Here is a 59,527-nt window from a genome sequence, read left to right on the forward strand (position 1 = left end):
AAGAAGGCGGTGATGAGCTAGTTGTAAGGAACCAACTCCCCAAGGTGTCGTAAGCTAAAGGATCCCCAAAAGTATGACAAAATGACAAAGAGTCATTGGATGGGACCGAGTCCCGGATTGAGTCCGAGGCCGACTCGGAGACCGAGTTCAAGACCAAGTTCGAGACAAAGTCCAAGATCCGAGATCAGGTCCGAGACCAAGTCCGAGATCGGGTCCGAGATCGGGTCCGAGATCAAGTCCGATATCGAATCCGAGACCGAGTCCAAAGTCGGGTCCGAGATCAAGTCTGAGATCGAGTCTGAGACCGAGTCTGAGTACTAATACAGATCAAGAGGTGAAAGCCCAAAGCGTGCGTCTCCTGAGGGAGGAACAATTGCGAAGCCTTTGCACCCAAACATATACCCACTTAAATCATCGTTTTCATCTTTGGGGGGTTGCAGGGTCCAAAAGTATAGTAGGGATAGTGAGGTTCAAGAACCAGTCTTGAAAGAACTCTCCATTGGTGCTTCCAAATTGACTTGAGGTTGAGACTGAGGCCGAGGGGCCTTGGGTGGGAGTGAGCATGGACTCGAGTGGTGTCGGAAGGGCCACCCAAGGAAGTGCTCAAGAGCAGCTCCCACTCTCGAAAGGGAAACTAATTGCAGTGCTCCCGACTCATGTGGAGTGGTGCCCCACTTGAGGTCCTTGCGGCTCATTGGTCCTCGCCCTTCCTAGGGGCTTGGGCCTTCCCTTCAAGATGGAAGTGGGGGGTACCCATACATGGGAAGAGGTACCCATACTGAGCCATTAGGCCACGGTGTTTCGCCCCAGCGTCCTGAAGCAAGTGTTGCACCCAAGACTTGGGATTTAGAAGGTTTTATGATCAAGTTTTGTGGTACCAAGGGATGTTAGAAACCTGGAGGCTTGGTGTGCTTGGCTGCTTGTGCCTATGGGGAGTGTAGCCGAACTTTAAATCTAGTCTAACCCGGGGAGGGGCATTGGGAGAGATTTGGGAATCTGTGGATGGATGGGTAACGCTCCATTGCTTGTGCAGTGAGTAATTGAAACCAAGTAGGACCAAGTAGGAGCTGGTACCATAGGTGGGAACCTTGGTAAGGGAACTTAGCTAAAGCCAAGGTAGTGTTGGTCGGATAGACGAGGTAAGCTGGCAAATTGGAAAGGAAAAATTTATAGCTTACATTAATGCTGTAACAAGGGATTGATTTTATAATCTAGAGGATTATTTTCAAATATTGCAATTACCAAATTTGGAAGAGGTTCTATATGCAAAACCATATCTAGTAGATAATGTTAAGTCTTGGTGAAAATTGATAGAGGCCAATAAAGGACTAATATCCACTTGAAAATCGATGAAAGTGAGGATTTGAGCAATTTATATTCCCCCAAATGCTACTATGCATCTAAGGGATGAAGTAAGTAAATTGATGCAAATAGGAATAATTCAAGAGTATGTGAATGCGTTTATAGCTAAAAGGATTCTTGTCATAGATATAGGTGACAGATGCATTCCATGCTTTCATATCAGACTTGTAAACTTAAACTTAGGGTGAGGTGATGCACTAGAACTATAAATAAGCATTGGATATTGTCAACCATATATATGGTTGTATTTTCACACTTGAGGTTGTTTTTGTGAGTAATGACGTATTTCTGAGCTAGAAAAAGGTGAAAAAGGAAGAAGCTCACTGAACAAGGTTCCTGGGAAAATTCCAACTAGAGAGAGAAAAAGTGACGGATTTCAAAAGTGAGAATTTGAAGAAGTTGTTTTCTATGAAGTTGAAGATCTTATCAAGGGAAGTTCTTTTGTGGTGAAATCAAGTCAATCTAAGTTGTGGATGAAGAGTTATTAGCTGGAAAAGTCTCAACCATTGGTTGGTGTTTAAGTTTTTGGGAGTTTGAAAATTAGGGATGGCCATTCAGTTATTTTACAATTCTTGTTCTCTGGTTCTTGAGTTCTTTATGCTTGAAAATGGTGAGACCTCCCATAGGCCGTCGAGATCCCATCGCCGATCGCATCACCAACAACATGCGGATAAGGCGTGCAATCGAGGAGTTGAGAGTTCAAGAGGAGCAGCAAATTCCAACTACCTGTCCAACCTGTGGTCAAGTGTGGTACTATTACCTATGTGTGATTATAGAGGAGTTACTGCAGGCCCAGCGTGCTCAATACGAGTGATTTGTAGTTATTGTTGAAATACAAGCCCTAGGGGAGTCTTCCTGGTCTTTCTTTCTTTGTCGTGTATTTTTCTCCACATTTTTTGGTGCATTAGCCGGGAGGGCTTAGTTGCAGTAACTGTGCAGTAAACCGGGCCTGAGGAAAAGGCTGGTCATCTGCGAGCATCTGCAGTAAGCATCCTTGCCGCAGTTGGTTCTCGGTCTGGCAGGTAGATCCCTGGACTGGGATAATTTTCTAGATTTTTCTACTAGGAGGGTAGAGCAGAATCGAGGCCGGTCTGAATGAGCAGCAAGGAGACTGTTACAGAACTCGCCTGAAACCAGCCCTGAAACTAGTCCGAGGACTTCAGACTCAAGTTTGAATTGGGAGGAGTGGGGGCCATTTGAACCAGCCTCGCCCACATCGCAAGCAGTAAATCCACAAATGGCACAGCCTGCCAACGTGAGGATGAAGTATCCAACGTTTACACAGACTGATGATCCAGACGCTCATGTAACTACTTTCGAAAATGTCAGCACAGCAAATCAGGAGCAGGCAGATGCTGTGAGAGTCCGTCTATTTCCGGCGATATTGCTGGGAGCAGCAGCAGAGTGGTATGGTCAGGCGAATGCAGCAGCAGCCTTTGCAACCTGGGCAGACCTCAAAACAGCATTTCTCGATGCTTTCTGTCCTATGGGATTCAAGCAGCGTATCAGCGACGAGCTAAATTCAGATCAATTGTTACCTAGAGAGACATTGCAAAATTACGTTCTTCACTACAAGAGGCTGCTCGCAAGGAAAGATCCACAGCCTGCTGCTGACGACCAAGTCCGCTGGTTCTTGAATGGGTTGCCATTTGAGATCGGGTTCCACGTGAAGGTGCAGAGACTGGCAGATTTGAGCGCAGCAATGGAGCATGCAGCAACATGGGAACAGGCCCGGATGTCGTCGCGGAATGTTGCAGCTGCAGCTCCAGCAGCAACATATGGTAACTTGTTCTCACCGAATATTGCACAGTACCAGACTGGTGTGCTTGGAGCTGTAGCAGCTCCACCTTTGATTCCGGTCCAGCTGTCAGTTCTCCAGTTACCTGCAGTAAGCACAACCGGATTTGAGAGCCAACTCACGAAAGTGAAAGAAGATGTGGTGGATACACTTACCAAGAAGATGGCAGAACTCCTAGTGAGTTTGGTTCAAGGTTTGGGAGCTCCAACTCGGCCGGTGCATGAGAGCTGAGATCTGGTGTATTAAGTGTCAAGGATATGGCCACTATCCTAGTGAGTGTCCAAATCTAGTTCCGGCAAAAGCTCCTTGTCCGTATTGTGGGAAGTTCGGCCACAAGCCTGAGAAGTGCTTTTTTCATCCAGCTCATGTGATGCCCAAGTTCCAACAGCAACCTGTAGTCGCAAGCTATTATGTTCAACCACAATTTCCACAGCACGTTCAACAACAATTTCTACAGCAATATGACACGTACCCAGTTTTTAAAGTAGGAGCTCCAGGGGCCGTGCAGAACTCTTGGCCGATGCTGCAGCAGACTGCCGGTGGTGGCCGAGGTGGCGGCCGGATGGGAATGTTTGGAGGCAGAGGCGGAGGCTGAGGCCGAGGTCCGATAGTGTGCTACTGGTGTGGGGAACCTGGACATATCGCGCCAAACTGTCCGAATGCACAGAAGTCCGAAGAGTATCAGCCAATCTGTGGGATATGCCAGACACAAGGGCTTCATCGGCAGGAGGATTGCCCCTACCACTTGCAAGTGCCGAATCAGCGTCAGAATCAGGACAAGGGAAAAGAGGTGGTGGACACTAAAGCCATTTTCGTGAATTCTGAAGCGTTGAGAGCGGACACACCTGTGTGGAATGTCAACACACGAGCACAGTTGCAGCAAAGGGACCACGGGTTGTACATCCGAGATGAGCCAAGAACAAGGGCTGAGCAGGGAATTGAGCAAACACATACTTGGGAGGATCCGGAGATGTTAGCTCGCCGAAACAGGAAAGAGCAGCGCCACAAGGAAAAGGTGGGGATCGACTTAGGTCTACCGCCACGCATGGAAGGAGGCGGCATTCAGGATGTGCCGATAGCCGATGGTGGAGATTTCGCAAAGAATATCACGGGAACTATTCAGTGCCCTAATGACGGCAAGGAAACGGATGCAAACCAGGTGAGTGGTGGAATGGATCCGCAAGAGGTTATGAGGAAGGTGGGCATCTCGACGCCGCAGCAGCTGGCAGAGGTATTCAAGGAACATTTTGGGGGCGAGCCGTTGAAGATGGGCCAGCGGAGATCTCGCCGGTATAAGCAGGTGCTAAATCTGGAAACTCAGCCCTACGACGTGCTCAAGGACTTGGAGAATCAAAAGCCAAGTATCACATTCGCACAATTACTGCAGCTGGCACCAAGTCTGAGGAAAGTGGTGGCCACAGCAGTCAAGGCCCATCAAGAGGTGGTAGTGAAATCAGCATGGCCGATGATCGAAGCAGAGAATCTGATTATAGATGCAGAGATTTCAGGTCAGCACTTGAAGGGGTGCGTGATTGACAGAGGTGCTGCCATCAACATAATGCCTGAGCAGATGGTGTCGAAACTTGGGTTGGAGCAGCCGTCTCCAGTTCATTTTTGTGTCCGCATGGCGAACCATTCTCGCTCAAGACCGGTTAGTGTACTTACTGGAGTGAAGACAGAGATTGCCGGTTTTATCTTTTATGTTGATTACGTGGTGCTGAGGATGGTTGGACACGAGCTGGATTATCCAATTCTTTTGGGAAAACCGTGGCTGTTACAGGCCTGGGCAGATCAGAGTTGGCTGAAGGGGACTATTACGATAGGAGATGGAAACGAGTCGCACACCATCCAAGTTCGGACGAGGAGGAGACCGGCTTGGACTCCAGTGGCATGTGAGCCAATAGTGGATGGGATCGATGACAGCAGTGATACCACGACTGGATCAGAAGCAGGAGAGCGTATGAGTGAGGTATGTTTAGAGCAGAGTCAGTCGAATGATGAGAGTTCAGTGGAGGTTGCAGCTGTGGAGCCCTGCTCCGGCTATGACGCCCTGCTGCTGTCACCTTTTGAAGATGGAACAGCGAGCGATCAACTCAAGCATTGGTTGTTTGGTGGTGATGTGAGCTGTGGAATGGTTCAGGTCGAGGACATGGAGCCAGTAGTGGAGTAGGAACGACTACAGCAGTTTCCCCGCCATTTTTATTCCGAAGTTATAGATGGTTCCGTTCTGGAGATTGATGAAGAGCCAGCGATCCAGCCTGGAGGCCGAGGTAGTAGCCGATACACAGCTCCACCGACTGTTGAAGAGATGAACCTCGGATCAGCCGAGGAGGAAAAGGTGGTGAAGGTCGGAGCTAACTTGCTGGTCCAAGTTAAGGAGAGGTTGAGGTGCCTCTTTTACAGGTACCTCGATGTGTTTGCATGGTCTTATAGAGACATGCGAGGTGTGGATGTGAAGCTGGCTCAGCACCGGATCATTCTCAAGCCAGGAGCAGTGCCTATTCGGCAACGGCTTTATAGGATGAACCCAAATTACTCCAAGACTATTCGAGAGGAGCTGGAGAAGTTGCTGCGAACTGGGTTTATTTACGAGGTGGAAACAAGGCAGTGGCTGTCTCCGATTGTGGTGGTGCTGAAAAAGAATGGTCACGAGTCTGTGTGGATTACCAGAAGCTGAATGAGGTGACTGAGAAGGATGGCTTCCCTCTGCCCTTCACTGACACGGTACTTTATGCTGTGGCAGGACACGAGCTTTATTCCTTCCTCGATGGATTCAGCGGCTATAACCAGGTGCAGATAGCAGAAGAGGATCAGCTCAAAACCACGTTTGTGACTGAGTGGGGTTGCTACGCCTACAAAGTTATGCCTTTCGGCCTGTGTAATGCACCTGCCACCTTTCAGCGGGTCGTCACAGCAGCTTTCCAGCCGTACATGTGAGAGTTTATGGAAGTATTCCTTGACGACTTCAGTGTCTATGGGAGCGAGTTGGCACATGAAGGCTTGCTCGAGAAGTGTTTTGAACGCTGCCGACACTATGGGATTTCTCTCAACCCGTTCAAGTGTCAGTTCTTGGTAACGCATGGGGTGCTGCTGGGTCAGATAGTGTCAAGAGAAGGTTTAGCTGTTGATCTGGCCAAGACGCAGATGATCCTGCAGCTGGTGTCACCAGAGACTGTGAAGCAATTGCAGGCATTTCTTGGGCATGTGGGATATCACTGCCGTTTCATGAGGAACTTTGCTGAGAAAGCTCTACCCTTGACTAGCCTGCTGAAGAAGGGGGCTAAATATGAGTGGACAGCTGCATGTGAGGCGGCCTTCCAACGCTTGAAACTGGCACTGGCGAACGCACCGATTTTGAAGATGCCGGATTGGAACCTGGAGTTCCACGTTCATGTGGATGCATCAGCTGTGGCAATTAGTGTGGTGCTGTGTCAACGCTCAGATGGACAAGCAGATCATCCAATATGTTACAGCAGCCATCAACTTTCGACGGCTGAGAAGAGCTATTCAGCAACTGAGAGGGAAGGACTCAGCATGATCTATGCGATCCAGCAATATCGACATTATCTACTTGGCAAGGAGTTCGTGTTTTTCCTTGATCATCAGGCACTGAAGTATTTAATAGGGAAGCCATGCAAGATGGGAAGAATCACACATTGGCTGTTGCTGCTCCAGGAATTTCAGTTCCGGATTGTGTTGAAACCTGGAAGCAGCCATCAGATGCCGGATCACTTATCGAGGCTTCCACCACAGGACAGTGATGAGGAAGTAGGCGTAGAGGATGATTTGCCAGACGCACCTATCTTCCAATTTGAAACGGTGCCGGACTGGTATGCCGAGATGGTTAAGTTCCTTGGCAATGGCGAGTATCTGGCAGGGTTGAATAAACGGCAGCAGCGACGGCTTCTGTTGCAGAGCCGACTCTACACGATGGTTGGCGGTGTATTGTACCGGATTGGACAAGATAGCGTACTGAGGCGGTGTTTGCTACCCCATGAGACGACTAAGGTGATAGCGGCATGCCATGACTCGGCATATGGAGGCCACTTTGGAACAGAAGCGTCGGTTGAGATTATTTGTAGAGCTGGATATTGGTGGCTGGCATTGAGGAAGGAGGTTACGTACTACATCAAAACCTGTGACCCCTGTCAGCGAGGAGGGAAGCCTGATAAGCGCGACTACCAGCCTCTTCATCCACTGTTGCTGGTGATGCCGTTTGAAAAATGGGGAATTGATTTTTGCGGACCGTTTCCTCCAGCTCGACGAACAGGTTATAAGTATGTACTGGTCTGCACTGATTAAGTTACAAAATGGTCTGAGGTGAAGGCTCTACGGGAGGATACTGGTAAGAAGGTGGCGGAGTTTCTTTATGAGCAGATAATTACATGGTTTGGAGTTCCCCTCGAACTGGTGAGTGATCAGGGTACACACTTTTTGAACGAGGCAGTGGCAGCACTGACAGAAACTTATGGAGTTTATCACTCGAAGTCTACACCTTACTACCCGCGTTGCAGTGGTCAAGTGGAGCGTACAAATGGAACTCTTTGCCAGATTGTTACTAAGACCTGCTCAGCTTCTCGGACGGATTGGGATAAGCGCCTGTTGGATGCAGTCTGGGTGTATTGGGTTGCTTTTAAGGTGACCACTCGGTTCTCACCTTTTCAGTTGGTTTATGGGCAGGAAGCACTATTGCCGGTGGAGCTTGAAGTTCCAGCCTTGAGGACGGCTGTGGAGCATGCTATGGACTGGGACGGTGCCATACAGTAGAGGTTGAATGAGCTAGAACGATTGGATGAGACGAGGCTGCTGGCATTTCAAGCTAGAGAGGTACTGCAGAAGCGGAGGAAGAAATGGCATGATGATCATATTCGAGAGCGGAAGTTTGCAATAGGGGATTTGGAGCTGCTGTATGACAGCAAGTTTTGGAAGCGGCTAGGAAAACTCAAGATACGTGGCTGGGCCCTTACGTGGTGGTGAATGTCAACGACAATGGCTCGGTGCAGGTGGCAGATTTGAGTGGGAACCTGCTGCCAACACGGATCAATGGTTTCCGATTGAAGAAGTACCATCCACGTTCAAATGTTGAAACAGCCGGAGCTGAGCGAGAGTCCAATGTGCAGGAGCCATCCGAATCAGAGTCAAGGATGACCAGAGCTGAGGCCAGCTGCGAGCTGTGGCTGTAAGCTGAATGGGAAGTTCCAGAATTGAATGGAGGTATGTTGGTGTTTTCATTTAAGAACAAGCGTAGAAGACGCAGGTAGAGTTGGCTGCACATCCTTGAGAGGAGCAGCTGAAGGGGGAGATTTTATAAGTTCAGGTGTGGAGTGCCAGGAGGATTTATTTGTGGAGGCTGTAGACATCGGTGGAGGTGAGCTCAGCAGTAGTGTAGGAGAAGAGAGTTGAGAGAGGCGGAGTGTCACTGTGTGAGAAGTCAAATGGAGCCGAGTTGAGCGGTGTCCAAGGAAAGTATAGCAGAGTTGGGTTCGAGCCAGTCAAGAAGTCAGTGGTTAGTGGCAGTCAGCGTGCCGAGGGCGGCATGAGTATCAGGGTGGTATGGTGTCAACCATATATACAGTTGTATTTTCACACTTGAGGTTGTTTTTGTGAGTACTGACGTATTTCTGAGCTAGAAAAAGGTGAAAAAGGAAGAAGCTCGCTGAACAAGGTTCCTAGGAAAATTCCGACTAAAGAGAGAAAAAATGATGGATTTCAGAAGTGAGAATTTGAAGAAGTTGTTTTCTATGAAGTTGAAGATCTTATCAAGGGAAGTTATTTTGTGGTGAAATCAAGTTGATCGAAGCTGTGGATGAAGAGTTATTAGCTGGAAAAGTCTCAGCCGTTGATTGGTGTTTAAGTTTTTGGGAGTTTGAAAATGAAGGATGGCCATTTAGTTATTTTATAGTTCTTGTTCTCTGGTTCTTGAGTTCTTTATGCTTGAAGATGGTGAGACCTCCCATAGGCCGTCAAGATCCCATCACCAATCGCATCACCAACAACATGTGGATAAGGCATGCGATCGAGGAGTTGAGAGTTCGAGAGGAGCAGCAAATTCCAACTACCTGTCCAACCTGTGGTCAAGTGTGGTACCGTTACCTACGTGTGATTATAGAAGAGTTACTGCAGGCCCAGTGCACTCAATACGAGTGATTTGTAGTTACTGTTGAAATACAAGCCCTAGGGGAGCTTTCTTTCTTTGTCGTGTATTTTTCTCCACAGACATCGTGATCAAGGTGCATTTTAATGACAATTTGCGAAAAAGGAACTCAATTGGGTTAGGGTCCACATTTAATAAGGGATTTAAACCAAGGAAATTTAAGAAGAGCTAGTAAATGTTGCTTATTTGTTAGCCATTGGATTTACCATTCTAAAACTATAAGGATTCATTTTTAAAGAAACTCTCCAAGGAAAGCTTGGAAGTAACTCTATTAAGATGTTTATGGACATAGATATTTTGGAAAATTTTGTGGCTGTAAATATAGTTTGGCAAGCAAAACTAACATTGCAGTGGTTTGGAGAACTGAGGATCATAGAGTTCATTCAAGGTATCCAAAGCATAAATGAAGCACTTTAACAAACAAGAGTGAAAATAGGGATATGGAAAGTGAACATGAATTTCACTGTTTTGGATATAGTAGAATTTGATGTAATCTTTAGGAATCTATAAATGGATGGCTAACACCTTGTTACTCATATAGTGAATAACTAAATCTAAGTAAGTCTAAATAAAAACTAGTATAATAAATTTAAACTTTGGTAAGGGAACTTAATTGAGGCAAAGGCAAAAGTGGTTAGATAGATAAGGTAAATTGGCAAATTAGAAAAGGAAAATTTATAACTTATACCCATCTAGAACTAAAAGTTTGCCTTTGAATGCAATGCTGATATACTCATATAAAATATAAAACTTATACTAGGTTTTTGAGCCAAAGTATGATCTAACTATAAGGAGTAATAATTACTTATTTCAAAGAGGTTAAAAATTTAACATGATAGAGCATAAAAGTCAAAGAACCAAAAGCTTGAAGAAGCCTATAGCCAAGTCTTACTTAATAATGATCATAAGTCTCATAGAAACTAACTTCAATGCTAAAGAAGAAATCATGATGCAACTCACAATATCTTCCTCAACACATCCATAAGCCAAACTTCATAATGCCAAAGCTAATGAAGAGCATTTCTGCATCAATCAAAAAGCTAAACACAATGGAGCTATGCCCAACAAGTGATCACTAAACAATCCTCCATAAATCCATCTTATAGCAAGACGTAATTCACTTCATAACAAGCACAAGAAGAATCATCAATGATCGATATAGTCCAACTCAAATGCAATAGGGACTCAAATTGTTTAATATCGAACACTAATTCTTCCTCTCGTGAAGTTAGCATAGTTCACGATTAAATCATTTTTCAAGGAAAAGCTAAAGCTTAACCCCTACTAAACAATCTCATCTAAAACACAACTAACTCAAACTTGCCACTCACTTCATTTGAACGTCAATATAGTTGCTAACTAGCAAATGCATGAATGCCAACAACATAGAGTTACAACCAAATCATCAACACTATCTTCATCAAGACTAATGAAACTCAATATCAATCCTTGGAAGGATATCTCATTTCACTCAGATCTCAATATCAACAATGTCAATGACAAAGTATCACTTCAATGCCATCAACACCAAAACAAAGCTAGAAGAAAGCACAAGTGAATCACCACTCAAAACTCTTTAGCAACCAAGCTAACCAAAGTCAAAGATACTTAGTTAGTATCTGAGACCAATCCTTCAATAATACTCAGTTTCAGATAACACATCCTCAAGGAGTGATTCACCATATCCAAGACTCAACATAATCCGACACTACGGACTAAACACAACCAAATGATATTGACAAAGGAATCAACATGTCAACATGGAAAACCCATGCAAGCCATGATACGATCCTCCGCAACACCATCCAGTAAAGCAAGTTTATCACTGCTAAATCATCATCGAGCAAAGCAAGTGTCAAACAGTCCTCGACGAAGTCTATGAGCAATCACTAGTCGCAGAGCAACCAACAATCACTCTTCAACTTGCCTTCACAAGACCCAAACACCAACTTTTGTCATCAAGTTATATACTTTGTCCAACATGAACGTGATACCCCAGGTACGAGATAAGTTCATAGACAAGCATAAACTAAATGACCACTCGAATCCAACTCAACCGCAATAAGCTCACTAATACATTTAACCACTAGCTCTAAGCATGCCCTGAAGGGGCTAGCTATGCATGATCAACACTTAGTAGAAACTAAAGTGTAAACCATGAGATGGACTCATGTCGGTACACAACCTCTTCATAGACAAAGCTATAGTACGGGAACTAACATCTTAACCTTAAACAACCAAGTTGGACATCACTATCCTCAGCCAAAGCGCAGGGCCACTAAGACCAAGTCAAGATCAATGAGAGTTTACTACTCTCATAGAGTCTTAACAAAATGCAAGGTGCAACCTGCCACCGAGCATAATGCTACAAAAGAAAGGCACAAGGGTCACCCTTCTTAGAAAAGTGCAACGGCCACTTTTTTATATCAACTCTAGAGTCTATCCAAGTCAATTGTTTTAGCACCAAAAGTTAGCATCCCTTTCGGGCCGCATCATACAAACTACCTATCAGGTTCTAAGCTAACTGAAGTCAACTCCAACCCCTTCACTAGTTTGTATTGGCTTATGAAAATGGAATGGTTTTCAGTAAAGTGACTAACAGATCAGCCATGGGAAAAGTCTAAGAAAATTTGTGGAAAATTTTCCATCCCAGAGAAAGAATGACTCTCAATCCAGAAATACAAACTTTCAAGACTCAACCAACTTTTTCTTACTAACAACTTCACATAGATTCACCTCAACACAAATTCTCATGATCCAACAACATGCTTAAGCATTGAACATTTTTGCCCATATAACCGACATTCAACACTAACATCCGCAAAGTGCAAAATGAACATCCAAGGCTTGATCACAAAGACCACATCTTTGGATATCCACATTGCACTAACACTCTTCTTCAATCACCTTCAAGATCCAATGTGAAGCCAAAACACTAACAAGAAAAATGACATGGAAAAATCAAGTTCCAAGGAAAATTCCTCATCACTTGAAATAACAATGCCACTTCCACTAACACAAGTGCTAGTGATGCCCCAACTACACATCTTCTCCATCCAATAATCTACTCCAAGTGCTAACGGATCAACCGACAAGCTAAAGCAAATGAATGCTATAACCCTTTTCCAACACCTAATGGGCAAACTCAAGGAAACAAGGTACCAATTTAAGCTTAGCATAATGGACCACCATTGAGAATCTAGTCAAAGCTACTACAATGCTACTTCGTGCAAGTAGACTAGCTTCACTATCAACCACTTTGGGGTTGATCATCATTTAACCAAGCAACTTCGTAAACACATTGCTTATTATCACATGGATATTATATAAGTATCACAATGACTTGATCATCAATCAAGCAACACTATGAGCAATGCCCATGTCATTACTTCAAAGGTTTATATGGATATCAAGTGCCAACTCAATTCGACAAAATGCAACATAAATGCCACACCCCATCGATAGAGATTTATAACACCTAACACCACTAACTTTTGTTCATAACACGGATAAGCTCATGCCACTCTCTTTCCGACAAAACTCAAAACTAATCCAACACCAAGCTACTCAAGGAGCAATAACAAGGTTCCCCGGAAAAGAATTGAGCATTGCAACCCAAATCTTCTATAGTGAGCTTAGACAAAAATGGTATAGCACTTCACTGCTATCCATCCCATAACTCACCATTGTAAGACCACCATCTCCAACATGCATCAAGATAAGGACTCTTGATTGCATGATGTGAACACAAACAATGAGTTAACACCTCGTTGCACATCATCTCTCCAAGAAGAGAAAATGATTTACGTATTTGATCCTCCGTCCTCGATGACTCTCTTTTCGGTCTCATCTTTGACCAAACCTCAAGCTTGCTTTCGCACTGCCTTCAGTTCAATCGAAGAAAAGTTTATGAGAGAGCACGGCCATGATTACTTGAACCAATAGATTAATCCCTATAGTCTTGATTGATCCACTTATAATCATGCCTAGGAAGGATCCACTAGTGCCGTGCTAAATAGCTACGGACCAGCCTATTTGCCACTCATAACAAACCCAGGGAAAGTTTATTTACACCCATGGTACATGGAACAACTTATGGAACCACCGAAACCATCGATAGGCTTACATTAATCCTGCCAACTCAAAGTATAGCTTCGAGTTGCTAATGTGCCGCACTCACGAGCCCAAGCGCAACTCGTGCTACTGAAACAACTCAATCCTTCCTATGAGCCCAAGAGCAAGCTCATATAATACGGAGCAAAAAGGTAACTAAATTTCATACCTAAGGAACCAATTGCGAAGCCTTTGCACCCAAACGTGTACCCACTCGGATCATCGTTTTCATCTCTACGTATGCAACAAGACTAGTTGCCCAATCTCATTGAATAATACTCACTGAGACTCATCCTCTGATACCAAATGTAACGCACGTGGTTTTGACCCTTTATCCTATGGTGATTTACCATAGGATAACACCACGAGGCGGAACCTAAACCCTCTTTATGCCACGTGACAGATGCCACATGTCACATGCCACGTGTCCATACCACGTGTCCATAGGAACCCGAGGTTCAAGGCCTTGGGCCACTGAACGAACAAACGGTGCCAAACTCCCAAGTATAGAGCCAAGGAGTGATGGAACCGAACCACGGAGCAACTCCCGAGCATACAGCCCAAGGAGCGAAGGGACAGGGGCCCGGAGCGACTTGGAACAGTCCTAGAGCAACCAGCATCCCAATGCTAAGACCAGCACCCAAAACAGAGCCAAACGGAGTCTGGCACTATTTCGGCATACTGGTGGCCTAACGCGAGGACATGGGTACTCCACCAGCTAGCATGGAATGGAACTTGGGCTTAGACCCAAGCCGGACGCAGAACAAGGACAGGCACGCAAGCGGGAGCTAGACTATACTTCAAGTTGGTCGGCCATGCCCGACCTACCCACTATCCCTACTATACATTTGGAACCCCCCATAGCCCCCCCCCCCCCCCCCCCCTTGAGGAACACACGCTTTGGGCTTTCACCCCAAGCCTCCCTTAGTATTAGGAGTTAGTCTCTAGGACAAGCTCGAAACTTACTAAATATGGAATGTCCTTAGATTGCGAATTTGGACACGGGACGAACACCATTGTGTTCAGGTCGATCTCTACATTCCGTAGATATGCCAAATGAGCAAATCTGGACACTTTCCATAAATAGCATTTGGGACCGAAATGAGACTAACACAAAGGGATGATAGCGAGGGTGTTTGGTAGACACGGTAAGCTATCATTCAGCGATATTGAGGGACTAATCTCAATACGCGAGAGTTCTTGCCAAGCCAGTGCAAGACAGAGCAAAAGAGAACTAAGAGCCAGGCTGAGAATGCTCAGCTAGAAACACATAGGAGTTCCTACCTTATGTTCATCTGGCTAAATACAGATGCTAAGCCCAGTAAGCTAACACTTGGACAAGAGGGGCTAATAAAGGGAACCAGCAATACCGACCTCCTGCCATTGCGGCAGTAGGGTAAGAGTGTCCGTAAGGACTAGCCAACAGGTAACTTTCGATACCCGAAGTCACATTCGCGACAATAGCCATGGCACAAATTATGATAACTGGAACTTAGTGCCCAAGGAGACACGAAATAGAAGAAAGGATGATGGTGCCCTCAAGTAGAGAACTTCCTAGGATGGGGAAGTGGAGTTGCATAATATGTGCAATGCAAGGTGTCGGAGACACCTAGGAAATTGACTTCAAGAAGTCAAAATTAAAAGTTCCAAAGTGCAAAGGTTATATCGATGGAAACTAAGACTACTTGAGAAGGAGTCATGGGGTTGAGATAGAGACGGTGTCTCTAACAAGTTTAGCAAGAACTAAACTAATAAAAGGAGAGAACCACTACAAATGGTCCAATCAATCTTTAAGTTGGAGAGACTACCCTCCTTAGAGAATGGGTAAGGCATGGTCAGCCTTTGGTATCAAACCATTGACAAATATTGGTGAGGTGCCAAGAATGGAAAGGGTAATATATGTTAGTATTACTTTATAAGATAGTTTATTGTTTGGTGAGGATATCAAACTTTGTCTATGGGTGGTGGAGTTGTGAGACACAAAATACCTAGGCCCCAAAGTGGAGCCGGAAGGGTGCCACATGGTAGTGGCCAAAGTGAAAGCCAAACGAGAGTAAAACATTTGGACTAAAAGCTCCGACTTGAAAGGTTGAGAGCAGGAGTGGAACTCCCAACAAAGGGCTCGAGGAATGAGCACGAAGCCAGCAATAAGTGAGGCTCTAAAAAGGGACCCAAAAGGACCAACACATGACACATGAAAGTGTCCAAGATGGACCCAAGATGGAGTCCGAGATGGAGTCTGAGATAGAGTCTGAGATGGATCGAGACGGAGTCCGAGATGGCGTCCGAAATGGAGTCCGAGATGGAGTCCGAAATGGAGTCCGAGATGGAGTCTGAGATGGAGTCCGAGATGGACCCAAGGTGGAGTCCGAGATGGACCCAAGATGGACCCGAGGTGGAGTTCGAGATGGACCCAAGATGGAGTTGGAGATGGACCGAGATGGAGTCCAAGATGGACCCAAGATGGAGTCCGAGATGGAGTCTGAGATGGACCTGAGATAGAATCCGAGATGGAGTCTGAGAAAGACCCGAGATGGAGTCCGAGGTCGAGACCAAGACTAGGACTGAGACCAGGACCGAGACTGAGACCGAGACCGACACTGAGATCGGGACCGAGACCGAGGCTGAGGCCGAGCCCGAGCCCGAGCCCAAGCCCGAGCCCAAGCCCGAGCCCGAGTTCAAGTTCAAGTCCGAGTTCGAGTCCAAGTCCAAGTTCGAGTCCGAGTCTGAGTTCAAGTCTAAGAGGGTGAAAGCCTAAAGCGTTTGTCTCCCAGACCCTAGGGGGTTTGGTGAGCTCCAAAAGTATAGTAAGGGGGAGGACTGCAGTGGAGCTAATTTGGCCAGGAAAGGCCAATTTGGCCAAGGAAGGCTATATGCAGTGTTGGGTGATGAGCTGCCCACTAGGAAGTCCAAGACTAGGGTGAACACAGACTGACAAGCAGGGTGGCTTGGTGAAGTGTTCAAGAGCTGGCTCTAGTTCCCCCGGGAGATCGACTGGCCGATGCTCCCAGTCCAAGTGTGGGTGGCATTACCTACTTGGATACCTAGTGTGGCTCAACGAAACCTCACTCTAAACCCATGGCTAGAGCACCCAAAGGCAGAAAGTGGGGAGAGTACCCATGAGGCTCGTGTAAGGCCACGGTGTTCCGACATGTTGTCCCAAAGGCCCAGACTGTGGAGAGGAAGAGAAGTAGTCCTCTTGTGTAGTGACCAAGGATACAGTCCAGTGGTGAGGAAGTCCTAGAGGACCGTGAGACTTAGTGGTCGGGCCTATGGGCCTCGATTTAGTGGCAATGTTGGCAAACACGGCCATGAGCAGAAAGGGACTTGGTAGGAATCAGAAAAGGGATATTGGGGAAGGCTATTCCCCATATCTGTAGGCATCCTAAGGATGCTAAAGAGTGGATCTAGGATGATCACTCATAGACGGATGGCCCAATCAATGGGCCAATATGTTGGTGGTACCTTGGGGTGTTGGTCATGGGATCGGACACGTGGAGCACTTGGACCAAGTGCAATGGTGGAGTGGCATGGATGCCATTCTTGGGGTTAGCAAGTCCCTAAGTCCAAAATAGGACTTATGGAGGTTGTGAATGAGACTCCTCCAAGTGGTCGGAGATGAAGTGACTAAAGTAGAATGGAAAATTTAGTCGCTTACATTGAGGTTCCTCACCACCCAACCACCCCCGAGCTACCTCAAAAGCTCCACTATGCTGCTGCTCTACTATGAGCTATAGGGTAGATTAAGTCCCATACCCTAACATGCCTTAATATACCCTTGAGCCTCCCTTTGACCAATGTTGACTATGTGGTCAAGGTTTGCACCCAACAGTTTCCTAGTCAAGAGGAATTGGGCTATGGTTCCTAGAGATGATGTTCTTTTATAGTGGATTCTGTAAGAGTGTCCATTGCACCAAATGTAGGACATCTGAGGACATGTGTTCTGGTAGAGACACATTTATTTTGGCCTAGAATGAAGTCAAGTGTTTATAAGTATGTGCACAATTGCTAGACTGGCCAGGCAGTCACAATGGATTGTCAGAAGCATGAAGGTCTCTACCATAGTTAACCTTAGCAAAAGTGGGATAGCATTTTCTATGAGTTTCATAGTAGGCACTTCAAGGCAATAATGCTATTTGGGTTGTTGTGGATTGTGTGATGATGTTGGCTCACTTCTTCCTTGTGAAGACAAATGCTAAGGCTTTTGACTTTGCTCAGCTGTATTTCTCTATGGGTTGCCTAAGGATGTTGTAAGTGATCGGGATCCCACATTCACTTTAGAGTTTTGGTAGATGGTGTTCTAGAAGCTTGAGACAAAGTTGAGCATGAGCATCCACAGTCAGATGGACAAAAAAAATGAGTTAATTAGATGCTGGAAGACATGCTGAGATCATTTGTTGGTCATCTGAAGAGATAAAGTATTTGGGAGAAGTACCTGCCTTTGTTAGAGTTTGCCCATAACTGTGCCTTCCATTTGGCTATTGAGATGGCTCCATTTATGGCAATGTATGGCTTTCAACCTCAGTCCCTTGTTGGTATGAACTTGGCTTCTCTTAAGGTGCACCAGGCAAAGGAGTTGGCTGATGAGCATCATCAGCACAAGCAGTTTCAGGTTGGAGACAAGGTTTTCCTTTGAAGCTCAGTGAGCTCTTCAAGGTGGAGGTAGTTCTAAGTTGTCGCCACAGTACTGTGGGCCTTGGATTATTCTCAAACGAGTTGGACACCTTGCCTATCAACTAGACTTGCCTAGTGGTGTGAAGATTCATCCTGTCTTCTATGTAGGGAAGTTGAAGGCTTGTTTGCATTTTGGTAATATCTTGGACCAGTCTGCAATCAAGATTCCAGAGATAGATGTTTGAAGGTTGGCCCTACTTCTGTGTTATAGCAACGACTAGCGTACACACGTCGTAAGACTTGGACAGAGTTACTTGTTCAGTGGAATGGTTATTCTCCATATGATGCTACATGGGAAGCTGAGGATGATGTGAGGAAGATGTTTCCTAATTTTGAGTATGACTTGGATGACATTCCAGAGGAAGAGGAGAAGTAGTCACTTGCTCCTATCCTTTCTTTCTTTTCTGACCCTGTTGATGGCTGGAGGTGTTGTGTCACGTGAGACAGTTAGCAGTTTTGTTAGTGCTAGCTTCTCTCTCCTCACCTACTGTTCATCATAGTTGGAGCAGAGGGAAAAGTGTCACTGTATTTCGTGATGAACCAGCTGATTCTGGACCTAGGTCTCTGATCAAAGAGCCAAATACCAACTGCAAATTTGCATGTGAAGAGGTGTTCAAGCATCTCCACGGGGTTTTCATTGCATAGAATACACAGAGTTTTGTGAACTGTGAGCCAATCACCAACAGGGATGCTGTCCTGCGCAAGAAGCCAGCTTACCTTAGCTTCCACCAGTGTCTTCCACATGTTTACAATGTACTTCCGATTCTTCAACTTCTGCATAAGCTTGGTGTCAATTTTATCCATCAAAAGCTCTCTGCCATGCTTAGACCTGTACATATAAAAAGACACACTGAACTCATTACCTTCCCAGGATAACTGATCCTTTAACCGAAGGCCATCCTGGGAACTGGGACCTCCTTGGGAACTATACATGGAAACAGTGTACCTCTGTTATGGGGATAAAAAACGATACCTTGAGGTGATGGGGTTGTTTCCATAACAAAGATGATTTGAGTCTCAGCACCATCAAGCATTATCCAATCACGAACCTCAATAACTTCAGTTTGTAAAGCAAGATGAAGGCGATCACAAGTGATGCTGCCTTAAGCTTTGATGTGGAGTTTTCATCCTGGGTTGTAATGGGTTGTCATGAGGCCATCCGATGAGCAAGGTTTGCTCCAAGCGAACGTTAAACAAATACCTGACTTTACCTTTTTCATTGTATCATACCTTGTCCACTGCTGAGGAAGAAAAACAAGATCCCAACAAGAACTTTGCTGTACATGATGGCTTGCTAGCTCTTTGTAGATCCAATAAGTCTTTGATCGAAGCTCCCACATTCCTATGCCACCTAGGCCAAAGACCTCTACCCAAGCCTGGAGCTGAACAGTCACCTATATACTGTTGATTACTGTTCTTATGCGCTACGTTGAAGAACAAGCGATCAGCTAATGCCTCTGTCAGATTGTCTGGTTCTTTCTGACTTAACCTGGGTAGGAGTGACTTCCATATCTTCAACATCTCTTTTGCTATTCCATCCTGGACCTTCTTTGTGTTGAGAGGAGCAGTGCCAATCGATTCCTTGTTTCTAGTTACCACCCTGTCTAGGCAAGATCTTCTACAGCTGAGCTCTGAAGAGGAGGTGCCAGCTCTGGTTTCGTGGATATAAACCTGACACAAGAACTTTGAAGAGAAGAGCTTTGGATTGAATTCCTGGGGGTGGCACATTCCGAATAACTGAATTCCACTCTACTTTTGCCCGGACTTTGCACCCGCTGGAGTTTTTAAAGTTTCTACATATGTTGTTGGTGATCAAGTGTTGGTGAGTTATCGGGTGTTGCGGATCCAAGGTTTTGCTGCGTAGGTCCTTATCACATCGTCCAACAAGTTGGTCCACAAATCTATGTGGTGACACTCAATGCACAACGTCAAGAGAAGATCCATGTGAAGCAGTTAGCTCGATATTGTGTGTGAACTGATTGATGTAAGGATTCTACCATATATTCTATGGTAGATATAGATAAACTCAACAAGATTGTATTTATGGAGCCCACATGAGTAGGAGTGAGGTGTTATCATATTATGAATCCCACACCTAGAAATCCCGATTTGTTATTCTCTGCTCTTGCTGTAGTAGTAAAAAGCTCGTGTTTTCTGTTTTTTCTTTTTCTAATTCTTTTCCTTTTTAAACTTTACAATGTCACAGCTTAACTGCAGCAGCTTAGATGTTTATTGTTAAAAAAAAATCTCTTTGATATATATAGAAAGTGAGCCAGCAGCAATCAGTTGCTCAAGAGCTGAAGAATCAGTACATGCATAATTTTCAGACAATCTTCTAACTGGCTGAACATCAGGTTTTTATGATTATTATTATTATTACTAACAACACGCACGAACTTCCTAGAAATCCCGATTTGTTATTCTCTGCATTCATTTTTTATATGATCTGTTGCTGCATGCACTTAACTGTAGATAGTCTTCAGTTCTTCAATATAATCTGCTAACTAAAAGATATCGATACACTCAATATACAAAAATAAACCACTCTACACAAATTAAATAAAAAATGCTCTTCATGGGGCGACGCAGGTTTTTATGATTATTATTATTACTAACAACACGCACGAACTTCCTAGAAATCCCGATTTGTTATTCTCTGCATTCATTTTTTATATAATCTGTTGCTGCATGCACTTAACTGTAGGTAGTCTTCAGTTCTTCAATATAATCTGCTAACTAAAAGATATTGATACACTCAATATGCAAAAATAAACCACACTCTACACAAATTAAATAAAAAATCCTCTTCATGGGGCGACACGGCCAGAAGCCTCAGGGCACCAGTTTCATGCAGAACACTTTCGCAAATGACTCTCGCCCGGGGCCCATGCACAGGAGTCCTCGGGCGGTGGTAAAACCTCACAAGGCCTCACGTACTTATATTCACCCTGGGCTTCTGGCTGCTCCACAACATACCTTACCACACCAAACTCTTTGCACATGAAGCCATGCACGGAGGAAAAAACCACGCAAGGCCTCACATGCTTACATTCAGTCCTTATATGTGTTCTTGGCCTCGCTCAGTTCATCTCCTTTGTTGTCCACCTGCGCTTCTTTACTTCATGTTGATGTTCAGCCAGTTAGAAGATTGTCTGAAAATTATGCATGTACTGATTCTTCAGCTCTTGAGCAACTGATTGTTGCTGGCTCACTTTCTATATATATCAAAGAGACAATAAACATCTAAGCTGTTGCAGTTAAGCTGTGACATTGTAAAGTTTAAAAAGGAAAAGAATAAGAAAAAACAGAAAACACAGTTAAGTACTAACAAATCGGGATTTCTAGGGTATGCGTGCGGCGCTAGGGTTTGTGTGGTGTGTGTCATTTCTCAACAATCTCATGGAGTGGAAAACGTTTTTCAGGGATCCCACTTTCTGGTGGGACAACAGGTTCAAGAAGAAAACCAAGTTCTTCTCAGAGTCCTACCCGGATTTCAAACATGTTTCTACCGGAGAGAGCCTGTGGATCGCCAACAGGAAAACACCAACCTGGGTCTCTGCAAAACTCGAGTCGCTCGCTGACCCAGCTGTAGGTAAGGCCACCACGGCCCGCTACAAATCTCCACATACCCCACCTGTAGCTGGTGATGAACCGGTGAGTTTAGGGAGGCTGATACACCGCGTGAGAGACTCAGCTGAGAGCAGATCCCTTTCTTTGGGAAAACAAGCCCATGAAGCTGTGCTCAAGAGTGATGAGCACAAAAGCAACATCTACTTGTTGACGGGATTGATCGATATGTACTGCAAGTGTGGCGAGCTTGAGGAGGCTCGCAAGATTTTCGACTCCATGGGAACCCGGAGTGTTGTGTCCTACAACGCGATCATCCAGGGCTGTGGCTCGAACGGGCAAGCTGAACTTGCTCTGGAGTACTACTCTGCCCTGAGAGTTGATAACACCATTCAACCCGACGATCGGACTCATGTCGCGGTGATCAGCGCCTGCTCCAGACTTGCTATCGAATCAAGCGAGAAGAGGGAGAGAGCTCTACGCATCGCGATGGAGATCCATTCAATGCTGAGCAAGGAGAAGAAACAGGTAGATCTGTTCGTGGCGACTTGCCTGGTAGACATGTACTGCAAGTGTGGCGAGCTTGAGGAGGCTCGCAAGATTTTCCACTCCATGGGAACTCGGAGTGTTGTCTCCTACAATGCGATCATCCACGGCTGCGGCTCGAACGGGCAAGCTGAACTTGCTCTGGAGTACTACTCTGCCCTGAGAGCTGCTAACACCATTCAACCTGACGATTGGACACATGTCGCGGTGATCAGCGCCTGCTCCACACTTGCTACCGCATCCAGTGAGAAGAGGGAGAGAGCTCTATGCATCGGGATGCAAGTCCATTCAGTACTGAGCAAGGAGAAGAAACATCTAGGTCTGTTCGTGGCGAATTGCCTGGTAGACATGTACTGCAAGTGTGGCGAGCTTGAGGAGGCTCGCAAGATTTTCCACTCCATGGGAACTCGGAGTGTTGTGTCCTACACCGCGATCATCCAGGGCTGCAACACGAACGGGCGAGCTGAACTTGCTCTGGAGTACTACTCTGCCCTGAGAGTTGATAACACCATTCAACCCGACGATCGGACTCATGTTGCGGTGATCAGCGCCTGCTCCACACTTGCTACCGAATCCAGCGAGAAGAGGGAGAGAGCTCTACGCATCGGGATGGAGATCCATTCAATTCTGAGCAAGGAGAAGAAACAGGTAGATCTGTTCGTGGCGACTTGCCTGGTAGACATGTACTGCAAGTGTGGCGAGCTTGAGGAGGCTCGCAAGATTTTCCACTCCATGGGAACTCGGAGTGTTGTCTCCTACAATGCGATCATCCACGGCTGCAACACGAACGGGCGAGCTGAACTTGCTCTGGAGTACTACTCTGCCCTGAGAGCTTGTACCACCATTCAACCCAACGATCGGACTCATGTTGCGGTGATCAACGCCTGCTCCACACTTGCTACCGAATCCAGCGAGAAGAGGGAGAGAGCTCTACGCATCGGGATGCAAGTCCATTCAGTACTGAGCAAGGAGAAGAAACATCTAGGTCTGTTCGTGGCGAATTGCCTGGTAGACATGTACTGCAAGTGTGGCGAGCTTGAGGAGGCTCGCAAGATTTTCCACTCCATGGGAACTCGGAGTGTTGTGTCCTACACTGCGATCATCCAGGGCTGCAACACGAACGGGCGAGCTGAACTTGCTCTGGAGTACTACTCTGCCCTGAGAGCTGATAACACCATTCAAGCTGATGCTTGGACCTACACCTGCGTCCTTGTTGCTTGCGGGAGTGTGATGGCGATCAAGCTCGGGAGGGAGATTCACCAGCTGGCGAAGCATAAAGGGCTGCTGAAAAACAATCCAGTTCTGGGCTCCAGCCTGGTGAGCTTCTACGGCAAATGCGGTGATGTTGATTCTGCTCAGGAAGCGTTTGACGAGTGCCGAGCTCGGGACGACACGGGTCTCTGGAACTCTCTCATACAGGCTTACACTCTCCAGGGCCGATCGATCGAGGCCTTGGAGCGTTTCTATTCCATGACTCAGGAGGAGGGCTGTAAAGCTGACGATGTGAGTTTTGTTTCGGTGTTGAACGCTTGCAGCCATGGTGGTCTGGTCGGGAAAGGAAGGCAGCTTCTGGATGAAATGCCCAAGCAGTATGGAGTCAAGCCACGTCTGGAGCATTATGTGTGCCTGATCGATATGCTCGGGCGAGCTAACCTCCTCGACGAAGCTGTGAGAGTTCTCAGAGCCATGCCTTTTGAACCGGATGCAGTGGTTTGGACGTCCCTGCTCGGAGCCTGCCGGAAGTGGAAGAATTACACGATCGGCAAACTTGCGTTTGAGCGTCTTGTGGAGATGGATCCCAAGAGCGGCACGCCCTACGCATTGATGGCCAATATATTTGGAAACCTGGGGATGCTCAGTGAAAGGGCCGCTGTTGTGGAGAGAATGAGAGGTGAAGGCAGCTTCAGGGAGCCCGGGAGAAGCTGGTGGACGGATGTTAGCTCAGGAAAAGTGCATTCTTTTTCTGTTGGGGATAGGAGTCACTCACAGAGTGACGAGATTGCGGCCAAGCTCAAGCAATTGTTGCTGAGAATGAAAGAGGAGGGGTACGCGAGCGATGTGATCAACGTTCTAAAAGACATACCCGAGGAAGAGAAAGAGGATCACCTGTGCGGCCACAGTGAGAAGCTTGCGCTGGGGTGTGCTCTGGTGAACTCGCACCAGAAGGAGACCATCAGAATTGTGAAAAATCTCCCAGTTTGTGACGATTGCCATGCGGCCACTGCTCTCATCTCTAAGCTGGAAAAAAGGCTAATCATCTGCAAAGATGCCAGTCGGGTTCATGTGTTCCAGGATGGCAGATGTTCCTGTGACAACTACTTTTGAAAACATGTCAGTGCTCTTTCTTGCAGTTATCCCTGGTTTTATCCCTCCGTGAGTCAAGCAGAAACATGGGCCGCTGAGTGAGCATGCCTCGTCAAAGTACCGCCGCCAACCTGAACTTCACGGAGAAAAAATTAACATTTAAAAGTTAAAACTATGCAAAAGGAGGATGACACGTTGTCTTAAATTTAAATTTCTTTTTGGTAGCAGAATCGGGGAATGCTGACTAAACCTGCCAACAGGTGCCCCAAAACAGAGCACCCAGATTCAGATAATAAGCCTTAGTATGAAGACTTGCCAGTACCCAAACTCTTTGCTGATAGCAAATACCGCCTCATGTTCCGGGAGCAAGGTGATGGCGGCTTGCGGCATGACCAACTTTGGGTTTGTGCTCCTAGAGCACGTTGAAGACGTGTGGAAGCTGGTGATGACGGCATTTGTTTCTTGCAATGTACTCACCAGCTCCTCGGCAACGTCTTCCTTCCAGATTTTTTGAGCTTGTCGTGAGTGGTGACCTGCTTGCTCTCTCCTGTGACGACTTCTTCCAGCCTCTGGTGCCCAGGCTCTCTTGTGGATGGAGCTAGCCCTACACAGTGTGTGTGTGTGTATCAACCAGCAGATGCACAAATCGTTGAGAATTAGCAACAAGTGTGTATCATAGGCTTAGTACGTAGTGTACTAGTGTACATGTACATGTGTTTCATCTAAATATAATGGGCCAAATACACCGAAGAAGTGTGTATAAGAAGAGTAGAAACAAATTAAGAAATGTAAATTAAGAAGTGCAAAAGAAATGAAAATAAAAATTGTCCATCCTCATCAGTTTGCTGAAATTAAGTTGGATTCAATTCTTCCAGCTCCAAATATTGTGTGATTGAGTTGTGTTTGATAATATCTTCTTTGCTTTTAGTTTTTTATTTTCGAAAGAAAATTAGTGGGGGAGTGTTGGTAAAGATATCTTTGCCGTTCATTGGTGGTTAATTAAATGAGCATGTTTAGAGATGTTTATAAGAGTTTAGCTCTGGACTAAGAGTTACCCAAAAATTAAAGTTCAAAATTTATGTTTTCCCTATTTGCACAATAACTTAAGCTAAAGTAATTGTAAGCGACTAAATTTTCCATTCTACTTTAGTCATTTAACCACACCTCTGACCACTTGGAGGAGTCTCATTCACAACCTCTTTAAGTCCAATTCAGGACTTAGGGCTTGCTAGTCCCGAGAATGGCATCCATGCCACTCATCCCTTGCACTTGGTCCAAGTGTTCCACGTGTCTAGTCCCAAGACCAACACCCAAAGGTACCATTGACATATCGGCCCGTTACGCTAAGGCCATGCCCCTTTGCCGCATTAGTGGTCACATCGGTGGTCTGACACCACCTCCATCACAGTCCCGTCTCTCAAAGACTAGGCCATCCGTTCATGAGCGATCATCCCAGATCCACTCCTTAGCATCCTTAGAATGCCCATAGACATGGGGAATAGCCTTCCCCAATATTCCTTTTTCAGTCTGTCGCGAATGTGACTTCGGGTATCGAAAGATACTTGTCGACCAGTCCTTACGGGCACTCTTTCCTTACTGCCATGACGGTAGGAGGTCGGTACTGCTGGTTCCCTTTATTGGCCCCTCTTGTCCAAGTGTTAGTAAACTGAACTTAGCATCTGTACTTGGCCGGATGAGCATAAGGAAGGAATTCCTAAGTGTCTATTTAGCCAAGCATACTTGGCCCGGCTTGTTAGTTCTCTTTTGCTCTGTCTTGCACTGGCTTGGCAAGAACCCTCGCGTATTGAGACTAGTCCCTCAATATCGCCGGATGATAGCTTACCGTGTCTGCCAAACACCCTCGCTATCACACCCTTTGTGTTGGTCTCATTTCAGTCCCGAATGCTATTTATGGAAGGTGTCTAGATTAGCTCATTTGGCATATCTACGGAATATAGAGATCGGTCTGAACACAATGGTGTTCATCCCATGTCCAAATTCGCAATCTAAGGACATTCCATATTTAGTAAGTTTCGGACTTGTCCCAGAGACTAACTCCTGGTACTAAGGGAGGCTTGGGGTGAAAGCCCAAAGCGTGTGTCCCTCAAGGGGGGGGGGGGGGCTGTGGGGGGTTCCAAATGTATAGTAGGGATAGTGGTTGGAATGCATGTCCGACCACCTGAGACATTAGTTTGGCTCCCGCTGGGCTGTGTCGCTCCTTGTTCTACGTCCGGCTTGGGTCTAAGCCCAAGCTCCACGCTGCTCTAGTCGGTGGAGTACCCTCCTTCTCGCGTTAGGCCACCGGTATGCCAAAATTGTGCCAGACTCCGTCTGACACCATTTTGCGTGCAGGTGCTGGATACGGGGAGCTGATGCTCGTGGGATTGTACCGGACCCTCGTTTCGTAGCGCAACGGGCTTGGAGTTCGGCTCCAAATTCAGGTGCGCTACATTTGGTATCAGAGGGATTGTCTCAGCGATTCCTATCCAACTTTTGTCGGATTTTCTGACTCAAGTTGCATATGCAGAGACTTTTCTAGTAGATCCGAAGCGACCTGTGTAGGATTAGTTGGATTGCACCATTCGGTAAGGACGTTGTATGCATGTTCAGTTACTGATAGAGGCATGCATGCAGCTAGCGGGATGGTGAAACGGAACCGTGCTGATGACGCTGTAACCTCTAGATGGGCGAATCGAGAGGAGGAAACTCCTGCTAGAGATGCTGCGGAAGAGGCTGAGGCCAAGTCGGAAGAGGATGAGCCAAATGCTGCAGCACTGCAGCGCACGGCTCATGAAGTCGAGATCGAGAATTTGCGAAAGGAGATTCGCAAATTAAAGAAGGAGAACAAGAAGAGGAAGAAAGAAGCTGAGGCAGCTAAACCAGCAAAGCCTAAGCAACCGGATTCCTCTTCAAGTTCTGAGGACGATGAAGTTCTGCAGCCGCCCCCGGTTGCACGAGTTTCAAAGTTCAAGCCTCCGAAACCACCTAATTTCAGAGGCATGCGGGACTATCAGGTTTTGGAAGACTGGGTCTACGATATGGAGAACTACTTCATAGCGGCAGACGTAGATGATCGTACGAAAGTTGCGTGCGCGCAATCCTTTCTCACCGATCATGCCAAAACTTGGTGGCGCCAGGTGTGTGCTGAAAAAGGGCAGACTAGAAGTTGGACCAAGATGCGGTCTCGTATCCGTAAGGAATACTTGCCGGATGATCTTGGTCTGAGACTTCGCGCAGAGCTGCGGCGGTTAAAGCAGCGAGGGGACCTTATGCATTACGTTAATGCGTTTGCTCAGAAGCGCATTATGATTGCAAATATGAGTGACGAAGATGCTCGGAGTTATTTCCTGGAGGGTTTAAGTTCACTTTCTCGAAATGAGATTTTGAAGTTTAAGCCGAAGACGTACCTGGAGTGTAAAGAGGCAGCGTAGCAAGTTGCCTTTAGTCACTCGCTCATAGAACAATATCAGCAATCGTATGCTGGTAACTCGGACAAGAATAAAAATTCTGGGAATAAGCAAGGTGATCGGAAACAAAGGGTGGAAAGTAGGTACCGCCCTGGGGGCTCACAAGCTACGGTGAATAAAGGTGGTGGTGGTTGGAGACCACCAGCAGCTTCTTCTGGTCCTAGGCCCTCTGTTCCTCCTCCTGGTGGGTACAAGCAGCAGCAACCTACAAAACCTGCTCCTAGCGGAACGGGTAGTGTGGGTCATTGCTTCCATTGTGGAGAGTCGGGACATAGGTCCTCGGAATGTCCCAACAAGCATAAGACAAGGTCTCGGGTTAATGTCATGAGGGAAGACGGTGGTGGTGAAGCCGAAGGGGTTGACGAGTTGGTCAATGCAGACTATGAGGAAGAAGAGGTGAGTAACTTTCGTTGCTTTCCTCAAGCTTTTCTTGCAGTCAATGCAAACACTGATCCGTTAATGTATCTGGTAGGCTTTGTCCGTGGACACCGAATCCGAGTGATGATTGACACGGGAGCTACGCACAGCGTGATATCCGAAGACTTAGTTAAGTTGTTAGGATTGAATGCTGAGCAAATGTCACCTATGCACTTCCGGTTTGCGGAGGGTGGGCAAGTAGCCAGAAAGTTTGTGAGTGATGTTCCAATAAAGATATCCAAGTGGAAAGAAAGAGTGGACTTGGTAGTGTTGAAGATACCAGATTTTCAGATGGTGTTTGGTATGGATTTCTTCAACAAGTATATAAAAGGGATTTATGGTGCTGGACAAAGTCGTATCACGTTGAAGTCAGAAGGACATCCTGATGTATCCTTTCAGTTGCAAAAGCGTTCCTCAAAAGATTGGGATGCAAAGTTCCTGACTGCGAGGGCCGTTCAAAAAGCAGCTAAGAGGGGATGTCAGACCTTTTGGGTTCAAGTGATGGAAGCTGAGGGTGTTGGTGACTCAGTACGAATCGGCGATGGGGTTGATCCTGTACCAAAAAGGATATTGGAGTTGTTGGCGAGGAATCAGGATATCTTTCCGAAGGATTTGCCGCCAGGGCTACCTCCTAGCCGTGAGGTTGATCATCGGATTGAGATTATTCCGGGTTCTAAGCCACCTACAAAGGCTCCATATCGGTTGAACATCAAGGAGATGGCTGAACTCAAGAAGCAACTCACGGAGCTTCTTGACAAAGGTCATATCCGACCAAGCAAGTCACCTTATGGAGCGCCGGTCCTCTTCGTTATGAAGAAGGATGGAACCATGAGGATGTGTATTGACTATCGGGCACTCAACAAGATCACGGTTAAAAACAGTTATCCTTTGCCTCGCATTGATGACTTGTTTGACCAACTCTTAAAGGCTAAGTATTTTACGCGACTTGATTTGCGGTCCGGGTATCATCAGATACGGGTGGCAGATCAGGATGTGGAGAAGACAGCCTTTAAGACTCGGTACGGATCTTATGAGTTCCTTGTCATGCCATTTGGATTATGCAATGCTCCGGGAACGTTCAGCACTATGATGGATAGAATATTCGGAGATTACTTGGATGCATTTGTTGTCCTGTATATTGACGATGTTCTTGTCTTTAGTGAGACGTTGGAGGATCATTTGAAACACTTGGAGCTGGTGTTTCAGAAATTGCGCAAACACAAACTGTATGCTAAGGAAAGTAAATGCGCTTTTGGTCAATTGCGCGTAAACTTTCTGGGACATATAGTTGGTGGTGGCGTGATTGAGGTCGATCCAAAGAAGGTGGAAGCGGTGAAGTCCTGGGAAGTCCCGACCACTGTATCAGATGTTCGTTCCTTTCTCGGTTTGGCGGGATACTATCGCAAGTTTGTCCGCAATTTTGCAAGGATTGCTCTTCCGTTGACTGAGTTGACAAAGAGTAGTGTTCCGTTTCATTGGACACCAACTTGCCAGTGTGCTTTTGCACGGTTGAAGGAGATCTTGACTACGGTTCCTGTTCTCAGGATCCCAGATCTTGATAAACCTTTCGAAGTGCATTGTGATGCATCTGGCTATGCTATCGGTGCCGTGTTGCAGCAAGATTGTGACAAAGCGGTTGGTGTTACGCTAAGGCGACATGGTTGTCCCGTTGCATTCTATTCCAAGAAATTGGATGAGACTCAACAAAGATGGCCAACGCATGAGAAAGAGATGTTTGCTATAGTGTCGGCCCTGGAACACTGGAGACACTACTTGGGTGGACATACCAAGGTTTATACAGATAGTAACACACTGAGCTACTTTGCTACGTAGCCTAAGCTTATGCCGAAGCAGGCTCGTTGGCAAGAGAAGCTTGCTAGATATGATATTGAAATCATATATAAACCTGGTAAAGACAATATTGTTCCGGATGCGTTGAGTCGTCAAGCTCAATTCTGGGCAATATCGGCAATCAGTTCGGACTGGTTGGAAGACGTTCGGGCTTCATATGAAAGTGATCCATTGGCGAAGGCAATCTTATGCCGTGCGGGGTTGTTGAAGCAGAGCCCTGGTAGCGAAGCAGCAAAAGTTGCTAGTCGCACTAATGCGCAACTTCACTTCTCAGTTCGGGATGGGCTTATATTCTATAAGCAAGAAAGATTGTATCTTCCCTCTAAGGATCTTCAGCAGTTATTTTTGCGGGAACATCATGATGTTCCGGCAGCGGGACATGGTGGACAGCGAAAGACTCTAGCTTCATTGAAAAAGGGATTTTTCTGGTCTGGTATAGAAGGCGATGTAGTGGACTATGTCCGTTCCTGCCCTATATGCCAGCAATGTAAGCGCAAAGCTGAGAAGCAGGCTGGAAAGTTGCAGTGCATTCCAGTACCGGCATGGCCATTTCAAAGCGTGACACTTGATTTCATCACTTGCTTGCCGAAGTCTAAGGTTTATGATACTTTGATGGTGGTTGTGGATCGGTTGTCAAAGATTGCACACTTCATTCCAACTGTGGGAACAGTGAATGCGAAACAAGCAGCAAAGCTCTTTTTCCATGAAGTAGTGCGAGTTCGTGGTCTTCCTGAAGAGATGATCTCAGATAGAGATTCAAGGTTTACGGGGAAGTTTTGGGGCACACTGTTCCAGTTGTTTGGTACCAAGTTGAAGTTTAGTACGGCTTATCATCCTCAAACTGATGGGCAGACCGAACGGGTGAATGCTCAAGTTGAGGATTATCTGCGGTACTATGTCGCAGCGGACCAACGCGACTAGGTTGAGCATTTGGATACAGCAGAAATATGTTATAACAACACATTTCACAGCGCTGTCGGCTGTTCTCCATGGGAGATGCTGCAAGGAAATGCTCGTGGGGTTCCTCAACAGATTGTTGTACCAAAACCAATGTCCGAGGTGTTGGTCCCAGCCGTTGAGACTTATGCGGAGCAGCTACGCCAAGGTTGGTCTAGAGCTACTGAGGCAATGGGCAAAGCTCAGGATAGGTATCGACGTGATAAGGATCAGCATCGTCGGGATGTATCCTATCAAGTGGGAGATCAGGTGTAGCTATCTTCCCGAAACTTGAACATTAAGGGTTCTCTGTCTCGGAAGCTCTTGCCGAGATATATTGGACCCTATCGGGTGTTGCGGCGCATTGGTAATGTATCCTATCAATTGGATCTTCCTGTGGAGATGTCCAGTATTCATAATGTATTTCATGCCAATCTCTTGGCTCCATACACTATGGATGATGCACATCAAGCGGAGATTCGTCCACCACCAGAAGTTGTGGATGGTGAACCTGAATATGAAGTGGAAGCTATTTTGGGTACACGCTGGCTTAAGCGTGCCAAACGTCGGGAGTATCTAGTTAAGTGGAAAGGTTACCCATCTTGTGAATCAACTTGGGAGCCTCTTAGTAATCTTACACATGCTCGTGAGCTTGTCACGACATATGAGAATCGTAATAAAGATTAGCTTTTGTAAATCTTGTAATCAATCTTGCAAATCAATAAAGTAATATATTTCTATAAATCAAAATGTCGTTTCTCTTGTTCGTTCATAATTGGGTCAGTTTTGGCAGGCTGACTTCGGCACTTCGGTGCATGGGTCCAATCCATAACCATGGGGATAACTATTATAGACTGATCACAAGTCCCCGCCTCTCTCTCGATGGCTCATTTTCGAAAAGGGGTGTGGTTGTGTAAACAACTTAATCTGCCAGTTTATAGTAGTTATCTAAATCTTCCCGACGGGGTTGATTTCTTGCTCAGGGGAAGTTGGGCCTCTGGCCTTCTCCCTATATCCCTGCGGGCAGGGATGTATCATTCCTTTGTAAGCCGAGTGGTCCTCGGAGCAGCAAGGGTGGTTAACTCTGTTAGTCATTTCCTTGTCGGTGACGGCCGGAGGGTGTCTAAGTCTTAACGTCTTTGGACATAGAGGAGAGGTAGTTCCCTAACTCATTTAAGTCGGTGTGTTTCCCACATAGTGTGCTTTCCGTTAACTTTCGGAGTTGTTTCCTTGACGGTTTGCTAGACTCGGGTACACATCGACGAGGACGTCGATCTTCCCTAAGGGGGGGAGAGTGTCGCGAATGTGACTTCGGGTATCGAAAGATACTTGTCGACCAGTCCTTACGGGCACTCTTTCCTTACTGCCATGACGGTAGGAGGTCGGTACTGCTGGTTCCCTTTATTGGCCCCTCTTGTCCAAGTGTTAGTAAACTGGACTTAGCATCTGTATTTGGCCGGATGAGCATAAGGAAGGAATTCCTAAGTGTCTATTTAGCCAAGCATACTTGGCCCGGCTTGTTAGTTCTCTTTTGCTCTGTCTTGCACTGGCTTGGCAAGAACCCTCGTGTATTGAGACTAGTCCCTCAATATCGCCGGATGATAGCTTACCGTGTCTGCCAAACACCCTCGCTATCACACCCTTTGTGTTGGTCTCATTTCAGTCCCGAATGCTATTTATGGAAGGTGTCTAGATTAGCTCATTTGGCATATCTACGGAATATAGAGATCGGTCTGAACACAATGGTGTTCATCCCATGTCCAAATTCGCAATCTAAGGACATTCCATATTTAGTAAGTTTCGGACTTGTCCCAGAGACTAACTCCTGGTACTAAGGGAGGCTTGGGGTGAAAGCCCAAAGCGTGTGTCCCTCAAGGGGGGGGGGGGCTGTGGGGGGTTCCAAATGTATAGTAGGGATAGTGGTTGGAATGCATGTCCGACCACCTGAGACATTAGTTTGGCTCCCGCTGGGCTGTGTCGCTCCTTGTTCTGCGTCCGGCTTGGGTCTAAGCCCAAGCTCCACACTGCTCTAGTCGGTGGAGTACCCTCCTTCTCGCGTTAGGCCACCGGTATGCCAAAATTGTGCCAGACTCCGTCTGACACCATTTTGCGTGCAGGTGCTGGATACGGGGAGCTGGTGCTCGTGGGATTGTACCGGACCCTCGTTTCGTAGCGCAACGGGCTTGGAGTTCGGCTCCAAATTCAGGTGTGCTACACAGTCCCAACCAAGTCCTGTCCTACCCATGGCCGCATTCACCAACACTGCCACTGGGTCAAGGCTCATAGGCCCGACCACTAAGTCCCAATGCCCTCTGGGACTTCCTCACTGTGTGACTATGTCCTTAGTCACTATGCCAGAGGTCTACTCCTCTTCCTTTCCACAGTCTAGGATTTTGGGGGAACATTTCGAAACATCATGGCCCTACACGAGCCACCTGGGTACTCTCCCGGCCTTTCGCACTTGGGTGCTCTAGCCATGGGCTTAGAGCGAGGTTCCGTTGAGCCACGCCTGGTATCCAAGTAGGTAGTGCCACCCACACTTGGACTAGGAGCATCGGCCAGTCGATCACCTGGGGGAACTAAAGCTGGCTCTTGAACACTGCACCAAGCTACCCCGCTTGTCGGTCTATATTCACTCTCGTCTTGGACTTCCCAATGGTCAGTTTATCACCCAACATTGAGTATGGCCTTCCTGGGCTAAACTAGCCTTTCCTGGCCAAATTGGCTCCACTGGGCTCCAACCCCCACACTCTCCCCACTATACTTTTGGAACCCCCTGCAGCCCCCCCTCCCCCTCCTTGGGGGACAATTGCTTTGGGCTTTCACCCAACTTGGGCCTCGGTCTTAGTCTCGGACTCGGTCTCGGTCTCGGTTCCATTTCGGACTCCATCTCGAACTCATGTAAGCTCCTGAGTTTGGACTTCCCAGGAGGTCACTTAGCCCAGTACTATTCAAACCCAAGGACACTTTAACCTCAAATATCGCAAGACCCTTAACCAATTGGAAAAAAGGGTGCACTCTTGTTCATGGGCCCTTTCCTTCTATATTTAAACCCCATGAACTGTCTCTCAAATCGTTCTCTTTGGTTGCTTACAATTCACCATGCTTCCCTACAAGTTCACGCCCTGTCGTTTTCTTAACACCCTACCCTTCGGGTCGAGCCCAGTCATTCTCTTTGGTTGCTTACAATCCACCATACTTCCCTGCAAGTTTACGCCCTGTCGTTCTCTTAACACCCTACCCCTCGGGTCGAGCCCAGTGGGAGCAAGCTGGACCAACCAGATGTCAATCAATATGTGGTGTGATTCCCCTTCTCTTAACACCCTACCCCTCGGGTCGAGCCCAGCGGGAGCAAGTTGGATCAACCAAATGTCAATCAATATGTGGTGTGATTCCCCTAACCAACCAACAAAGTCGGACCCGAGACCCCTCTAATACCAAATGTAAACGCTTGAGTTTGGACTTCCCAAGAGGTCACCCAGCCCAGTACTATTCAAACCCAAAAACGCTTAACTCCAACTATCCCAAGACCCTTAACCGATTGGAAAAAGGGGTGCACTCTTGTTCATGGGCCCTTTCCCTCTATATTTGAACCCCATGGACCGTCTCTCAAGTCGTTTTCTTTGGTTGCTTACAACTCCATCTCGGACTCCATCTCGGGTTCATCTTGGACTCCATCTCGGGTCTATCTCGGACTCCATCTCGGGTCTATCTCGGACTCCATCTTGGGTCCATCTCAGACTCCATCTCGGGTCCATCTTGGACTCCATCTCGGACTCTTCCACATGTCATGTGTTAGTCCTTTTTGGGTCCTTTTTTGGAGCCTTGCTTATTGGTTGCCTCGTGCTCGCTCCTCGAGTACTTTGTTGGGAGTTCCACTCTCGCTCTTGACCTTCTAAGTCGGAGCTTTTAATCCAAACGTGTTACACTTGTTTGGCTTTCGCTTCGGCCACTACCACGTGGCACCCTTTCTGTCTCCACTTTGGGGCTTAGGGATTTTGTGTCTTACAGTAATGTACTTACCCTTATTTTTTATGGGAAAATTATTAGTATTTTGGATTCACACGAAAACAAAAGGGAGGATTCTTAAGTAATTTTCAAAAACCCCGACCAAATCTAAAGTGTTGGGGGGGTCATTTTATTTTAAGGGAAGTTGTTAAAAATTATTCCAGAAATATTCGAGAAGATTCTTAAATTAGGGTTTGGCATGCCTGAAGTTCTGATCTTGTGGCACGGCCCGAGAATTAAAACATGGCAGCAGCCGCGGAGATTTATGAGGAGGTGGAGGAAGCAGGTAATCCGATTTTAGGGTTGGAAGAGGAAACAGAGCTCTGGGAAATGGGGCCGATCGAGCTGGATCTGGGCCTGCTCGTGCTCTATCTTCACCAACAGGAGGAGGAAGAGGTGCCCATGGAGGGAGAGGTGGCCATGGAGTGGGAGGAGGGCGCGGGGTGGCCGGGGTTGGCCGCGGATCTCTGAATCTGGCCCCGGGAGGATTAGGCCATGGTTCTGAGGCCGCTCGAGGGGGAGGAGGAGGCCATGGTTCTACTCTAGGAGGAGGACGCCGCGGTTCTTCTCCGGGAGCAGGAGGCCATGGATCATCGCCAGGAGGAGGCCAAGCCTCGGTGGGAGGAGCCGAAGCCACAGCGGGAGGAGTCCAAGCCGCGCCCGGAGGAGCCCCAGCCACGTCCGGAGGAGTCGATCCAATTCGCAACATCAACAGGTACTTGATGTCTGGTGCTGGAACCGACTGGCTCCCTCCGGAGTGCGATATCTCCATCAGGCCCGGTTGGTTTTGGCACAGGAACGAGGCTCCAAAATCCCTGGAGCAGCTGCTCGACGTTTTCTACAAATCATCCGCCAGGAACTGCTTGCTCCTGCTCAACGTCCCTCCAAACTCGTCGGGACTGATTGACGAATCCGACTTCCAGACGCTGGAGCGGTTTAGCTCCGCCATAGATTCCATCTTCAGTGTCAACTTAGCAGCGAATCCCTTGTCCGTGACAGCAAGCCGCGTTCGCAGCTCTTCGTTCGGGCCGAAGCAAATCCTTGACGAGTGTATGGAAACTTTCTGGGCTCCAATGCAAGGGGAGTCGACCGGCTGGATCGAGCTTGATCTTGGCAAGGTCTCAAAGTTCAACGCACTGGAGATCCGAGAGCCAGTAAACATGGGACAAGGGGTCATGGAATATCACGTCGAGGCATGGGACAGCGAGCTGGGCTGGTACCTGGTGAGCAACGGTAGCACCATTGGTTACAGGAAAGTGGATCGACTGGAAGAGGATCAAGAATGCGCTGCTCGGCTCGTTCCGACTGCTGATTGACGCGTCGCGGGGAGATCCATTGATCTGCTTCTTTGGTTTGTACTTCGATATGTACAACCTCAGGCACTTGTCTTCTATTTAGAAGAGAAACTACAAGAGGATATGTATATTTCTTTTCAGGTATGAGAAACATAGCTTTGGGTTGGAAATCCCTGGCCTGATCAATAACAGTCTCTTTGCATCACTCCTAACAGATTGGAGCCTAGAGAACAACCAAAAAAAATCAAGAGCTAGCCCTCTACCCTTTGAGCTCGTGGAAAGTACCCTTGCATGGAGGTGGCAGCTGGTTAAACTTGAGAAGTTAGCTTGTCTGGAGGACCTCCTGTTGCTCCTGCTTCCTCACCACAAAATCACACCTGCAAACACATGTCTAAACATTGAACTAGTACTTCTTAGATTTAAAAGCTTTGAAAATACATTAGAACATCTTTTTGCCATGTAGTCAATGGGATGACCATTATTAAAATGTTTTTAATTTATAAACACAAAATTATTCTAAATAAATATCAACAATTAAATTATAGAATATTCAAGAATACCCAGGTATATCCTATGTCGGTTTGCTTAATCAAACCAAAAATATAGTGCCTAAATTAAAGAAATACTCAAAGGTGTAAATGACTATAACTTAACTGAAGCCATAAAAGATAGGTATTGTGGAAAAATAAAGAATATGTGTGTGCAAATACTAAACAGGTAATACACCTTGTGGGTGTTCTTTTGCAAATAGCCTGCAGAAAAAAAGCTATTAAAATAAATATTTGATTTGTAAAGAATACTTGATGAATTAAAAATATGAGCTTATATAACACTTTTTCTCCATCTATCATGTCATAAAGGACAAAGTAGCAACCTATTTAAATTATAACTCAATGTAGATTAAAATCACTAAAGGATGATCCTAATAATTCAAAACAACTATTATACTCGTCTCAAAAGGCTAGCAATATTCTAATCTGAATACCAATACTGGATTTGGAATGATGCTAGACTGGAAGATTAAAGGGAATTGAAGTATATCTCTAGTTGAGTCTAGTATTCCTAAGAGTTTAAGAATGATTAAGATTGTACTCCAATATGTTAGTTTTGAAAAATTTCATATACTTATATTCCATGATATTGGAAGAGAAGGGAATAGATTGGTCACGAAACATTGAACAAGTGCTAGTTGCCATTGAAGAAGCAATAGTGCTCTATACAACAACATTATATATAAAACTCCACCCTGCAGAATAGAAAGAAAGTTTTCAAAGGGAATGGATGAGTAGGAAATGGCACTTGTGATATTTCTTATTTCCAATGGGGAGAATTGTTTGGGATGTTGAGCATCCCTGATTGCTATGCTAGATAATATGTTTGATAACATATGTCAAACTTCTCATCATCAAATTACTTAACTATCCTTCATTATGCATATATTAATTCCTAAAGCTCTCCAAGGATTTGGTTCTTGACAGATTATGGCATTGACTTTGCGGAAGATTTGATAAATTTCCTTGTAAAATCGCCTTGCATACATGCTTTGCAAAGAACAATACAGTCAACATAGATTAAGCCCATCATAAAAGTGGGCCAATTGTCTTTAAACTTAATTCTCTGTATCAACATCCAACGAAGCCTTCGTAAATGCTAGCCATCAACGAATGGGCTGAGGCCCAGCTCCAGCAACATGCTGTGCAATGCTTCGCAAGTGGAGAGGATAACATATGGAACACAGAGAGAACATATGAAGCATGTCGGGAGGCAATGAATGTTAAGTGCAGTCAGCAATGCAAGATCCAATGCTGCTGTTGTGAATTTCAGCAGCAGCACTGCACTCCTCCTGCTCCACATCAGTGCCATGCTAGGCGTGGCAATCCAGATTCTCAAAACCATGCCGGTGAGAGTGAGCCGTGGAAGTCTCTCATGGGCTCTTGTTGAAAGTGGGAAGTAGTGGTGTGGAAAGCTTGCGTTTGAGGTGCAGGTGGAGATGGGCTCATTGCAGTAAGGTGATAGCTCGTTCCCATTGTCTTCCTTTTGTATCCTATCTCCCTCCAGATGCATGGGACACCACGGACTCATACGCGAGAGGCGGAGGACTATGCTCCTCATGAAGACTCTCCTATGCTCAATCCTCTGTGCGTCCCGCTCTCCATCCATGGGGGATGGGGCGGCTCATGGAATGGCTGGATATCAAAGATCGATGTTTGGGTCAACACATCAAGTCTGAGCTGCTCTGAAGATGTTCTCCAGCATCACATAAGGCAATGCATCACTCACAAGGCTGGACTGGCACGTAAATTCCGCAGCATGCATCCCTCGATTCATCTCCCCGTGGTTTTTACACGCGGTAAGAAATGTTGCCCATGCAACTCCATCAGCTGGCAAAGCATATTCTCCAGGACATCCTCGGCCTCTTCCAATTGCCCTAGCCGTCCTAGAGCATCAACAATGCAGGTGTAGTGGTCTTGCGAAGGGTCCAATCCATTGTCAAAGCTCATTGCCGTGAAGTAGCTTACTGCTTCCTTGACGAGCCCCAGATGGCTACATGCCGTCAAAACGAGGGCAAACGCTGCCCTGTCGGGATCAAAGCTGTGAAGAAACATCGCCCAAAATAGCTGGATCGCAGAATACGTATGGCTGGTCTGGGCATATGCTGCTAGCATCGTGTTCCAGGAGACTAAATTCCAAGTTGGTATTCTATCAAATGTCTTCTTTGCCTCACAAATATTTGCATCTAAAGCGTATGCCATGAGAATTGTGTTCCATGAATAGGAATCCCAGCAGCAACACAAAGAAAACCCTCGTATAGCGTCTTTGAAATGATCTCTCTGGGCATAAACAGCGATTATCAAGTTCCATGAAACAAGATCTCTGTGTGGCTTTGCTTCAAACAATTGTTTTCCTTGATCAGCATCGCCTTTTTGTGTGTATGACTTGATCATAATTGTCCACAAAAGTATGCTGTGCAGAGGCATCCTATCAAACAAACTCTTAGCTTGAATCAAATCCCCATTTTGGGCATAGTAGTAGTGCATTGCGTTCTCCAAGTAGACCACAACCAAGTCTAAGGCAGTGACACTCTTCCGAAGAGCCAACAACCGCACATATTTCGTCAAACGATCCATTATGACCTATACTTGTTTTTTTTGCCTCTATATTCGTGGCAAACAAGTGATGAAGTCCATAGAGATACTATACCAATAGCTCTGAGGAATAGGTAAAGGTTGCAAAAGTCCCCCAGCTTCTCCCGTCGCACTTTTACCCGCTGACAGAAGTCACATGACTTATAGTACTCAAGGATATCGGCCTTTATGTTCCTCCAATAGAAACTGTGCTTAATCAACTCATATGTCTTCTCCTCCCCAAAATGACCAGCCTCTGGACGATCATAATAGTGGAATAAAACTTGAGTAATTAACGCATTCACTTGTGGCAAATATATATGGCCATTGTAGTAAAGAATCCCATCCACTAATGAGAAAGGTGCTTCCATTTGAGCTTGCAACGAGACCATCTCAACATCCTGAGCTTGAGCACGCTCAACCAACTACCCAAACTCGCTAACCACCTTACTCAAATAATGACCAAACTGTGTTTGTAACGCCATCACATGCAAACATGAGATAAAGCATTCACCACCACATTCAATTTTCCCGAATGATGCTCAATAAAAAATTCCCTAAATTCCATATGTTTGACTATCCAACAAGCTTGTCTAGTATTCAACTCCTTCTGTGTGAAAAGATATACAAAGGGTTTGTAATCCGTCAACACCGTGAATACTACACCATAAAAATAGTGTTGCCACGTCCGTAAAGCATGAACAATGGAGAGTAACTCTTGTTCATATATGGAATAGTGTTGTTCCGTGAGATTCGAAGTTCGACTCTCATATGCAATAGGCTGCCCTTTTTGCATGAGAACTCCTCCCAATGCATAACCACTCGCATCACATATCACCTCATAAAGTTTTGATGGATTAGCAATGTGAAACATTGGAGCGTTGCTTAACAACCATTTCAATGCCACAAAACTATCCTCATGTGGTTTCTTCCACTTGAATAGCACGTTCTTGTGCAACAATTGTGCCAAAGGAATAGCCACCTCTGCAAACTTATGTTGAAAATGTCAGCAATAACTAGCCATACTAAGGAAATTAAGTAACTTAGCCACTGAAGTTGGTGTAAGTTAGTTCTCCACCACAGCCACCTTCTTTGGATCCGTCTTGACACCCTTGGATGTTATAATATGGCCTAGACATTCCATCTTTGACTTTGCAAATTTACATTTGCTCTTTTTCATATAAAGTTTGTTGTTATGGAGTAACAAAAGAACCTTACTTATGCTCCTCTATAATTTTGCTGAAATGGATGCTGGTAAATTGGCCACATCCCTAGCTCCAACGTAATCCCTTGCTCCACACCTCGTAATCAAGGCAATCCATGAGGAATTTTAGAGGGAAAAACATCAGAGAACTCTTTGAGTATAATTTGCACTACTACCTCTCCTCCACACGTGGCTTGGTCCCCCAAGTCATGAACAAACAATAAGTAACTCCGAAGTGTTTTTCCATTACGAAAAGCCCACTTAAAAGATGTAGTGGAGAGCATAACAACTGGAGGTTAAACTCCCTCTCCAAACCACACATTGTTAATGCCACCATACTCCACACTTAATACTCCATATCTCTGGATCCACCTTCACCAACTATGACATCCCAAAAATGAGATCCACATGATGAAGATCTATGAGATAAAAAGTCTCCACAAGTGTGGTTTTGCCAACTAACACTTCTAGCCCTTTCACACAAGTATTGAAATGCCGAGTAAAGGTAACTACACCTTCTACCATATATGGAAGAACTTCTCGTGTCACTAAGCCATTCTCCTCAACAAATTTTGTGGAAACAAAGTTGTTATCACTTCCACTGTCCAATAAAATCCACAATGGACTGCCACGAAACACACCCTCTAGCAAGTTGATGCACAAGTGTCCTTGACCTTCATTTTGTTCCACATACAGTTAAGTTGATGAGCAACAATTGAAAGCCTCCTCCTCCAACTGAAATGGTCATCCTCGTCATCCTTGTGCTGCAAAGTTTGCAACTTCTTAGTATCTGACTTACCATTAGTAGAAGATTGGCCATTCTTGTTGCCATGTTATTTGCTCTTCACCATGGACAATTAGCCTTGTAGTGTCCCAGCTTGTGGCAATGATGACAACATTGTTTATAATTCTTTATAAAGAATTTCTGCTTCATTGACCCCTGTGTACCCAAAGTAGCCACCATAGACTTTAGCTTGTGACGTTTATTCCCATCCTTGTGTCCACAATAATCATCATGGCAATTCTCAACAGAAAGAATCCTCAAACACTTGTGAGACTTATACTTGTCATTGTCAAGTCGATGAGCAGCATCAAAGAGTTCCTCCAAACTCTTTGTACATTGAGAATGACAAGTGTTGCTGCATGTTCTCACTATGACGGCCATCAATGAAGTAGGACTTGTTCTGATTTGGATCCTTCATTGAAACACGGCTAATCAAGTGAGTTAGCTTCTCAATATAGTCCCCAAACTTCATTTTCCCTTGCTGAAAATGTCAAAGTTCGGTGTGAGCATTTTTCACATCATAGTGAGGAGCAAAACGTAAATGGAAATAACCTCAAACTCATCCATTGTAGACACTAATGGTTTTTTATCCACAGCATAAGACTCCTCAAGCTAATTCCACCACTGAAGACTTGCATCACACAAAACCATTGAAATAGCCATTAAAACCTCTGCATCTGGAATTCCTTTAGTAACCAACATAGTTGCCGGAAAACGTATGAAACTAAAAAAACGTAACGTTTTAAACACGTTAAAAAACGCCGTTTTAAACTCCCAACGCGTTTGCACTATTTGCAAAAAGAGACAAGAGTTTCTTTAGGGTTTCTTTAGGGTTTCTTCAGGGTCATGTCAGGAATTGGAGGACGCCGCGAATGCTGGAGCTGGAAGCATGTGATACAAGCAGAGCGGCACTAGACATGTAAGTATTGTCATGAGATTCACACTGGGGGAGCGGAGCGAGTGCGAGCACATCTCGCTGGAGTTCGGGCAAGAGGTGTGAAAACGTGCAAGGCAATGAGGGAGATCCCTTATGAAGTTCTTAAAAAGGCTCGCAGCAGTTTTTCTGATTTCGAGCTAGCAGACCCAGTAGATGCTGATGATGGGCATCTGCTGCAGCAAGCCGCACAGGGTTCAGGGGGGCCATCAGAATCTATGGTGGCAAGCACGGAGAACTGGTCCAGTGCTGGGACAAGCAGAGCAGCGAAACGTAGATCCTCGGATGGAAATTTGGTGACATTTTTTGATACTGCTTCGGCTGAGGCACTGGATGATGCTGTTGCAGAGTTCTTCTTTGCCGAGAACATCTCCTTCAACACAATCCGAAGAGACAACTTGAAGAAAATGCTGAAAGTTGCCGCAAAAGTGGGGCATCCAGTGATTGACAACCTCATGGGATATGAGAAGTTGCGGACAACTGAGCTACAACGAATATACAACAACGTTCAAAAGCGGCTTGAAGATGTGTGGCTAAGTTGGAGGACATATGGTTGTACCATTGTCACGGATGGCTGGTCTGATATCAAGAAGAGGTCTCTTATCAACTTCATGGTCAGTTCTGTGAGAGGCTCAATTTTCCTGAAGGCTGTGGACAGCAAGAATGCGAAGAAAACCGGAGCATGGTTGTTTGAGCAGCTGAAACAAGTGAGTGCCGAGGTTGGTGCGGAAAACGTTGTGCAGGTGGTGACAGACAATGCAAGCAACTGCGTGGTCATGGGGGAGCTTTTGCAGCAGGAGTTTCCACAGATTGTACACGTTCGCTGCGTTTGCCATGTTATGGACTTGCTGTTCGAAGATATTGGAGCTCTGTCTTGGGTGCAGCCTTTCGTCGATGGCTGTGCAAAGATAGTTACCTTCATCACCTCAAAGCCACGGGTTCTAGCTCTTTATAGAACTTTCTGCAAACGGGACCTGATAAAGCCTGTGACCACGAGGTTTGCTTATATTTTTCTTGTGATGTCTCAGCTTCTGGAGACCACTAATCTCTCCGGGCTTCGAAGAATGGTGGTGAGCCAAGAATGGGAGTGACTTGACTGGTCTAAGAAGCTGGAGGGCCTGGAGCTGCGATCTCGTGTTCTCAATGACTTGTTCTGGGAGCGGTGCGAGAATTTGTTAATTTTGCTCGGACCTTTACTTCGAGTTCTTCGACTCGCTGATCGGGAGGGGGCGACTTCAGGCCTCATCTTTGAAGCTGTTGATCGGCTGATTGAGAAGATGGACGAGGGAGCTTGAAATGGAATTTATGCACATGAGGAAGTGGGACAAATCAAGGATTTCCTACTTGAATCACACGGTCTGAAGGAGGCAAGGTGGTATCAAATGCACAACGTCATTCATGGAGCTGCTTTTGCTCTTCATCCTCTGTTTCTGGGGGATAACCCAGAGAATGACAAGCTGGACAATGAGGCACGCGGGAACTGGTTGGAGTACATGCATGTTTATAGCGGAGGTGATCTGGACTTGCAGCTGAGATTGCAGGCACAGTTTGAGAGGTTTCGGCAACAGCTTGGACAGCAAATGAGGTTACCTGTTGCCAAGGATCGAGAGACCAGAAAGTTTCCAGTAACCTGGTGGAGTTCTTTTGGTTTAGAGATGCCTGATCTACGTCACATGGCTCTCCGGATTTTAAGCCAGGTTGTTTGCACTTCTCCATGCGAGAGGAATTGGAGCTCATGGAGCTTGATACAAACAAAGCACAGGTCCCACTTGCTTCCCAAAAATGCTGAGAAGCTGGTTTACATTCATACAAACTTGCGGGTTGTTCAGAAGCTGGAGAGTGAAGGTTTGAGGATGCTGGAGATTGATATAGACAAGCTGGAGTTGGAGCCTCATTGGAAGAGGATTTTGGATCTGCAAGAAGCTTTTGAGGAACCAAATCAGGCTACTAACGAGTTTAGCATCGATGAAAAAATGGAAGATGATTCAGAATCGGAAGACGACTAAAACGGCTTCTTCTTTCATTTGTTTTATCGGTTGGGTTTTATAAACTTAATATCAGATTAAAGTGTATTTAGTAAATATTAGTGTTTTCTTAATCATTTTAGGCTTTAACATGTAAACGTTTGATTGTCCTTAAAAAAACATTTTAAACGGCGTTTAAACGTGGACGCGTTTGAACGTTTGCACGTCTAGCTGCAACTATGGTAACCAAAAACTTCTTCACATTAGCTAGCCAAGCTAAACACTCATCCACACCACCATCACTGGAAAAGGTTAGAATCTTGAGTCGATCCAACCTTTTCTTCATCAGTGAATGGAAGTGTATGAATTTGCAAGAGTGACTGGCAATTCCCAGTTTATTTTACTTCCTTTTCAGCCATACAAGCTTATTTATGCGTCGATGCTTGCTGAAGCTGGAAAGATAAACGAAGCTTTCAGGTTGGTAGTGATTTTTAACTGTATGCTTCATTAACACAAGGTTTCTCTTCGAAGGTATTGCCAAGCAGTGTTGAAAACGTTGAAAACAGCGGGCCATGTAGCTGATGTGTGCAAAGAAGCAGCTGTAGCCTTGGAAGAGCATCTTTGTATCCACTCTCAGGTTTGTAAGCGGACACTCGGCTTTTATACTCACTTTCCTGTTATCCAGGGAGGCTCTGACGTCAATTGTGCAACGGTTTTTTGGCAATATTGGTCTACACAAGATGATAGGCCCGTTGCCCCCGAAAGCTTCTGATAATGCTGATATTAATGACTGTCCCACAACAGCTTCTAGCAGAAGCAGTGTATCACTTGCTTCATCAGAATCAATGGAACCCATAAGTGATAATACGAGAAGATACAACATCCCAGCGAGAAGCATTTCTGAGACTGACTTTAGGCCTGCACAGGTAACTTGACTTGCTCTTGTGTATCTTTACTTCTTTCGTGCAAAGAGTGATGGGCTTCATAAAAACACCTTCGAAGGAGGTTTGTAGAAGCTTTGGAAAGAGCGCTAGCTGATTGATGTTCGGGAATGTGATGCAGGCAAAGCTTGGCGACAGCAAAAGTTTAGATACGACGCTGAAGCGCTGGGTTGAAGAAGGAGCCGAGGCACAAGCACCAGACCTTCCGTTGGCTCCTCCTCCCACAGCAAACAAGCTCGTCTCGCGCGTGGAGGAGAACGGCACTCCTATTTCCATGTCTCCCGAGAGACCAGAGCCAACTCCAGAGCCAACCGGTTGTGAGTGGAATCCCACCAATGCCTCCAAGCAGTAACCAGTACGCAGCTCACGCACGTCAAAACGTTAGATCAAGGTACCGTTTTGGTCATTCCCAGCACTCCAATCTCACGAGGTTTTTGCAGATATGTCGATACATTCAACAAAGGTAGCGTAACACCATCCAAGACATCATCGGACTCTCCTCCACTGTTTGGCGTGGTGCCAAAGGCAAGCGCAAAGCCTTTGGTTCCAGCGAGATTTTTCGTGCCTGCGGCCGCTGCTGCCGCTGCTCCAGATATCAACAGCAACCATTCGGTGGATCCTTACTCGGCACCAGCCTTTGTCTCCGACACGGCGTTCTCAAACGGGAATGGAGCATTCGCTCAGCCGGTTGTACAGGATATGAGAAACGATCCGGGGCCAATGCCTGATCATCTCTCGAGCAGCTCTTCGCCAGCAATGTTTTATTCGAATCACTATCCAGCAGCACCGTCGACCGTCTCGTTGCCGCCACCTCCAGCTCTGGAAGTCACTCCACCAGTGATGGTCGAGCAGCAGCAGCAAAACCAACACCAGGAAAGTTCGATTCATCAGCACCACCATCAACAGTCCAGCACAGTGGGATTCGAAGCTGCCAGTTCCTCTGAAGTGTTTGGAGACGACTTGCAAGAGGTGGAATTGTAAATCACACTCCACAAGTAGTGTTGCTGGGTGGATTTTGGTAGAGCAGTGTAGCGAAGTAGTAGTCGTGGAAGGAGCCACGAGCGAAGCGAGGAAGCTCCTTAAAGTTGCTAGAGAAAGGAAACTCTTTACAGTGTAAAACAAAGGCCTTGTGATGAATATACCTCGAATAATCTCCCGGATTTAAAATATGGCGCGCGTAGCTCACAAGGCATCGTCTTGGTGGGATGAAACGCTTGTTGTCTACGGGCGGTGTGGGCATTTGGAGGAATCGAGAAGGATCTTTGATGCATTGCCGGCCAAGAACATCGCGTCGTGGACGTCGCTCGCGACCGCGTATGCCGAGAGTGGGCATCCGGGGGAGGCCAAGGCAGCGTTCGATCGAATGGCGGTATGGGACGTAGTTTCCTCCACTGCGATGGTCAGGGCGCTGGGCGATTGCGGGCGGATTGGATCGAGCAAGGCGGTGTTTGATGCGATGCCCGAGAGGAACTGCAAGACGTGGGCGACGCTGCTGCGGGGATTTGCCCGCGGCGGAGAGATTGGGCGAGCGAGAGAAGTGCTGGATCGGATGCCCGAGACGAATGTGGTAGCGTGGACGATCCTCGTGCAGGGTTTCGCGCAGCGCGGGCGAGTGGGCGGTGCGAAGGCCGCGTTTGATTCCATGCCCGAGAAGAACAGCATCACTCGCGCGGTGATGCTCGTCATGTTTGCGGAGAATGGATTCGTGGAGGAGGCGGAGGATGTCTTCCAGGAAATTGTCCACCGAAACGCGATCCTCTGGGGGGCGATGCACTGCTGCTATGCCCAAAATGGGGATATGATTCAAGCCAAGAGTTTGTTTGATAGGATGCCTCAGCACAGCGTACTTTCGTGGACGATTATGATCAAGTCATACGCACAAAACGGTGATGCTGATCAAGGAAAACACTTGTTTGAAGAAAAGCCACACAGAGATCTTGTTTCATGGAACGCGATAATCGCTGTTTATGCCCAGAGAGGTCGTTTCCGGGCGTTTTCTTTGGTTTGCTGTTGGGATTCCTATTCATGGAACACAATTCTAGTGGTATATGCTCTAGATGCAAATATTCGTGATGCTAAGAAAGCGTTCGATGAGATGCCAGCTTGGAACTTTCTCTCCTGGAACACGATTCTTGCAGCATATGCCCAGATCGGGCAGCGATCCAGCTCTTCTGGGCGATGTTTCTTCATGGCTTTGGCCCCGACAAGGCAGCGTTTGCCATCATTTTGATGGCGTGTAGCTATCTGGGGCTCGTCAAGGAAGCAGTAAGCTACTTCACGGCAATGTGCTCTGACAATGGACTACACCTGCATTGTTGATGCTCTCGGACGACTAGGGCGATTGAAAGAGGCCGAGGATATCCTGGAGAATATGCCTTTGCCAGCAGATGGAGTTGCATGGGCAACGTTTCTTACCGCGTGCAAAAACCACAGGGAGATGAATCGAGGGATGCATGCTGCGGAATTTACGTGCCAGTCCAGCCTTGTGAGTGATGCATTGCCTTATGTGATGCTGGAGAACATCTTCAGAGCAGTTCAGACTTGATTCTTCACTGTTTTGATGTGTTGACCCAAACATCGGCCATTCCGTGAGCCGCCCCATCCCCCATGGATGGAGAGCGGGACGCACAGAGATTGGGCATAGGAGAGTCTTCAGAAATCTATCTGGAGTGTTAAGTGCAGTGGGTTTGCTATAGCCAGCAACGCAAGATCCAATGCTGCTGTTGTGAATTTGAGCAGCAGCACTGCGCTCCTCCTGCTCCACATGAGTGCCATGCTAGGCATGGCAATCCAGATTCTCAAGACCACGCCGGTGAGAGTCTATCATGAGCTCCTGTTGAAAGTGGGAAGTAGTGGTGTGAAGTGCTTGCGTTTGAGGCGCAGGTGGAGATGGGCTCATTGATACCTCGTTCCCATTGCCTTCCTTGTATCCTATCTCCCTCATTGCCTCCCGACATGCTTCATATGTTCTCCTCTCTGAGTTCCATATGTTATCCTCTCCACTGGGCCTCAGCCCATTCTTGATATTTACGAAGGCTCCATTGGATGTTGATACAGAGAATTAAATTTAAAGACAATTGGCCCACTTTTATGATGGCCTTAATCTATGTTGAATGGATTGCTCTTTGCAAAGCATGTATGCAAGGCGATTTTACAAGGAAATTTATCAAATCTTCTGCAAAGTCAATGCCATACCTGTCAAGAACCAAATCCTTGGAGAGCTTTAGGAATTATTATAGGGATATATAGGGATGCATAATGAAGGATAGTTAAGTAATTTGATGATGAGAAGTTTGACATGGCGCAAGCAGAGTGCGCCTCTCAAGAAATCTATGTTCTAGCTCCCATTTGGAAATAAGAAAGATTACAAGTGCCATTTCCTACCCTTCGAAAACTTTCTTTGTATTCTGCAGGGTGGAGTTTTACATATAATGTTGTTGTCACAAATAATTATAAAGCAAGTATAAGGGAATATTGCTTCTTCAATGACAACTAGCACTTTGTAAAATGTTTTGTGACCAACTATTCCCTTCTCTTCCAATATCATGGAATATAAGTATATGAAAATTTTCAAAACTATCATGTTGGAGTACAATCTTAATCATTCTTAAACTCTTAGGAATACTAGACTCAACTCTTCAGTTCCCTTTAATCTTTCAGTCTAGCATCATTCCAAATACAGGATTGGTATTGCCTTTTGAGACAAGGATAATTAGTTGTTATTTCAATCTACATTGAGTTATAATTTAAATAGATTGCTACTTTGTCCTCTATGACATGCTAGATGGAGAAAAAGTGTTATAGAAGATCATAGTTTTTATGCATTCCTCAAGTATTCTTTACAATTCAAATATTTATTTTAATAGATTTTTTTTCTGCAGGCTATTTGCAAATGAACACAATTGCATAAATAGAAGATGATGGTCACATTAGATTATGGTTTCCAGACATGCAAATGATTCTTTCACAAGGTGTATGACCTATTTGCAAATATATCATATTTTTATATTCTTTATTTTTCCACAATACCTATCTTTTATAGCTTCAGTTTTGAGTATTTCTTTAATGTAGGCACTATACTTTTGGTTTGCTTAATAGACACTACATATGTGACTCACAGTCAAATTGTGATGGCCACATCAGCAATTTGAAGTAACATTGCCTTAGTACATATCACCGTCACCATCATTTTTTTAATAGTGGCATTGTTACAGTGAAATCAATTTAAATGTTTTTCAAAACTAGCCCAGTTGGTTGACTGGAGTTGTATTTGAGTAAAGATGTTTAAGATAAATTTGATTCCAAGGTAACTAATCTGGCCATAAAACTTGACATTCTAGTGGTGTGTAAATAGAATTTGCAAGCAGCTCAAGATAGAGTAGAGAAGTTTGCTGTAAGCTCCTGAATTTGAACTTCCCGAGAGGTCAGCCAATCCAGTATTATTCAAACCCAAGGACACTTAACCCCAAATATCCCAAGACTCTTAACCGATTGGAAAAAAAGGGTGTGTTCTTGTTCATGGGCCCCTTCTCTCTATATTTGAACCCTATGGATCGTTTCTTGAGTCGTTCCCTTTGATTGTTTACATTTGCTAATGGGCATCAGCAATCTGGGTAAGATGGGTGATCTCATCATTGTGCGAGTGATCTTTCCGTGAAGTGAGCAATGGAACACCTTGGTGCTTTTATGGAATGGGAAGAGTGACAAAATTTCTTATTAATATGTTGGTCCATATGAAATGCTAGAGTGCATTGGTAAGGTGGTTTATCATATGCACTGCTAGTTGGGGTGAAAATTTATCTGGTATTTTATATCAACCAACTAAAAGATGTACTATCTTGGAATGAAAGGCCCAATGCTTTCTCGATGTATACAGCTATGGAAGATAAATCAAGAGTTTGAGTAAGGTTTCCCAAAAAGGGTGATCACCAGTATAATTAGTCCTTGGGACAAGGACTTTGTTGGGGGGGAAGAATTGTTAGATACTAGTTTTGACCATGTGGTCAACATGGGCCAAAGAGAAGCTTAAGGGTATATTAAGATATATTAGGGTAAGGAACTTACTCTAACTTAAAGCTCACAGTGGAGCAACAATTTAGTGGAGCTTTTGAGATACTTCGGGGGTGGTTAGATGGGTTGAGCAAACTAGGTGGAGTCTATCCCACAAGTAATTCCCAAGTAAAAACTAAAGTCTCCACCAATCTTTAAGGGAGTGAATGGTTATAAGCTAGTGAAGGATTAATTATATAATATAGAAAATTACATTTGAGCATTGTAGTAAAACTTTAAAAGGTACTATATGCAAAACCATATTTAACAGCCTTAGTAAGAACCGCAAAGGCCAATGAAGGTCCAATGGCTATTTGAAAGTGATGAAAGTAAAAATTAGAGCAACCTATATACCCCCAAATACTACTTTACATTTAAGGGATGAGTTGAGTCGGTTGAAGTGGATTGGTCCAATTTAGGAGTATGTGAATGTGTTTCTAGCCAAAAGAATCCTTGTTGTGGATATAAATGATATAGATGTGATCCACACCTTTATCTCAAGATTGCAGACTTAAGCTACTTGGAAAACTAAAGACTATAGAGTTCTTTCAAGGTAGCTAAAGCATCGATAAGGTACTTTGATAAATAAAAGTTGAAGTAGGAACATAGAAAATTGATATGGATTTCACTACCTCCATCTTGAATCATTCTCCTCATGTATTTGCTAATATCACCATCATACCTTATCCATACAAAGTTACCATAAATCAATTGAATTAATCCATTTTAAAGATTATATTAAATCTTACTCTAAAGTAGGGCAAAATAAGGTTAAAGACTCTTGTTTGAATTTGGTGTCCACGAAAGGATAATTTATTAAAAGAACTAAGGTAGTATTTAGTGCTTACTCTTAATAAAGAATGATAAAAAGATGGGAATGAAAGAAATGCATTTAATTATTCAACAAGTGTTAGATTAATTTCAAGATACTATGTTAAAGAAATTAGTAATAGGACTACCCCCTACCCAACTAATAGAATAGAAAATTGAGTTGGTCAAAAGTGCTAAAGCAATGGTTCATCTCCATTATTAGTTAAAAAAAAAAGAGCTCAAAGAACTCAAATGCCAACATAAAGAGTTGGTTGATAAAGGGTATATTATAAGGATCTAGTGTTATTTGTAAAAGAAAAAAAAACATCTATATGAATGTGTATAGATTATATTAGTTATTAACAAATATATAAAGAAGAATAAATACCTTTTACGAAGAATTGAAGACCTCTTTGATAGGTTAGAAAATGCAAGATACTTCTCAATAATTGATTGTAAGGAACCAACTCCCCGAAGTGTCATAGGCTAAAAGATCCCCAAAAAGTATGACTAAAATGATAAAGAGTTCATTAAATGAGACCAAGTTTGAAATCGAGTCCAAGATTGACTCTGAGACCGAGTTCAAGACTGAGTCCGAGACCGAATTCAAGACCAAACTGGAGACTAAGTTTGAGATTGAGTCTGAGATCCGAGATCAAGTTTGAGACAAAGTCCGAGGTCGGGTTCAAGATCAAGTTCGAGACCAAGTCTGAGGTCAAGCTTGAGATTGAGTCCAAATACTAATACAAGTCGTGGGGTGAAAGCCCAAAGCATGTGTCTCTCGGGGGGGGGGGGCTGCAAGGGGTTCCGGGAAAGTGAGGTCTAGGAACCAATCTTGAAGGAACTCTCAAGTGGTGCTTCCAAACTAATTTGAGGTTGAGGCTTGGGTTTAGGGGCCTTGGGTAGGAGCGAGCATGGGATCAGGTGGTGTTAGAGGGGCCACCCAAGGAAGTGCTCAAGAGCAACTCCCACTCCCGGAAGGGAAATTAATTACAGTGCTCCCAACTCATATAAAGTGGTGTCCTACTTGAGTACCTTATAACTCATTGATCCTTGCCCTTCCTAAAGGATTGGGCCTTTCCTTCGGGATGAAAGTGGGGGAGTAGGGGTACCTATACTGGGCTGTTAGGCCACGGTGTTTCCCTCCAGTGTCCCGAAAAAAGTGTTGCACTTAAGGCTTGGGATTTAGAGGGTCCCATGATCAAGTCTTGTTGTACTAAGGGATGTTAGGAACCTGGAGGCTTGGTGTGTTTGGCTGCTTGTGCTTGCAGGGAATGTAACCGAACCTTAAGTTTAGTCTAGCCCAAAGAGGGGGATTGGGAGAGAATTTGAGAATTCGTGGATGGATGGATCTATGGGAACCATTCAAGAGTATGTGAATATGTTCATGGCAAAGAGGATCTTTGTCATGGACATAGGCAACATTGATGCATTCCATGCCTTCATATCAGGCTTGCAGACTTGTGCCAAAGGGAAATTCAAGAAAAAATTCTCTAAAAATGAGTTTTTAGGGTTTCGGAAATGTAGATTTGATGGCTACCGAGCAAGTATGTGGGGGAGTCAAGCAAAAAGGTATAAACCCATTAATAAGAAAGTCAAGTTTGCTAGTAGCATAGGAAATAACATATGCTTCAACTGTGGTGAAGCGGGACACTTTTGAAGGGTATTGTGAGACACAAATCCCTAAGCCCCAAAGTGGAGCCGAAAGGGTGCCACGTGGTAGTGGCCGAAGCAAAAGCCAAACAAGCGTAACACGTTTGGACTAAAAGGCTCCGGACTTGAAAGGTCGAGAGTGGGAGTGGAACTCCCAACGGAGTGCTCAAGGAACGAGCATGAAGCGAGCAATAAATGAGGCTCCAAAAAGGGACCCGAGTTGGAGTCTGAGATGGAGTCCGAGGTGGACCTGAGATGGAGTCTGAGATGGACCCAAGTTGGAGTCCAAGGTGGAGTCCGAGGTGGAGTCCAAGGTGGAGTCCAAGGTGGAGTCCGAGATGGAGTCCGAGATGGACCCGAGATGGAGTCCAAGATGGACCCGAGTTGGAGTCCAAGGTGGAGTCCAAGATGGAGTTCGAAATGGACCGAGATGGAGTCCGAGAAGGACCCGAGATGGAGCCCGAGGTCAAGACTGAGACCGGGACCGAGACCGAGACCGGGACCGAGACCGAGATCGAGACCGAGCCTGAGCCCGAGTCCGAGTCTGAGTCCGAGTCTGAGTCTGAGTCTGAGTCCGAGTCTGAGTCCGAGTCCAAGTCTGAGTCCGAGTCCGAGTCTGAGTCCGAGTCCGAGTCTGAGTCCGAGTTCGAGTCTGAGAGGGTGAAAGCCCAAAGCATTCGTCTCCCAAACCCTGGGGGGTTTGGTGAGCTCCAAAAGTATAGTAAGGGGGAGGACTGCAGTGGAGCCAGTTTGGCTAGGAATGGCCAGTTTGGCCCAGGAAGGCCAGACCCAGTGTTGGGTGATGAACTGACCACTAGGAAGTCCAAGACTAGAGTGAATACGGACCGACAAGCGGAGCTTGGTGAAGTGTTCAAGAGCCGGCTCTAGTTCCCCCGGGAGATCGACTGGCTGATGCTCCCAGTCCAAGTGTGGATGGCACTACCTACTTGGATACTTGGTGTGGCTCAACGGAACCTCACTCTAAGCCCATAGCTAGAGCACCTAAAGGCGGAAGGTGGGGAGAGTACCCACGGGGCTCGCATAAGGCCACGGTGTTCCAAAATGTTGCCCCGAAGTCCCAAATTGGGGAAAGGAGGAGGACCAGTCCTCTAGTGTAGTGACTATGGATACGGTCACATGATGAGGAAGTCCCAGAGGACAATGGGACTTAATGGCCGGGCCTGCGGGCCTTAATCTAGTGGCAGTGTTGGTGAACATGCACATGGACGGAAAAGGGACTTGGCAGGAACTGACAAAAGGATGTTGGGGAAGGCTATTCCCCATGTCTGTGGGCATCCTAAGGATGCTAAGGAGTGGATCTGGGATGAGCACTCGTGAGCGGACGGCTTAGTCTTGGAGAGATGAGATTGTGATGCAAGTGGTATTGGACCACCAGTGCGGCAAAGGTGAATGGGCATGGCCTTAGCATAACGGGCCGATATGTCAGTGGTACCTTTGGGTGTCGGTCTTGGGACTGGACACGTGGAGCACTTGGACCAAGTGCAAGGGTTGAGTGGCATGGATGCCATTCTTGGGACTAGCAAGTCCCAAGTCTTGAATTGGACTTAAGGAGGTTGTGAATGAGAATCCTCCAAGTGGTCAGAGGTGTGGTTAAGTGACTAAGGTAGAATGGAAAATTTAGTCGCTTACAGGAATGTCTCTACCTGAAGAAGGCCAAAGTCAATATGGCTATTAAGTTGGGTGAAATCCAAACTGAGATATGTGATCTAATCCTTAGCTCAAAGTTTCTCATTACACGAGCAACTTTGGTAAAGAGTCGTTCGCAACATCTACTAACCTTTAGAGGGAAGCTCAGAAGTAGTTTTGTTAAGATCTTCATTGATATGGCTGCTTTGGATAATTTTGTGGTTGCAAACATAGTTCGGCAAGCTGGACTAACACTATAGTGACTGGGTGAACCAAGGACTGTAGAGTTTGTTCAAGGTACCCAAAGCACTAATGAAGTACTTCAACAAGCAAGAGTCGAAGTAAGGATATGGAAATGAGACATGGATTTCACTGTGTTAGACATGGCAGGATTTAACGTAATCTTTGGGATAGATTGGTTCAATCAGTTTATGGTAGCCTTGCATAGATAAGGTAGGAACCTTGTGGTACTGGTGAATACCCGAGGAGAATGATCCAAGGTGGAGGCCTGAGATTTAAAAGTAAGGCAAAGTAAGGCCAAAGACTCCTACTTGAACTTGGTGTCCATGAGAGGACAACTCATTAAAAGAACCAAGGCAGCATTTTTGTGCTTACTCTCAGTGAGTGACAAAAAAATAGGAATAGAAGAAATACCTTTAGTGATTTAGCAGGTGATGGACCAATTTTGATATACTATGCCGAAGTTGTTATCGGCGAGGTTACCCCCCACACGATCGATAGAACATAAAATCAAGTTGGTTGAGGGTGCTAAGGTAGTGGTTCGTCCCTTTTATCGGTTGAATGGAAAGGAACTCAAGGAGCTCAAGTGCCAATTTGAGGAGTTGGTGGGAAAAGGGTATGTTAGATTGAGCAAGTTGCCATATGAGGCACCGATGTTATTTGTGAAAAAGAAATATGACTCTATATGCATATGCATAGACTATTAGTTACTCAACAAGTATACAAAGAAGAACAATTACCCTTTACCAAGGATTGAGGACTTATTTGATAGGTTGGGAAAGGTGAAATACTTCTCGAGGATCGACTTAAGGTCAGAATACTTCTAGATCTGGGTAGTAGAGGAAGATGTCAAGAAGACAACTTGTTGGACAAGATATGAAAGTTTTGAGTTTCAAGTGATGCCTTTATGCTGTGCAATGCACCATTGACATCTTTAGCACTGACAAACTACATTTTTGTACCCAATCTGGACCATTTCATGGTCATCTACATTAACAACATCTTGATCTATAATGAGATGCTAGAGGAGCATGTCAAACACTTGACGAAGGTGTTTGAGAAACTAAAGGAACACTAGCTATATACTAAAGAGAGTAAATGTGACTTTTCTCTATAAGATGTAAAGTTTCTCAGGCATGTGGTGAGCAAAGACAGGCTTAAAGTGGACCTTAACAAGGTCTAAGTGTAAGCGACTAAATTTTCCATTCTACTTTAGTCACTTAACCACACCTCCGACCATTTGGAGGAGTCTCACTCACAACCTCCGTAAGTTCTATTCTGGACTTAGGGATTTGCTAGCCCCAAGAATGGCATCCATACCACTCAACCATTGCACTTCGTCCAAGTGCTCCACGTGTCCGATCCCATGACCGACACCCCAAAGTACCATCGACATATCAGCCTGTTACACTAAAGCCATGCCCCTTCACCTTGGTCACACCAGTGGTCTAACACCACCTACATCACAGTCCCGTCTCTCAAGGACTGGGCCATCCATCCATGAGTGATCATCCCAAATCCACTCTTTAGCATCCTTAGGATGCCTACAGACATGGGGATTATCCTTCCCCAATACCCCTTTTCCAGTCCCCACCAAATCCCTTTCTGTCCATGGTCGTGTTTGCCAACACTGCCACTGGATCAAGGCCCACAGGCCTAACCACTAAGTCTCGCTATCCTCTGGGACTTCCTTACTATGTGACTGTGTCCTTGGTCACCATACCAAAGGGCTACTTCTCTTCCTTTCCACAGTCTGGGACTTTGAAATAACATTTCGGAACACCAGCCTCATGGGTACTCTCCCTGCTTTCTGCCTTTGGGTGCTCTAGCTATGGGCTTAGAGCAAGGTTCTGTTGAGCCATGCCAGATATCCAAGTAGGTAGTGCCACCCACACTTGCATTGGGAGCATCGGCTAGTCGATCTCCCAGGGGAACTAGAGCCGGCTTTTGAATACTTCACCAAGCTACCCTGCTTGTCGGTCTGTATTCACTCTAGTCTTGGACTTCTTAGTGGTCAGCTCATCACTCAACACCTGGGTATAGCCTTTCTAGGCCAAACTGGCCTTTTTTGGCCAAATTGGCTCCATTGCCGTCCTCCCCCTTACAATACTTTTGGAGCCCACCAAACCCCCTAGAGTCTGGGAGATGAACACTTTGGGCTTTCACCCTCTAAAACTTGAACTCGAACTTGGACTCGGACTCGGACTCAGACTCGGACTCGGACTCGGGCTTGGGCTCGGTCTCGACCTCAGCCTTGGTCTCGGTCTCGGTTCCAGTCTCGGTCTCGGTCCCGGTCTCGGTCTTGATCTCGACTTCGAACTCCATCTTGGGTCCATCTCAGACTCCATCTTAGACTCCATCTTGGACTCCATCTCAAACTCTATCTTGGGTCCATCTCGAACTCCATCTCGGACTCCATTTCGGGTCCATCTCGGGTCCATCTCAGACTCCATCTCGGACTCCATCTTGGACTCCATCTCGAGTCCTTCTCGGGTCCATCTTGGACTCCATCTCAAACTCCATCTTGGACTCGATCTCGGGTCTATCTTGGGTCCATCCCGGGTCCACCTTGGACTTCACCTCGGACTCCATCTCAGACTCCTGCACGTGTCATGTTTTGGTACTCTTGTGTCCCCTTTTCTAGAGACTCACTCATGCCTCGCCTTGTGCTTGTTCCTTGAGCACTTTTTTGGGAGTTCCACTCCCACTCTTGACCTTTTCAAGTCAGAGCTTTTAGTCCAAACGTGTTACGCTCGTTTGGCTTTTGCTTCGGCCACTACCACGTGGCACCATTTTAGCTCCACTTTGGGGCCCAGGGATTTTGTGTCTCACAACTCCACCACCTATAGAAGAAGTTCGATGTCCTCATCGAACAATAAACCATTTTATAAAGTAATACCAACATGTATTACCCTTTCCATCCTTAGCACCTCGCCAATATTCATCAATGGTTTGATACCAAAGGCTCACCATGCCTTACCCATCCTCTAAGGCAGATAGTCTCTCCAACTTAGAGACTGATTGGACCACTTGTAGTGGTTCTCTCCTTTTATTGGTTTAGTTCTCGCTAAACTTGTTAGAGACACCGTCTCTATCTCAACCCCATGACTCCTTCTCAAGTAATCATAGTTTCCATCGATATAACCTTTGCACTATGGAACTTTTAATTTTGACTTCTTGAAGTCAATTTCCTAGGTGTCTCTGACACCTTGCATTGCACATATTGTGCAACTCCACTTCTGCATCCTAGGAAGTTCTCTACTTGAGGGCATCATCATCTTTTCTTCTATTTCGTGTCTCATGCTTTATTTCGTTAAAGTGGAATTTTTCATTATCCCACTTATGGTGTGTGGCCACATGCCATTTTTATAACAACAATAAAAAATTGAAGTTTTAGCTTTATAATTTATAAATTAAAAACTTTTCATATGATTTTGTGTTATAATATTATGAAATATAAAAAATAAATTTAAAAACTGATAGAAATATTAATAAATATTAATTAAGTACTAGGAAATGGCATGTGGACACATGCTAATTAATGTCCCACTTTACTGAATAAGTTCCACTTTAACGAAATAAAGCATTCTCCTTGGGCACTAAGTTCCAGTTATCATAATTTGTGCCATGGCTATGCATGGCTTTATCATTTGGCTACTTTACCGCTCCCTCCCTTGGAGCTTCCACTTTTGCTAAATCGGAGCAATTGGGAATTCATCTTTGGAAACACATTGCCTTTCCCGCAATTCGTTAGCACCCAACACATTAATGTTCTTGGCCTAACTTTGCCTTTTGGATTCTTTTCTATAATTCCCATGGCTCTTTTCTTAGCCACTAGTCTTTTGCTCCTATCCTTGATTATTGCACCTAACAACATCGAATCACTACCTCCATTCTCGAGATATCATTTCGGTTCCATAGCAAAGACTTTACTTTGCTAAGTCCAGAGGGTGTTCACCCTTAGTAAGTCTCTTTAGCATTTTTTGCTGTGGACTCTATCCCTAGCCCAATTTTGTGACCCTCCCATGGGTCTCTTATAGAGATTACTTTCTTTGGACTCACTATGCCATTGCATTGCCACATATCATTTCCATTAGGTGTTTTTCCCACTTGGTCACCTTGACCAAGCCACACCATCATCAATAGTTCAAATTAACACTTTGAACTAGGAACCTTATCCGTTACCTCATAAGGACCTTATCCTTGTTTTAGCCATAAGATCACCTAGTGATCTAACCTTGGCACCTTAATAAGTTTGTTAATAGGTACTAAGTCCTCCAGACCTTTAAGTTGTTCACCATGACCCCCGGGGCATCCCCCACACTTGGCAATGCACCCAAGCCAGCCCTTTTGGCTAAGGGTCCATAACAACCAAGACTGGGTGTCCCCATCTTATTCACCACGTTCTTGGTGCCACTCGCACCAAAGTGTTCAAGTTCGATGTGTCGAGCCATACTAAGCAATCTAACCGTGCATCACGACTCCGGGGCATCCCCCACTTGGCGGTGTGCCCAAGCTAGTCTCCTTACTAAGAGTCCATAATCACCGAAAAATGAGTGTCCTCATATTCCAAACTATCACTTCGCCCTAGTGAGTTGGGACTCGAACCCAAGCACTAGAGGGTGGGACTTGAACCCAACCTCTGTATATGCATCTACGGATGGCATCACACATAATGCTTGGC

General features: G+C 45.6%; 4 protein-coding genes across 4 annotated transcripts; 3 read left to right on the forward strand and 1 right to left on the reverse strand.

The window, feature by feature from the left end:
• Positions 1-35,440: 35,440 nt before the first annotated feature.
• Positions 35,441-36,513, forward strand: LOC9629925 (putative alpha-L-fucosidase 1). The gene is made up of 2 exons (XM_002975261.1): positions 35,441-35,483; positions 35,582-36,513. Exons 1-2 carry the CDS (start codon positions 35,441-35,443, stop codon positions 36,511-36,513), a joined length of 975 nt encoding a protein of 324 aa, XP_002975307.1.
• Positions 36,514-38,816: 2,303 nt separating this feature from the next.
• On the reverse strand, positions 38,817-39,620 carry LOC112348197 (pentatricopeptide repeat-containing protein At4g02750-like). The gene has a single exon (XM_024680328.1). The coding sequence runs from the start codon at positions 39,618-39,620 to the stop codon at positions 38,817-38,819; it is 804 nt and encodes a 267-aa protein (XP_024536096.1).
• Positions 39,621-42,619: 2,999 nt separating this feature from the next.
• Positions 42,620-44,545, forward strand: LOC112348198. Its single transcript, XM_024680329.1, has 2 exons — positions 42,620-43,609; positions 43,874-44,545. The coding sequence occupies exons 1-2, from the start codon at positions 42,620-42,622 to the stop codon at positions 44,543-44,545; spliced, it is 1,662 nt and encodes a 553-aa protein (XP_024536097.1).
• A 2,067-nt stretch (positions 44,546-46,612) lies between these two features.
• Positions 46,613-47,674, forward strand: LOC112348199 (pentatricopeptide repeat-containing protein At2g35030, mitochondrial-like). Its single transcript, XM_024680330.1, has one exon. It carries the CDS (start codon positions 46,613-46,615, stop codon positions 47,672-47,674), a length of 1,062 nt encoding a protein of 353 aa, XP_024536098.1.
• The last annotated feature ends 11,853 nt before the right edge of the window (positions 47,675-59,527 follow it).

This window comes from Selaginella moellendorffii, unplaced genomic scaffold (genome assembly GCF_000143415.4).
Source record: "Selaginella moellendorffii unplaced genomic scaffold, v1.0 SELMOscaffold_27, whole genome shotgun sequence".
Taxonomy (NCBI): Eukaryota; Viridiplantae; Streptophyta; class Lycopodiopsida; order Selaginellales; family Selaginellaceae; genus Selaginella; species Selaginella moellendorffii.

Coding starts and splice junctions, on each gene's coding strand:
- LOC112348198 (XM_024680329.1), top strand. CDS start 42,620: ATGAGGGAGATCCCTTATGAAGTTCTTAAAAAGGCTCGCAGCAGTTTT. Junction 43,610..43,873: donor CCGGGCTTCGAAGAATGGTG/GTGAGCCAAGAA, acceptor GGACAAATCAAG/GATTTCCTACTTGAATCACA.
- LOC112348197 (XM_024680328.1), bottom strand. CDS start 39,620: ATGGATCGTTTGACGAAATATGTGCGGTTGTTGGCTCTTCGGAAGAGT.
- LOC112348199 (XM_024680330.1), top strand. CDS start 46,613: ATGGCGCGCGTAGCTCACAAGGCATCGTCTTGGTGGGATGAAACGCTT.
- LOC9629925 (XM_002975261.1), top strand. CDS start 35,441: ATGGCAGCAGCCGCGGAGATTTATGAGGAGGTGGAGGAAGCAG. Junction 35,484..35,581: donor TGAGGAGGTGGAGGAAGCAG/GTAATCCGATTT, acceptor CTTCACCAACAG/GAGGAGGAAGAGGTGCCCAT.